This window comes from Diaphorina citri, unplaced genomic scaffold (assembly GCF_000475195.1).
Source record: "Diaphorina citri unplaced genomic scaffold, Diaci psyllid genome assembly version 1.1 scaffold98, whole genome shotgun sequence".
In the NCBI taxonomy this organism is placed as follows: domain Eukaryota; kingdom Metazoa; phylum Arthropoda; class Insecta; order Hemiptera; family Psyllidae; genus Diaphorina; species Diaphorina citri.
The window spans coordinates 118,904-190,061 of NW_007377535.1; the positions used below are offsets into that span (position 1 = coordinate 118,904).

The window sequence follows — 71,158 nt, forward strand, 5'->3', positions numbered from 1 at the left end:
AAAGAGGACATGTTATTGAAAATTACGAGAAAAATATCCCAAATTATGAAATGATCAGTTTGACAACTCATCCAAATGACGGTTATTCTCAGGAAAGAAAAGTAAAGGGTAAAAATAGGAAAGCTTATGTGCGAGCCTATTTCCCGAGTGACAAAGAGAATAATATAAAACAAAGTTTACATGAAAAGAGTCTTTATAAAAAAAGAAAACATAAAAGAAGTGAAAACCGCATTAAGAACAACGATTTGACTTACAAAGTAAATGATTTAGAAAAACTTTCAATTTTAAATTATATGAAAAAAGGGCAACTTGAAGTAGGAAACTTGATAAATAAGGATACACCTAATTTAGCAGAACAAAAAGACAACTTTGAACCGAATCCAAGGTATAGTTTAAATATGAAAAATTATGAACATACAAAGAACATTTTGGATGAATTGAATACAGACAATGAGCACCAGAAGGTGAGTGCCGATTATACAACTACAATGCTACCAGATGAGACCATAAACCAATATAATATTTTGAACAAGGGTCAAAATGACATTACAGAACATTCAGATCAGATTATGTTCAATGAAAAGGCAAAACATGAAAACACAAATTTTGATGATAATTTAAATATTGTAACAAATAAAAACAAAAAACACACACGTAGAGTGTTTGATATTCTCAAGACTAGGTATAAAGAAAGCGAGCGCAATAAGGATAATGCTAATGAAATTCTAGGAGAAAAAATTACTACACGTTCTCCAAGTGATCATCATATTATTGTCACTTAAAGTTCAAGAATCGAATTGGACTTCCATTACCCAATACACACAACCGACTGAAGCAGGGTTACCGTCAACAAAGGAAAATAATACTCTTCATGGCAATGTTGAAGCCATACCAGAGAACTATACATCAACTAAAGAAATCAATTTAGGTGACAACAAAACGACATCAACCATACAAGAAAATTACATCAGGTTCAAGCGCACTATTGGAAAAGCTCGAAGAAAACGTTATTATACTGATTACAAACAAACGAGGAATGGTCTCCTCAGGAATCAGAACGTGTGTCGCGGGAAAAGGCTTGAGATCTAGGTCTGTCAGACGGTCTGAGAGACCTGTGTTTCAAGCTTTTTTTGCCACACACGCTCAGGACGGTCTGATTGTGAGTGACTGGGCTTAGTTAAGTTACCCCTGAATTGTGCTATGAAAGATAAGGTCACCAGAAGCTTGTCAAAGACTTTCTGGCAACCCTAAGTAAAGTGGGTGGTGAACCAAAGTATAGACAGGGGGCCGCTAAACGCCTGGGTAGGCGTCGCGTAGGCTCTGGGAGTAGGACATCAGTGCTCACAAGCCTGAGTAGGTTCAAATCCTCGGGATTCAGCCCTGAAGCCAGCCCGGGTAGGCGTAGGTTCGGTTTCTCAAGAACGGTTCGATTCCTATTACTCTATGAGGTGATTAACTCCGATAATGTTTCGAGCGCAACCTGCTAAGTACGAGAAACAAGCAGAGAACTTTAGAAGCACAAAAGAAAAACATGACCAAATATGTAAAACCCTTCAGCAGGGATGAGAATACATTCAAACAAGAATATTCTAGAGTTGATATTCACGACAAGGATGTTAAGAAACCTGCTAAGTACGAGAAACAAGCAGAGAACTTTAGAAGCACAAAAGAAAAACAAGACCAAATATGTAAAACCCTTCAGCAGGGATGAGAATACATTCAAACAAGAATATTCTAGAGTTGATATTCACGACAAGGATGTTAAGATTGAACCCAATGTGACACATAAACTCATAGATCTAACAGATCTCGAATATGGGCCTTTGAAGAGTGATATTTTCACAAACAACAAAACTTCTATGAAAACTATTGACAAAAGACGAACACAAGCGATACCTCAATACCGTAAAAGAGTTACCACAGAAACGAAATCAGCACCAAGGAATATCAAACAAAAAACGACGAACTTCAATTTATGGAAGGCTTCACCAAATGCAGTTCGACATATGACTGCGAAAAATTTGAAACCAAAAGAAGAAAACAAAGGAAGCAGTACAGATCAAGGAACACATTCTAAACTGAACTATGTTGTTACAAAAGATTCTGAAGAAATATTAGATAGGAAAAGCGAAGGTAGTAATGGCGTAGAAAACGAACTGGACTACAACGAAAAGAACAATTTGCATGAAACAAACATTTCAGAAATAACAAAAGATTTCAACAATAGCAAACCGAAAGTAGAAATAGAACACAACAAAGACTTCCTAACTGATAACAAAATCAAAAAGTTCAACTTCAACAATCAAACACCAAAACCCAAATGCATAAAGTGTGCTCAAAAACGTGCTAGCAGGACCTACATAAAAGCCAAACCACCTACATTGTATCCAGACATGTATATAGATGAGATACCTCGGAATGGAGAGATGAATACTAGATATGATACTAAAAAGTTCAACTTCAACAATCAAACACCAAAACCCAAATGCATAGAGTGTGCTCAAAAACGTGCTAGCAGGACCAACATAAAAGCCAAACCACCTACATTGTATCCAGACATGTATATAGATGAGATACCTCGGAATGGAGAGATGAATACTAGATATGATACAGACATGATCAGAGACCCATATGATCAAGTGATGGAATCTGCAAAACATTCTATTGATCAAATAATAGAATCTGCGATATATCCCAGTGACCAAATAGAAGAAAATACAAGCTACGCCAGTAATCATGTAATAGAAACAGCAAGACTTTCTGATGACCAAATAGAAAGTACGGTAAGAAATGCCAGACAAGATGATAAAAAAGACAAGAAACCAATGAGATATTTAGATGACATTGGCACTGTGTACAACTAACCAGATGAAAATTTTCAAGATGATAAAGACATTTCAAGTCGTTAAAATATTCATTAGAGGATCTGTGAATCTCGATGCAGGACTGCTTTAGCGCCAACCAACTACCTACCTACTTTTTTCTCTTTCAAAACAACGTAACACTTGCGAGGTATACATAGCTTAAAATTTAAAAATACAAAACGAAGAAAAACAAAACAAGGTTCGTACATATAAGTGTATAAAATGTAATAAATTAACATGAGAAAAAAAGGGTCAAATTTGCTTTTTTTGTTTCGTTTCCAAATGGGTATAAAATAATTTAAAAATAAACAAGATTATTGATTTTGTTTAAATATCTAAAAAATATAAAATGATGAAGTGAAGTATAAAATTATAGCCATGATGATACAATGAAGAATTCGATCATGTTTCAATATTTTGTACTCGGGGGCATGGGCTGGGGAAACATTAGGACTGGGGCTAGTATTATTGAACATCCTATCAGGTTAAGGGATTCATTGAGGGCTAGTATTTCCTTATGTATGGAAGCTTATGTAAGCATAAAAATTTAGCCAAGTCAAGACCACCCCCTCAAGGGATGTTCAACAATACTAGTCTAATGACCAGGAACACAATCTTGAGTTTAAAAATCAGTTTGAACTTTTTAACTCAGAGTTTAAACTTATTGGACTATTAATAATGTTGTTGTTAATGTAGCGGCTTTAGCTAAAGCCAAAAGGTGATGACAAAATAGAGAAAATATCTCTTTTATCAGCCATACACCAGGGTGATGGTCTCTGGCCATGTTTAATTGGCTCGTCCTGTGTCTTCTTCTCGTGCTTATTCATGCTGCTTGCATAGGACTGAAAAGTCCTTTTACTCCAGCAGAAGGCTACTACTATTATTGTGGTCAATTTCTCAAATTATATTGAGGATAAAATTCCATACCTCGACTGGTATTGAACCCACGCCCTCCTGTTTACTAGGCGGGTGTCGTCACTACACCACCGAGGCAGGATTAAACTTCAGCCAATCAGAAATCAGTTTAAATTAACCATGTTTAAACTCAGACTTAAACATATTTAACTTAGACTTAAACATGTTTACCTTGGACTTAAACATGTTTAACCTAGACTTAAACATGTTTAACTTAGACTTAAACATGTTTAACTTACTCAAACATGTTTAACTTAGACTTAAACATGTTTAACTTAGACTTAAACATGTTTAACTTAGACCTAAACTTGTTCAACTTAGACTTAAACATGTTTAACTTACTCAAACATGTTTAATTTAGACTTAAACATGTTAAACTTACGTCAGATTTAAACATGTTTAACCTCAGATTGGTCCGGGCCATAAGAGAGAGAAAGGAAAGGGAAGAGAAGGGAAGGGAGAGGGAGAGAGGGAGGAACACTTACACAGAATAGGAAGAAGTGAAAATTTTAAACAACCTAAAAATAAACGAATAAGCTCTTGTACTAACTGGTTCTTCTGTACTTCTAATTAACTTCAGCCAATCAGAAATCAGTTTAAATTAACCATGTTTAAACTCAGACTTAAACATATTTAACTTAGACTTAAACATGTTTAACTTAGACTTAAACATGTTTAACTTAGACTTAAACATGTTTAACTTAGACTTAAACATGTTTAACTTGGACTTAAACATGTTTAACTTAGACTTAAACATGTTTAACTTAGACTTAAACATGTTTAACTTACTTAAACATGTTTAACTTAGACTTGAACATGTTTAACTTACTTAAACATGTTTAACGTCAGAGTTAAACATGTTTAACCTCAGATTGCGACCCTGGGCCATAAGAGACAGAGAAAGGGAAGGGAAGGGAGAGGAAGAGAGGGAGGAACACTTAGACAGAATAGGAAGAAGTGAAAATTTTAAACAACCTAAAAATAAACGAATAAGCTCTTGTACTAACTGGTTCTTCTGTACTTCTAATTACCCATACTTTGGATAGAATCGAACCCACAACCTCCTGATTACCAGGCGGGGACCTTGACCACTACGCCACCTAAGATAAGGTAAAAAGGACAAACTTCTATTTCTCGACTGGGAGTGAACCAGCGTCCTCTTGATTACCAGGCGGGCACCTTGGCCATACTTTGGATAGAATCGAACCCACAACCTCCTGATTACCGGGCGGGGACCTTGACCACTACGTCACCTAAGATAAGGTAAAAAGGACAAACTTCTATTTCTCGACTGGGAGTGAACCAGCGTCCTCTTGATTACCAGGCGGGCACCTTGGCCACTACACACCTAAGGTACGTGAGTAGACAAAATTTAATACCTCGGCTGGCATTGAACCCAAGGACTCCTGATTACCTTACATACCTGGGAGCCTTAACCACCACACTACCGAGGTAGGTAAAGGGATAAAATTTCATACTTCGGCTGGGATTGAACCAGCGTCCCCTGGATTACCAAGCAGATACCTTGACCACTACTCTACCAAAGTAGATCAGTGAACGAAATTCTATTCCTAGGCTGGGATTGAACCCACGGACTTCCAATCATTTGAACACACCTAAGCACTTTGACCACTAAGCCACCTAAGACAAGGTCAAATGGAAAAAATTAGGTGTATTTTTCTTTCGGGAAACTGACCACTGGAAATTGATTACCGCTCCATTCAGTTCGAAGCAGTAGTCAAATTTTCCAGTGGTCGGTGATCAATTTTCCAATGGTCAGTGGTCAATTGTTCAGTTATTGGATTATTAATAATGTTGTTGTTAATGTAGCGGGTTTAGCTAAAGCCGAAAGGTGATGACAAAATAGAGAAAATATCTCTTCTATCAGCCATACACCAGGGTGATGGTCTCTGGTCATGTTTAATTGGCTCGTCCTGTGTCTTCTTCTCGTGCTTATTTTTTATGCTGCTTGTATAGGACTGAAAAGTCCTTTTACTCTAGCAGAAGGCTACTACTATTATTGTGGTCAAATTCTCAAATTATATTGAGGATAAAATTCCAGGACATTATGAAACTCATGGACTGCAACTCATACAGTCAACTCAACAGATCAGCTATGGACAGATCAGATTGGCTACAACGACAAGGCAGTTCTTTTAGTACATGACATATTTCTCTTTTATATATATATAGATGATGACTTAGTCTTCAGAAACTTTCATATGTTCAAATAAATAGCATCAGAAAGAAAGTTAAATCCAGGTTCTACCATCGGGGGAGTTTACATGGCTGTATGTAAATTCCCCCGATTTTTTTAAGGGTCCTCATTTCCGGATGTAAATTCCCCCGAAAATGAAATCGACTACCTGAGTCTCAAATGGTAAACTCCCCCGAAATGTGTACTATATAAATTTCCCCGATACTTGAAGATAGAAAGGGGAAAATGTGTGATAAACAATGATTTGGACATTTCATGTTTAATTACCTATTAGTTTGGTTTTGGACATCATTATGTCAACTATTAAATTTCTGACAAGTGAGCGTGGTAAAAATCTGAAATTATAAGTCATTTCATTCACATCTCTCTAAATATTTTAATTCTTCGCATCCAAATCTTCATGTTTTTACGGATGCAATACTTAGTCTTCTGCTGTAAGGGACATCTGCTGAGGCATAATGATTTCATCACTAACATACTGGAAGGGAAAGTAGAAGGAAGAAGACCGAGAGGAAGATCCAGGAAGTCCTACTTTGAAGACATCATGGTCAGCAACCTATTCTTCGTTTTGACATCAATTTTAACAAACTTTTTGTGTCTTCCCCTTCCTCTTCCAGTACCCTATTCCTTGTGTTGACATCAATTTTAACAAACTTTGTGTTTCTTCCTCTTCTTCTTACAGTTGTACGAGCTAAGTGACGAGCCCAAACGGAAAGAGTTCCTCGATGACCTGTTCTCCTTCAATCAAAAGAAAGGTAAGTCCCTCCACCAACCTCTACTTTCGTCATAACATCAATAGGCAGTGGTTGGATTGAAAATGAAAGCTAAATGCAAATGCCTGACTAGTTGGTTTGGAAAATAAAGCACTAGGTCGCGAGTTTGATTTCCATCCGAGGCGAAATTTAACAGTCGGAAGGAACTGACGTTCTTGGAACGAATTGACTCTCTGAGAGTCCGGTCTAATTTTGAAAAGCTCTCTGGCTCCAGGAGATTTTAGTACATGACATATTTCTCTTTTATATATATAGATGATGACTTAGTCTTCAGAAACTTTCATATGCTCAAATAAATAGCATCAGAAAGAAAGTTAAATCCAGGTTCTACCATCGGGGGAGTTTACAAATACCTTTTTTTTTTTCGTAATCGGGGGAATTTACATATGACCCTACAGGAAGTAATTTTGAAATCGGGGGAATTTACATGAAATCGGGGGAATTTACATTCGCCCGAAAAAATAAGTAGTGGTGGGCAAACATAGCTAAGGAAACAAAGTGAAAAGTTTGTTTGTTTGTTTTGTTTTTTTGTTTTTTTTTTTTTTTTGTGAAAATGATAAGTTCATCTCATGTTTTTTCTCACACCCATAGATTTTGATGAAATTTGGTAAGGAAAGGTAATATATTCAACCCATATTGGACTTTCTAAAGCCTCATATGGATTCATTCTTTGAGTAAGAAGAATATGAGAAACCTCTGAGGAGTGAAGAATGTACAGATATGAGAGCCCAAAACTCACCTATGACGGAAAAACTTGTCCACCTTTTCTTCATCACTAATACTGTCATATTTGAGTCTGCAACCTCCATCAAAAGTCTGTGAAAATAAATGTGTGGAAAATTAGTTTGTTTGTTTTTTTTTTGAGTGGATGCCCTTCACATTCAGCATTAGCTATTTCTTTGGCAAGGAAATTTCAGGCTGGTATTCTCCCTGTTTGAAGTGCCCTAGCCAGACTAAGCTGGTCTACTCCCTGTTTAAAGCCCCCAGTGAAACCAGTGGTCCAACAACAGCAGAAGAAAGTCTGGTCCCATACATACCCTGAGCACCGGACCAAGAGGTAAATAAACAATAAAATTGCTGGTTTTAGGTATGAATGGTTATAGGTATAAAAAGGTTCGTGTGTCACTGAATACATAAATCTAATCAGACATTAGTCCATGCTTCACCATAAATTAAGGTAGGGGGAATGAAAGATCATATACCTGAGTGGACTTATCAATACACAAGGTTGTGTAACAATTTCCATAGACATAATGGTTGGTCTGATTCAATGATGGCTGCAAGTATATTGTATCAAATGATGCTGTTCTTTTCAGAGCCAGGGTATCACCGTATGATAACTTTGAATTTCCTGTCGAAATGAAAAGGTCAAAACAATAATCATGAATAGGTACCTAAGTATTATGTTCAAAGCCATTTGATTTATTACAGTTACTTGACTACTTGTCAGCCAAGGTTAAAATACAATGTATGTACTACCTACCAGTTGCAATACAATCATATAGCTGGTCCTATAAGTTTTTAACCGCCACACTACCGAGGTAGGTAAAGGGATAAAATTTCATACTTCGACTGGGATTGAACCAGCGTCCCCTTGATTACCAAGCAGATACCTTGACCACTACCCTATCGAAGTAGATTAGTGAACGAAATTCTATTCCTAGGCTGGGATTGAACCCACGGACTTCCAATCATTTGAACACACCTAAGCACTTTGACCACTAAGCCAACTAAGACAAGGTCAAATGGACAAAATTAGGTGTATTTTTCTTTCGGGAAACTGACCACTGGAAAATTAATTACCGCTCCATTCAGTTCGAAGCAGTAGTCAAATTTTCCAGTGGTCGGTGATCAATTTTCCAATGGTCAGTGGTCAATTGTTCAGTGGACAGTTTCCCGAAAAGAAAACACACCTATTCCATTCCTCAGCTGGGATGGAACCCATGTTCTCCTGATTGCCAGGCGAGCGTCCTAACCACTACACCACCAAGGAAAAACAGAGGGGGAAGAAGGGAAGCGCGTTTATTTTTGTACTTTGGTGCCCGACCCCGATGCCTCGTCAGTTCCAGTTTCCGCCACCAGGCTGGTTCTCGGCGCTAGTGTTGCATCTAGATCGCTATTGGTGGATATTGAATAGAAGGCGGAGCCGGTGCTGGGTCGTAGCGTGAACGTCAAGCTCGGTTTGAGTGGCGGATAGTCCTCAAATATGTGTAGGAAACGGAATATCTGGACAGACCTAGAGAGGTGCTTGAACCCGGAACCCTGGGTTGCAAGACGGGTTACTAACAACCACGTAGTAATTACACTCGTAAAGTCATGAGAAAACAAGTCGCTCAGAAGGAAGCGTGGTAAGCATGCCTTGAGAAATGAGAAACAGAAAAAAAAGATAACACATCTCAAGTTTAAAAATATACTTTTTATATCATACCAGTAAGTACATTTTTCTTATTCTTTCTTCTTCAGAAGTTTTGATAGAGAGAACTGTAAAGTTGTGTCCAAACATAGTCGATAGACGAGGTGAATCTATGTTGTCAAGGCAGTGTGGACGGTTCAGTCGACATCGGTCGACAGCCGGTGGACCATGTGTGGACACACCTTAACAACGAAGGTCTTATCGTCCCGAAATCGAGGAAAGAAGGAGTACCTTATCTGTTTAGGGTAAAGTTTGAACCGGACGGAAATTGAACTCGCGACCTAGCGCTTACAAGGCAGGCGTGCAAGCTTCCAAGCTAACTAAGCTACGTGAGGCGTGAGGTCCATCTTGCCTTTAGAGGGAAATTTGGTCTCGTCTTTCTGAGAAAAAATGGTCTAACTCCAAGCAAAGGCTCTGAGAATTAAGAAAAGGTCCCAAATTTAAGAATTGGTTGACCAAAGGACGGTGGTGGACTATAGGACAACTTATATCATAGTATGTATCTAGTTTGCTAGTTGCTACAGTAACATAAGTCTACTCGTGATGGTTCCAAAGATTGGCTTAACTTATTTATTTATACTGTCAGCTAGAACTCGATAGGCTTATTGCAACTAGGACTAGGCAGTCCATGATAATGATTGCTTGGAATTGACTTAGCACGGTTTAAACCGAACCAAGGCCAAATCCTGAGGAATGAGGCCTAGCGATGTTAATCCTATGAACCAAATGAATAGAATGGCGCCTACTTGGTTACTTACCTACTAGAAACAGACCAGCAGACTAAAATAGACCGTCCTAAAGGACATCACTTTGTAACTGCTTGCTTTAACTTCACTTTGTAACTGCTTGCTTTAACTTCACTTTCAACACCCTAATATAGGTACTTATCATACCTTGCCCATCTGACAGACACAGAAAGTAAGTACTCTAAGGTGCCACAACACCCCCATTTGGCAACCACTGGTCTACGAGGTAATTAATATACCCAGGTATCTACCTACTCTCAAATAAATGAGTAGGTACCTCTCATATTACGTGACAACATTCACTTCAGAACTTCACTTTATAACTGCTTGCTTTAACTTCACTTTATAACTGCTTGCTTTAACTTCACTTTAAGAACTGGTAAAGTTTTTAGTGACGGGGTTTTTACCTTACATTCCCAAACAAGCTAAACGCCTCCTCGCATTAATCTCACTTCAAGAGAACCCTGCCACTTAAAAAGAAGAGAGAAAACCCCAGCAAGTTCCTAGGCTAGGTAGATAAGTAGGTACCAAGTAAAACTTATGTAACTTTGGATTTCCCCTGGCTTGTTATATTGACGTTCTACTGTAATACATACTACGAACATGTCCGAAATTTGCTCTTCACAAATGAGACCTCTGGAAGTCAACGGGCTCAAGCGAACGGCCCGTTTGGCATACGTGCTGTATAAAGAAGAGTGCATTGCTATAACGGGCTCAAGCGAACGGCCCGTTTGGCATACGTGCTGTATAAAGAAGAGTACATTGCTAGGAAATAATTATAGTGGTGGGAACTCAGAGACTACATTACGAAACATAAGCCCTGTATTCAACGTACTTACAATGTGCATCACAACATTCACAACTGCACAGAATTGCACATGTTTTAAGTAGTGGTTCTCAATCCTTTTGTGTCTTACCCCTGCCCCACCCTTTCCTTTTCCATGCCCTACTCAGGAAAAAAGGCAACCCTTTTTCAGCGACAAACTTTTTGGTGGCGCCCTGGCAAGGTATAGAGTTCCAAGACCAAGTGACAAGTTATATCTTGAGAGAATATACATTACGAAACATAAGCCCTGCATTCAACGTACTTACAATGTGCATCACAACATTCACAACTACACAGAATTGCACATGTTTTAAGTAGGGGTTCTCAATCCTTTTGTGTCTTACCCCTGCCCCACCTTTTCCTTACCCCTGCCCCACCCTTTCCTTTTCCATGCCCTACTCAGGGAAAAAGGCAACCCTTTTTCAGCGACAAACTTTTTGGTGGCGCCCTGGCAAGGTATAGAGTTCCAAGACCAAGTGACAAGTTATATCTTTAGTGTTCCAGGAACTCATTTGTGGTCTATTTCCCCCCTAATAAGTCTTGCATATTCTCTTGGTAGTCTAGGGTCTCAAGTCTAGAGGACATAGGTGGAGTCCAGATATTGTTTCTGGGCGTCCAAGGGTTTGAATTTTAAACCCTTGGGTTTAACCCGCTTTTCCCACTCCCGTATTCCCCCCTAATAAGTCTTGCATAATCTCTTGGTAGTCTAGGGTCTGAAGTCTAGACTAGTCTAGAGAACATGAGTGGAGTCCAGATACACCCAAGTCCAAGGGTTTGAATTTTAAACCCTTGGGTTTAACCCGCTTTTCTCACTCCCGTATCCCACTATTCCAACACCATAATATAGGTACTTATCATACCTTGCCCATCTGACAGACACAGAAATTAAGTACTCTAAGGTGCCACAACACCCTCATTTGGCAACCACTGGCCTACGAGGTAATTAATATACCTAGGTATCTAAGTATCTACCATTCTACCTACTCTCAAATAAATGAGTAGGTACCTCTCATATTACGTGACAACATTCACTTCAGTAAACAATAGCTTGTGTGGACAGAGAAGAGGAGAGGGAAAGAACTGACCAGCAAAACAAAGCAAGACGATTTTGACTTGAGATATAGCAGAAATAGAATAAGTAGGTACATACAATGGTACATACATACTGTAAGTAGGTAGACTTGAGATATATAATTCAACTTAGAAGAAGAATATAGCAGAAAATAGAATACTAAAGTAGAATTGAAATACCTAGGTATTTAACCTTTTTATGAATAAAATAAATGATGAAAAAAATATTCTAATAACTCTGTGGCTGAGTGGTTAAGAGCTATGACTCCCAACCAGAAGATACTGAGTTTGAACTCTTGCTGGGACAGAAGTTATGGAGGTACCTAATCAAATTGAAGAAAAAAAAACTTGGACTTTGCTAGGAATTGAACCTTGGATCTTCAGTGTTCAAGTACCTCTAGTGTGAGCTACAGAACTCTGTCATTGTCCAAATAGGTTTTGGACAATGACACTCATATTCTGCAATTAAGCATTTACTTGGGTGTGCGAACAGGGTTGTTCACAGGGGGGTTGAAGGGGGGGGGGGCATTTACTAAGAAAAAGAAGATACTGAGTTTGAACTCTTGCTGGGACAGAGGGGGGGGGGGTTCATTTACTAAGAACAAGCAGAGCTAAACATCCCTGTACACCAAGATCCTCAAAGAAACAGTAATTTTTGTCCCATAAAGGAAAATGATATGCATGTACATAGTTGGAAATACCTAGTATTGAAATATACAATAAAAAAAATAGCTCATTACCAAAGGGGATTTAGCTAACAAGTGATGAGGGGCCAATTTAATCAAGTTAACCACATGGTCTGGTAGCTACATAGACTGTGAATGGCCTTTAGTGCAAACCAATAACTTATCAAAATATTGGTTGGTGGCATGTCTGCCTTGTAAGTGCTAGGCCGCGGGTTCGATTCCCGCCCGGGGCAGATTTTATCCTGATGGGATGTTTGTTCTTGGAATGGCTGGCTTTCCTCCTATCTTGTCTTCCTTCTCTCTTTGATTTTGGGATGATAAGACCCTAGCAGTTACCAGTTACAGTTCCCTCTGTCAAACCTCTTAAAAAAAAAAAGTTGGCACCTACATGGGTAGATTAGGAAGTAGTGTGCCAAGCCATGGATCCCTTCTCTCAGGCAACAATAGATGATTAATCTTATATTATAAAAATTAAATCATAAAACTGGACCAATAATAAAGTAGGTACACAAGTACTTAACTCAATTCAAGAGTTCAGTAACAGCTCTTGATTAGATAAGTCTTCACATTCACTTTTTTTCCAAATTAGGTAGTATTGTGAGCTAATTTTACCCGAATTTGGCAAATATCTTCAACACAGAGGGAATTATCTGAATAGATTTTGGGCCTGATAGTACCAACAGTAGGGACCCCATAGTGGACCTTTTCTAAATGAGTTCTCCAGTTCACAAAACCACTGACTACTTAGATAAGTGAGTATATAGTCAAATGTAGCAGGTATTCAAATAAATACTCAGATATTAATGACAAATACCAAGCAAGTGAGAACAAAGCTTTATAACTGAAAATAGAGTAGGTACTGAAAAGTTCAACTTACCAACAATGAATAGAACCAGTCAAGCCAAACACTTTAAGATGAACTTTGAAATGTCAGTTTGATCTGCAATCTTTGGTCTGGATCCAAAGGTCACTTTATTAATAATAGTTACGGGATAAATTGAACAGAAGATGAGGTTATGAAATTGGGAAATCCTGCCTCAGTTTCAGCAAACACTTCACTGGTTTTCTTTTTGAACTTTGACAAAAACAACTTTCAAAATCCTGTTTTCTTCTTTTCAAAGGGTACAAATACTGGAAGAGATACCATAAAAGACTCACAACGGATATTTATTTCAACTACTTAGATTTACCTACGAGTACTCTGATATTTTATTATTTTTTATCCTCTCAAGATAACACTTCAACTTCAAAAGTTCAGGTTCTTCGAAAGTTCAATTTACAATCAGACCCACAGCCTAGCACAGCAGCACACTGCACAGCGCACAGCTGTAAATTCACGACTGATTTAAAAAAAAAAAAAAATAAAAAAAATCGATAGGTAAAAAACAAAAACAACAAACACGTTTGAGGGGAAATTTTCCCCTACATTAGGAGATAAAAGAAGGGATAACAGTGTTGCCATGTTCAAAATTACTGCTAAATTTTTCCGGCTATTGAGTGAACGAAGCGAGTTGGAAGTTATTGAGTTTTCGACGATTCTGCATTTTGATTCTGACGATGATTCTGCATCCTATAGGATAAGGAAAGTAATGTAATTGGGTCAATTTTTTGATGGTCACTTTTTAGTGCCAAAACACGTTTTGAGGTCCCTAGAGCCTAAATCCAAAGTTTCAGCCATTGGTCCGTGTGTCGTGCATAGGATAAGGAAAGTAATGTAATCGGGTCAAATTTTTGATGGTCAGATTTTAGTGCAAAAACACGTTTTGAGGTCCCTAGAACCTAAATTTAAAGTTTCAGCGATTGGTCCGTGTGTGTGTCTGTCTGCTGTCTGTAAACAAGATAATTAATTATAGCTCGAGAACGGTAAGAGCTAGAGACTTGAAATTTGGTATGTACCTATGTAGTTGTCCAATGTGACAAGGATGCGATACGAAACTTTTGGTTAAGACCGGTGCAACGCTTGGTGGCCTTGGTGGCATTTTGGCAGTTTTCGTTGTAATTTTACAATATCTTGGGAACGGTATGAGCTAATATACCTAATCTTGAAATTTGGTATGTAGTTCACAAATGTGACAAAGATGCAACATAAAACGATTGATCGAGGCAGGTGCTGCGGGTGGCGGTATTTTGACCGCTTTTTGGCGGGTTTCGACCGTTTTTTGGCGGTTTTCAGCTATTATCGACTTAACGGTTAGAGATGTTGTAAAAGTTAGGGTAGAAGAACACCCTAATAATCATCATTCAACAGGATAAGGAAAGTCCTGTGATGTTCACACCAGATTTTTGTTTATTCACTTTATTCGTCCGTCCACTGTCTATTAATTTCGCGATTACTTTTGAACTGTTTTGATAGAGGGAACTGTAACTGCTAAGGTCTTATCGTCCCGAAATCAAAGAAGACAGGAGAGGAGATAGCCAGACTTTCCGAGAATAAACATCATCCGTTCAGCATAAAATACGCCTCGGGCGAGAATCGAACCTGAGACCTAGCACTTACAACTTACAAAGGCAAACGCGCTACCAACCAAGCTTATTGCTAGGCTGCCAAATATCAAAATCAGATAGGTAAACCTTTTGAAAGTCAGGTAGGTAACTACGTATAGCTTTTGCAAAGTCTAAAATGTAAATATCAGCCCTGGCCCTAAATGCAGTGCTTGGCGTGGTGGATAGGCCGGGAAGGGGTTTTGACCGTAAGCAGTGATAAGAACTCCATCTGGCAACCTGGTAGTCAGCTGATAAAAAGTTTGTTTACAATTTTTTCCGCTGTTGGAGCGCTCACATCCCAAGGTCCTCAAGTATGTGAAGTATGCAACTATGCATTTTGAATGCAATTTCTCAATGCAATAAATTGCATCTCATTAGCATTTTTAAGCTGACATAACATAACAGATTACTGATACAGAACTACAGATTAGTGTTTGTCTAATTTTTTCCAGTGTATTTTTTTCCCTTGAAAATGTAACATACCTTCAGCCTTTTCGTTTATTTGTGCCTCTCATAAATTTAGTGATTGTCACTATGGCTCAAACCAGCTCACCAGTTTCCAAAAGTTCACCGAGGCCTCAACCACTGAAAGCTGTGTTGCCCATCACCAGTGTCACCAAACTATTTGTGCCTCTCATAAATTTAGTGATTGTCATTATGGCTCAAACCAGCTCACCAGTTTCCAAAAGTTCACCGAGGCCTCAACCACTGAAAGCTGTGTTGCCCATCACCAGTGTCACCAAAGATGCCTCGGGTGTGAATTGGAAGAGTGAAAACAGTAGTCCATGTTTACTGTCTCCGACCATCAGTTGGAAAAATCGAGCTTATCTAGAGTCTGGGTTGCGGAGTCCTGGAGCCCTGAACAGAGGTAGGTTACCGATATTTGCTGTTTCATTAAGATTTGTATAGCTGGATCTACAATCTGACATTGAGATCCTTGTCAACTTTTCTGGGTGTGTTTCTAGACCATTTGTGTTTAATCTCTGAGTGTTCTAGAGGTTGACAAACATATTTAGCTGGATATACAATCTGACATTGAGGTCCTTGTCAACTTTTCTGGGTGTGATTCTAGACCATTTGTGTTTAATCTCTGAGTGTTCTAGAGGTTGACAAACATATTAATGAGATTGTAGACCTGGCTGTTTGTCTTACAACATCATGTGACATTTCTATGCTTGTGATAAATTGTACAAATATTTGTAATGAATTACCCTCATCTATAGAGACTTCAAAGTCCTCTAAGGACTGACCCTTTGTTTCTCATGCTGTCTTGAATACCCATATCGCTCTGTAAATGTGTTTAGACTATATACCTACTGCTGAGGTAGGTAGGTGCTGTATTTAAACTGTTGTGGTAGGACAGTTAATCCCCACTATTTAATAGTACCTATGTTACTTACCATTACATTAATAATAGCATTTTGTTATCAATAACTAGCTAATGTTCTCATGCCATGCCTAGAAGCTTTTCATTCAAAACACTGCTTTGTCATTTTAACTTGATCCTAAGTGATAAATGCTTGACCTTGTGGCTGGCTTTGCAAACTTATAGGACCAGCTATATGATTGTATTGCAACTGGTAGGTAGTACATACATTGTATTTTAACCTTGGCTGACAAGTAGACAAGTAACGGTCTGAATGTTGGGCAGTCTCAGGTTGTTGTAGATGACGGTGCAAGCTGATTTCAGAGTCTGATTCTTGGTGATGGTTTTGAGTTCAAGTTTGTCTTGAATATGATTGCTGCATTGTACGAATAATGATAACAAAGTTATGAACCGTTCTGGGAAGGTATAATACTTGGTAACGCTTATTTTTCAAAGTAATTATTTTGTTAAGTAGATATATCTACAATACATGTTCGTATGAACGAGCACTTGGAGTTTTTTGTTTGACGATCCCATTCCTATGAATCAAACTCAAAATCATAGGCTCTTTTTTGCTTCTTGCACAGCATATTTCAAAATAATTCAAATGATGATCTTGAAATTTTTAGACAAATTAGGACGTTTCAGTCCTATCCATAGTAGAGTGGGACTAGGAAAAAACAAAGCTATACGAGTACACACTGCAAAACCACATCAAAATCTTGCATCCTAAAAATCGATCTAGTGGTCAAACAGTCCAATAAAACTACAAAACCCCTTTCTTCCTTGAGACGTAGGAACCGAGTGAATGGCATAACCAGTAGTACAATAACACTATCGATACTATTCACTACTGACTACCACTACCATTGACAATGACTGTCTCCTAACAAGCGGCACTAGAATTTTATTTATCTACTAATAAAAGTCGTATAATCCGAGATCACACACAAGTCGCAAGCGTTGGAAATTGTGCCACACAGCCTGGTGCACGCTTTGCTCTGCAGGGAGTCTGTGTAGCCCTGTGCAAACTGTGCAAGCTTTATGACATCCAAGCTCGCGGGTAATTGCCCAGGGTGTGTACGGTGTCAACGAGTATTTCCTTTTCTTCTGTGTTTACTGTAAAGTTTCCATTGTTTTTGAGTGAAACTTTCAGTCTTCAGGGGGGTTGAGGGGAAAGCCAGCCTTTGTTTGAATCGCCCACTGGGGGTGGATGGAGGAACTAGGTACTCTAAACTACTCTAAAGGAAGTGAAAAAGTGTCCAACCCACATTAGGATCCAAGTATTTTCTAAAATGATGTCTTTAGGATTACTTCAAGAACTCTAGTGTTCAAAAGCTGGATAGCCAGCCTAGTTAGCGCACGCCCTCCTATTTGCCAGGCGAGCGCCGTGACCACTACACCACCGAGGTAGGTACATTAATTTTAAATCAAATTCAAGTAGAGTGTTGAATATCACTTCTTGTTACCCGAGCGCCTTGACCACTACACCACCGAGGTAGGTACATTAATTTTAAATCAAATTTAAGTAGAGTGTTGAATATCACTTCTTGTTACCCTCTTCTTCCCTGCCTTGTTAACAGATGAAGTATTTCCAATTCGACTTCACCTGTAGGACGAACACCAAGACACTAAATAGCCTCATGATATGTGGCGATATTCAGAGCAGCAACACAAAATAACCCAATAACAATAAACACTTGGTGTAATTAACACTCTGTCTTCCCTGCCTTGTTAACAGATGAAGTATTTCCAATTCGACTTCACCTGTAGGACGAACACCAAGACACTAAATAGCCTCATGATATTGCTGCATTGTACGAATAATGACAACAAAGTTATGAACCGTTCTGGGAAGGTATAAGATACTTGGTAACGATTGTTTTTCAAAGTAATTATTTTGTTAAGTAGATATCTACAATACATGTTCGTATGAACGAGCACTTGGAGTTTTGTTTGATGATCCCATTCCTATGAATCAAACTCAAAATCATAGCCTATATGATTGCTGCATTGTACGAATAATGATAACAAAGTTATGAACCGTTCTGGGAAGGTATAATACTTGGTAACGATTGTTTTTCAAAGTAATTATTTTGTTAAGTAGATATATCTACAATACATGTTCGTATGAACGAGCACTTGGAGTTTTGTTTGATGATCCCATTCCTATGAATCAAACTCAAAATCATAGCCTCTTTTTTGCTTCTTGCACAGCATATTTCAAAATAATTCAAATGATCTTGAAATTTTAGACAAATAGGACGTTTCAGTCCTATCCATAGTAGAGTGGGACTAGGAAAAAACAAAGCTATACGAGTACAAACTGCAAGACCACATCAAAATCCTAAAAATCGATCTAGTAGTCAAACAATCCAATAAAACTACAAAACCCCTTTCTTCCTTGAAACGTAGGAACCGAGTCTACGAGTACAAACTGCAAGACATCAAAATCCTAAAAATCGATCTAGTAGTCAAACAATCCAATAAAACTACAAAACCCCTTTCTTCCTTGAAACGTAGGAACCGAGTGAATGGCATTACCAGTAGTACAATAACACTATTGATACTATTCACTACTACCACTACCATTCACAATGACTGTCTCCTAACAAGCGGCACTAGAATTTTATTTATCTACTAATAAAAGTCTTATAATCCGAGATCACACACAAGTCGCAAGCGTTGGAAATCGTGCCACACAGCCTGGCTCATGTTAATTTATTACATTTTATACACTTATATGTACGAACCTTGTTTTGTTTTTCTTCGTTTTGTATTTTTAAATTTTGAATAAGTAGGTACATACTGTAAGTAGGTAGACTTGAGATATATAATTCAACTTAGAAGAAGAATAGAAGAATATAGCAGAAAATAGAATACTAAAGTAGAATTGAAATACCTAGGTATAACCTTTTTATGAATAAAATAAATGATGCAAAAAATATTCTAATAACTCTGTGGCTGAGTGGTTAAGAGCTATGACTCCCAACCAGAAGATACTGAGTTTGAACTCTTGCTGGGACAGAGGTTCATTTACTAAGCACAAGCAGAGCTAAACATCCCTATACCCCAAGATCCTCAAAGAAACTGTAATTTTTGTCCCATAAAGCAAAATGATATGCATGTACATACCTAGTTGGAAATACCTAGTATTGAAAAGTACAATGAAAAAATAGCTCATTCCTAAAGGGGATTTAGCTAACAAGTGATGAGGGGCCAATTTAATCAAGTTACCCACATGGTCTGGTAGCTACTTGAACTGTGAATGGCCCTTAGTGCAAACCAATAACTTTTCAAAATAAACACTTCAAACACTGGGGGTAAAGTTGGCACCTACATGGGTAGATTAGGAAGCAGTGTGCCAAGCCATGGATCCCTTCTCTCAGGCAACAATAAATGATTAATTAAATCATAAAACTGGACCAATAATAAAGTAGGTACCTACACAAGTACCTACTTAATTCAATTCAAGAGTTCAGTTAACAGCTCTTGATTAGATAAGTCTTCACATTCACTTTCTTTCCGAATTAGTATTGTGAGCTAATTTTACCCTCATTTGGCAAATATCTTCAACACAGAGGGAATTATCTGAATAGATTTTGGGCCTGATAGTACCAACAGTAGGGACCCCATAGTGGACCTTTTCTAAATGAGTTCTCCAGTTCACAAAACCACTGACTACTTAGACAAGTGAGTATGTAGTCAAATGTAGTAGGTATTCAAATAAGGGTACTTATGCAGAAGTCACATCCGTGGAATATTGCTACCAAAGGAACTGGCACTAACAAGCAGTGACCAGTGTTATTATAGGGTTAGGTTAAATACAAAAAGGAGCTTTTCTTTTCCACGGACGTGACTTATGCATAATTACCTGATCAAATGTAGTAGATATTCAAATAAGTACTCAGATATTACTGACAAATACAAAGCAAGTGAGAACAAAGCTTTATAACTGAAAATAGAGTAGGTACTGAAAAGTTCAACTTACCAACAATGAATAGAACCAATCAAGCCAAACACTTTATGATGAACTTTGAAATGTCAGTTTGTTCTGCAATCTTTGGTCTGGATCCAAAGGTCACTTTATTAATAATAGTTACGGAATAAATTGAACAGAAGATGAGGTTATGAAATTGGGAAATCCTGCCTCGGATTCAGCAAAAACTTCACTGGTTTTCTTTTTGAACTTTGACAAAAACAACTTTCAAAATCCTGTTTTCTTCTTTTCAAAGGGTACAAATACTGGAAGAGATACCATAAAAGACTCACAACGGATATTTATTTCAACTACTTAGATTTACCTACGAGTACTCTGATATTTTATTATTTTTTATCCTCTCAAGATAACACTTCAACTTCAAAAGTTCAGGTTCTTCGAAAGTTCAATTTACAATCAGACCCACAGCCTAGCACAGCAGCACACTGCACAGCGCACAGCTGTAAATTCACGACTGATTTAAAAAAAAAAAAAAATAAAAAAAATCGATAGGTAAAAAACAAAAACAACAAACACGTTTGAGGGGTGGATATCAGTGTGTTAACCACTCGGCCACGGAGGTTCTAATTCTAATACACGTTTTATGTAAGAACAATTACTGCAATGAAATTTGACGGTATTTCCATTGCTGTTCAGTGCGGAAGTGCCGTATATCCACTGAACCCTATCCGTCAAGCAATATTTTAAATGAGTTATTTCATCTGCGGCAATAAATTTATTTAAAGTACCTACTATCTACTAAGTATACCAAAGAAATTGTTCACAGCATCAACTCCAAGTTACATGACCAAGAAAAACAAACAACTTAGCCTTACTTAAGTAGATTATAAAACAAAACCAAATAGGTACCCAAGAAAGATTAAACAAAGCCGGTAATACAAAAACACCCCGCCAAATTCTGGTATACAAAAAAAGTTCTAGATTGAAATATGGTAGGAAACGTATAGAATAAGGAAAGTAATGTAATTGGGTCAATTTTTTGATGGTCAGTTTTTAGTGCCAAAACACGTTTTGAGGTCCCTAATAGAGCCTAAATCCAAAGTTTCAGCCATTGGTCCGTGTGTGTGTGTCTGTCTGTAAACAAGATATATCTCGAGAACGGTAAGAGCTAGAGACTTGAAATTTGGTATGTAGCTGTCCAATGTGACAAGGATGCGATACGAAACTTTTGGTTAAGACCGGTGCAACGCTTGGTGGCCTTGGTGGCATTTTGGCAGTTTTCGCTGTCTGTAAACAAGATATATCTCGAGAACGGTAAGAGCTAGAGACTTGAAATTTGGTATGTAACTGTCCAATGTGACAAGGATGCGACACGAAACTTTTGGTTAAGACCGGTGCAACGCTTGGTGGCCTTGGTGCTTGGTGGCATTTTGGCAGTTTTCGTTGTAATTTCACAATATCTCGGGAACGGTATGAGCTATAATCTTGAAATTTGGTATGTAGTTCACAAATGTGACAAAGATGCAACATAAAACGATTTATCGAGGCAGGTGCTGCGGTTGGCAGTATTTTGACCGCTTTTTGGCGGTTTTCAGCTATATCGACTTAACGATTAGAGATACCTATTGTAAAAGTTAGGGTAGAACACCCTAATAAGCATCATTCAATAGGATAAGGCGATAAGGAAAGTCGTGTGATGTTCACACCAGATTTTTGTTTATTCGTCCGTCCCTGTCTATTAGTTTAGCGATTACTTTTGAACTGTTTTGATAGAGGGAACTGTAACTGCTAAGGTCTTATCGTCCCGAAATCAAAGAAGACAGGAGAGGAGATAGCCAGACTTCCCGAGAGTAAGTACCTAAACATCATCCGTTCAGAATAAAATACGCCTCGGGCGAGAATCGAACCTGAGACCTAGCACTTACAACTTACAAGGCAAACGCGCTACCAACCAAGCTTATTGCTAGGCTGCCAAATATCAAAATCAGATAGGTAAACCTTTTGAAAGTCAGGTAGGTAATTACGTATAGCTTTTGCAAAGTCTAAAATGTAAATATCAGCCCTGGCCCTAAATGCAGTGCTTGGCGTGGTGGATAGGCGGGGAAGGGGTTTTGACCGTAAGCAGTGATAAGAACTCCATCTGGCAACCTGGTAGTCAGCTGATAAAAAGTTTGTTTACAATTTTTTCCGCTGTTGGAGCGCTCACATCCCAAGGTCCTCAAGTATGCAACTATGCATTTTGAATGCAATTTCTCAATGCAATAAATTGCATCTCATTAGCATTTTTAAGCTGACATAACAGATTACTGATACAGAACTACAGATTAGTGTTTGTCTAATTTTTTCCAGTGTATTTTTTTCCCTTGAAAATGTAACATACCTTCAGCCTTTTCGTTTATTTGTGCCTCTCATAAATTTAGTGATTGTCACATCAACCAAATGAATAGAATGGCGCCTGCTTAGTTACTTACCTACTACTAGAAACAGACCAACAGACTAAAATAGACCGTCCTAAAGGACATCACTTTGTAACTGCTTGCTTTAACTTCACTTTGTAACTGCTTGCTTTAACTTTTAAGAACTGGTAAAATTTTTAGTGACGGGGTTTTTACCTTACATTCCTGAACAAGCTAAACGCCTCCTCGCATTAATCTCACTTTAAGAGAACCCTGCCACTTAAAAAGAAGAGAGAAAACCCTAGCAAGTACCTAGGTAGGTACATAAGTAAAACTTACACAAGTACCAAAGTTAACTTTGGATTTCCCCTGGCTTGTTATATTGACGTTCTACTATTCTACTGTAATACATACTACGAACATGTCCGAAATTCTTCACAAATGAGACCTCTGGAAGTCAACGGGCTCAAGCGAACGGCCCGTTTGGCATACGTGCTGTATAAAGAAGAGTGCATTGCTAGGAAATAATTCTAGTGGTGGGAACTGAGAGACTACATTACGAAACATAAGCCCTGCATTCAACGTACTTACAATGTGCATCACAACATTCACAACTGCACAGAATTGCACATGTTTTAAGTCTCGACTCCATCGATCGATATCGACTGACACGTCCCCACTGCCTCGACAGCATAGATTCACCTCGTCGATCGACGGCCGGTCGACTATGATGTGTGTACACACATTAAGGTTTTCTTTCCAGGCCATCATTTTATGTCTTTCTGTATTGACTAAGGACTTATTGAAAGTCATAATTATGACTACAGATGATATACCTAGTTTACTCAAGCACACGTTAGAGTGGTATTTCGAGTGTTTGTTATGTAAATCCATCTCTAAACCTGACGTACTATTTCTTTTTCTCTTGAGTTATTTCAAGTGGTCTCTAAGAGAAGGTTACGACATTGTTTCAATACACTATAGTTTCATTAGCGCGCCTGCCTTGTAAACACTAGGTCGCGGGACCAATTTCAGCCCGGGGCGGGCTTTAACAGATAAGGTTCGTTTTCGCTCTATGAACGGCTGGCTTTCTCCTATCCTGTCCTTCTCTCTTCGATTTCGGGACGATAAGATCTTGGTTGTTACAGGTCCCTCTATCAGGTACTTAGGGTATGTTGAATGCGAGAAGTAGGTACTTCTTAGGGTATGTTAAATGGGAAGATAATAGAGGTCCTAAAAAGAGTGTAAATAGAGAGGTGTAGATGTAGATCGAAAAGAGAGGCAACTTATCTATAGTGTCACCAAACCTACCCAGTGTCTTTCTACAAGATCTAAGGTTATGAAATCAAATCATTAATTATTTGTGGTTAAATAGAGCTTTTTCACAACATTTTTTGTGGATATCAGTGTGTTGACCACTCGGCCACGGATGTTCTAATACACGTTTAATGTAAGAACAATTACTGCAATGAAATTTGACGGTATTTCCATTGCTGTTCAGTGTTCAGTGCGGAAGTGCCGTATCCACTGAACCCTTTTGTGGATATCAGTGTGTTAACCACTCGGCCACGGAGGTTCTAATTCTAATACACGTTTTATGTAAGAACAATTACTGCAATGAAATTTGACGGTATTTCCATTGCTGTTCAGTGTTCAGTGCGGAAGTGCCGTATCCACTGAACCCTATCCGTCAAGCAATATTTTAAATGAGTAAGTATTAGTGTAAGTGGAGAAATGAAACACAATAACCCTAAAAACGTCAGCAGCAATTACAACGGCAGCAGCAGTGGCTTCTACATAATATTTTAAATGAGTTATTTCATCTGCGGCAATAAATTTATTCAAAGTACCTACTATCTACTAAGGATACAAAGAAATTGTTCACAGCATCAACTCCAAGTTACATGACCAAGAAAAACAAACAACTTAGCCTTAAGTAGATTATAAAACAAAACCAAATAGGTATCCAAGAGAGATTAAACAAAGCCGGTAATACGAAAACACCCCGCCAAATTCTGGTATACAAAAAAAGTTCTAGATTGAAATATGTGTAGGAAACGGAATATCTGGACAGACCTAGAGAGGTGCTTGAACCCGGAACCCTGGGTTGCAAGACGGGTTACTAACAACCACGTAGTAATTACACTCGTAAAGTCATGAGAAAACAAGTCGCTCAGAAGGAAGCGTGGTAAGCATGCCTTGAGAAATGAGAAACAGAAAAAAAAATACAAAAAAGTTCTAGATTGAAATATGTGTAGGAAACGGAATATCTGGACAGACCTAGAGAGGTGCTTGAACCCGGAATCCTGGGTTGCAAGACGGGTTACTTACAACCACGTAGTAATTACACTCGTAAAGTCATGAGAAAACAAGTCGCTCAGAAGGAAGCGTGGTGAGCATGCCTTGAGAAATGAGAAACAGAAAAAAGATAACACATCGCAAGTTTAAAAATACACTTTTTATATCATACCAGTAAGTACATTTTTCTTATTCTTTCTTCTTCAGAAGTTTTGATAGAGAGAACTGTAGATAACACATCTCAAGTTTAAAAATACACTTTTTATATCATACCAGTAAGTACATTTTTCTTATTCTTTCTTCTTCAGAAGTTTTGATAGAGAGAACTCTAAGTTGTGTCCAATCATAGTCGATAGACGAGGTAAATCAATATATGTTGTCAAGGCAGTGGGCAGTGTGGACGGTTCAGTCGACATACAGCCGGTGGACCATGTGTGAACACACCTTCACAACGAAGGTCTTATCGTCCCAAAATCGAGGAAAGAAGGAGTACCTTATCTGTTTAGGGTAAAGTTTGAACCGGACGGAAATTGAACTTTCAGTCGACAGCCGGTGGACCATGTGTGGACACACCTTAACAACGAAGGTCTTATCGTCCCAAAATCGAGGAAAGAAGGAGTACCTTATCTGTTTAGGGTAAAGTTTGAACCGGACGGAAATTGAACTCGCGACCTAGCGCTTACAAGGCAGACGTGCAAGCTTCCAAGCTAACTAAGCTACGTGAGGCGTGAGGTCCATCTTGCCTTTAGAGGGAAATTTGGTCTTGTCTTTCTGAGAAAAAATGGTCTAACTCCAAGCAAAGGCTCTAAGAATTAAGAAAAGGTCCCAAATTTAAGAATTGGTAGACCAAAGGACGGTGGTGGACTATAGGACAACTTATATCATAGTATGTAAATATCTCTAGTAGCGCGGTCAAACTTTCTTGACTTGGCGGGGCGGAGCGCTACCGCGCTCCTTAATCTAGTTTGCTAGTTGCTACAGTAACATAAATCTACTCGTGATGGTTCCAAAGATTGGCTTAACTTATTTATTTATACTGTCAGCTAGATTACTGATACAGAACTACAGATTAGTGTTTGTCTAATTTTTTCCAGTGTATTTTTTTCCCTTGAAAATGTAACATACCACGCGACCTAGCGCTTACAAGGCAGGCGTGCAAGCTTCCAAGCTAACTGAGCTACGTGAGGCGTGAGGTCCATCTTGCCTTTAGAGGGAAATTTGGTCTCGTCTTTCTGAGAAAAATGGTCTAACTCCAAGCAAAGGCTCTGAGAATTAAGAAAAGGTCCCAAATTTAAGAATTGGTTGACCAAAGGACGGTGGTGGACTATAGGACAACTTATATCATAATAGTATGTATCTAGTTTGCTAGTTGCTACAGTAACATAAATCTACTCGTGATGGTTCCAAAGATTGGCTTAACTTATTTATTTATACTGTCAGCTAGAACTCGATAGGCTTATTGCAACTAGGACTAGGTAGTCCATGATAATGATTGCTTCGAATTGACTTAGCACGGTTTAAACCGAACCAAGGCCAAATCCTGAGGAATGAGGCCTAGCGATGTTAATCCTATGAACCAAATGTTCATCTATAGAGTCCTCTAAGGACTGACCCTTTGGTTCTCATGCTGTCTTGAATACTCATATCGCTCTGTAAATGTGTTTAGACTATAGACTGTTGAGGTAGGTAGGTGCTGTATTTAAACTATTGTGGTAGGACTAGGACAGTTAATAGTATGTTACTATTTAATATTTAATATTTAATAGTATTTAATAGTATGTTACTTACCATTACGTTAATAATAGCATTTTGTTATCAATGACTAGCTAATGTTCTCATGCCATGCCTAGAAGCTTTTCATTCAAAACACTCCTTTGTCATTTTAACTTGATCCAATGTGATAAATTCTTGACCTTGTGGCTGGCTTTGTAAACTTATAGGACCAGCTATATGATTGTATTGCAACTGGTAGGTAGTACATACATTGTACATATTTTAACCTTGGCTGACAAGTAGTCAAGTAACTGTAATAAATCAAATGGCTTTGAACATAATACTTAGGTACCTATTCATGATTATACAAGTAACTGTAATAAATCAAATGGCTTTGAACATAATACTTAGGTACCTATTCATGTATATTGTTTTGACCTTTTCATTTCGACAGGAAATTCAAAGTTATCTTATGGTGATACCCTGGCTCTGAAAAGAACAGCATCATTTGATACAATATACTTGCAGCCTTCATTGAATCAGACCAACCATTATGTCTATGGAAATTGTTACACAACCTTGTGTATTGATAAGTCCACTCAGGTATATGATCTTTTATTCCCCCTACCTTAATTTATGGTGAAGCATGGACTAATGTCTGATTAGATTTATGTATTCAGTGACACATGAACCTTTTTATACCTATAACCATTCATACCTAAAACCAGCAATTCTATTGTTTATTTACCTCTTGGTCCGGTGCTCAGGGTATGTGTGGGACTGGACTTTTTTCTGCTGTTGTTGGACCACTGGTTTCACTGGGGGGCTTTAAACAGGGAGTAGACCAGCTTAGTCTGGTTAGGGGACTTCAAACAGGGAGGATACCAGCCTGAAATTTCCTTGCCAAAGAAATAGCTAATGCTGAATGTGAAGGGCATCCACTCAAAAAAAAAAAAAAAAAAAAAAAAAAAAAAAAAAAAAACAGTCCATGATAATGATTGCTTGGAATTGACTTAGCACGGTTTAAACCGAACCAAGGCCAAATCCTGAGGAATGGGGCCTAGCGATGTTAATCCTATGAACCAAATGAGTAGAATGGCGCCTACTTGGTTACTAAAACCTACTAGAAACAGACCAGACCAACAGACTAAAATAGACCGTCCTAAAGGACATCACTTTGTAACTGCTTGCTTTAACTTCACTTTATAACTGCTTGCTTTAACTTCACTTTGTAACTGCTTGCTTTAACTTCCCTTTAAGAACTGGTAAAGTGGCTGGATCTACAATCTGACATCGAGGTCCTTGTCAACTTTTCTGGGTGTGTTTCTAGACCATTTGTGTTTAATCTCTGAGTGTTCTAGAGGTTGACAAACATATTCATGAGATTGTAGACCTGGCTGTTTGTCTTACATCATGTGACATTTCTATGCTTGTGATAAATTGTACAAATATTTGTAATTAATTACCCTCATCTATAGTCCTCTAAGGACTGCCCTTTGTTTCTCATGCTGTCTTGAATACCCATATCACTCTGTAAATGTGTTTAGACTATAGACTGCTGAGGTAGGTAGGTGCTGTATTTAAACTGTTGTGGTAGGACAGTTAATCCCCACTATTTAATAGTATGTTACATACCATTACATTAATAATAGCATTTTGTTATCAATAATTAACTAGCTAATGTTCTCATGCCATGCCTAGAAGCTTTTCATTCAAAACACTCCTTTGTCATTTTAACTTGATCCTAAGTGATAAATGCTTGACCTTGTGGCTGGCTTTGTAAACTTATAGGACCAGCTATATGATTGTATTGCAACTGGTAGGTAGTACATACATTGTATTTTAACCAATCCCAGCCGAAGTATGAAATTTTATCGCTTTACCTACCTCGGTAGTGTGGTGGTTAAGGCTCCCAGGTGTGTACAGGTAATCAGGAGTCCTTGGGTTCAATGCCAGCCGAGGTATTAAATTTTGTCTACTCACGTACCTTAGGTGTGTAGTGGCCAAGGTGCCGGCCTGGTAATCAAGAGGACGCTGGTTCACTCCCAGTCGAGAAATAGAAATTTGTCCTTTTTACCTTATCTTAGGTGGCGTAGTGATCAAGGTACCCGCCTGTTAATCAGGAGGTTGTGGGTTCGATTCTATCCAAAGTATGGGTAGTTAGAAGTACAGAAGAACCAGTTAGTACAAGAGCTTATTCGTTTATTTTTAGGTTGTTTAAAATGTTCACTTCTTCCTATTCTGTGTAAGTTTTCCTCCCTCTCTCCCTCTCCCTTCCCTTTCCTTTCTCTGTCTCTTATGGCCCAGGGTCGCAATCTGAGGTTAAACATGTTTAAGTCTAAGTTAAACATGTTTGAGTCCAAGTTAAACATGTTTAAGTCCATGTTAAACATGTTTAAGTCCAAGTTAAACATGTTTAAGTCTAAGTTAAACATGTTTAAGTTTGTGTTAAATATGTTTAAGTCTGAGTTTAAACATGGTTAATTTAAACTGAATTCTGATTGGCTGAAGGTTAATCCTGCCTCGGTGGTGTAGTGACGACACCCGCCTAGTAAACAGGAGGGCGTGGGTTCAATACCAGTCGAGGTATGGAATTTTATCCTCAATATAATTTGAGAATTTGACCACAATAATAGTAGTAGCCTTCTGCTAGAGTAAAAGGACTTTTCAGTCCTATGCAAGCAGCATAAATAAGCACGAGAAGAAGACACAGGACGAGCCAATTAAACATGGCGAGAGACCATCACCCTGGTGTATGGCTGATAGAACAGATATTTTCTCTAATTTTTCATCACCTTTCGGCTTTAGCTAAACCTGCTACATTAACAACAACATTATTAATAATCCAATGAGTTTAAACTCTGAGTTAAAAAGTTCAAACTGATTTTTAATTTTAAACTCAAGATTGTGTTCCTGGTCATTAGACTAGTATTGCTGAACATCCCTTGAGGGGGTGGTCTTGACTTGAAGGCTAATTTTTTATTCTTACATAAGCTTCCATACATAAGGAAATACTAGCCCTCAATGAATCCCTTAACCTGATAGGATGTTCAATAATACTAGCCCCAGTCCTAATGTTTCCCCAGCCCATGCCCCCGAGTACAAAATATTGAAACATGATCGAATTCTTCATTGTATCATCATGGCTATAATTTTATACTTCACTTCATCATTTTATATTTTTTAGATATTTAAACAAAATCAATAATCTTGTTTATTTTTAATTGAACATCCCTTGAGGGGGTGGTCTTGACTTGAAGGCTAATTTTTTATGCTTACATAAGCTTCCATACATAAGGAAATACTAGCCCTCAATGAATCTCTTAACCTGATAGGATGTTCAATAATACTGGCCCCAGCCCATGCTCCCGAGTACAAAATATTGAAACATGATCGAATTCTTCATTGTATCATCATCATGGCTATAATTTTATACTTCACTTCATCATTTTATATTTTTTAGATATTTAAACAAAATCAATAATCTTGTTTATTTTTAAATTATTTTATACCCATTTGGAAACGAAACAAAAAAAGCAAATTTGACCCTTTTTTTTCTCATGTTAATTTATTACATTTTATACACTTATATGTACGAACCTTGTTTTGTTTTTCTTCGTTTTGTATTTTTAAATTTTAAGCTATGTATACCTCGCAAGTGTTACGTTGTTTTGAAAGAGAAAAAAGTAGGTAGGTAGTTGGTTGGCGCTAAAGCAGTCCTGCATCGAGATTCACAGATCCTCTAATGAATATTTTAACGACTTGAAATGTCTTTATCATCTTGAAAATTTTCATCTGGTTAGTTGTACACAGTGCCAATGTCATCTAAATATCTCATTGGTTTCTTGTCTTTTTTATCATCTTGTCTGGCATTTCTTACCGTACTTTCTATTTGATCATCAGAAAGTCTTGCTGTTTCTATTACATGATTACTGGCGTAGCTTGTATTTTCTTCTATTTGGTCACTGGAATATATCGCAGATTCTATTATTTGATCAATAGAATGTTTTGCAGATTCCATCACTTGATCATATCACTTTCTATTTGATCATCAGAAAGTCTTGCTGGTTCTATTACATGATTACTGGCGTAGCTTGCATTTTCTTCTATTTGGTCACTGGAATATATCGCAGATTCTATTATTTGATCAATAGAATGTTTTGCAGATTCCATCACTTGATCATATGGGTCTCTGATCATGTCTGTATCATATCTAGTATTCATCTCTCCATTCCGAGGTATCTCATCTATATACATGTCTGGATACAATGTAGGTGGTTTGGCTTTTATGTTGGTCCTGCTAGCACGTTTTTGAGCACACTCTATGCATTTGGGTTTTGGTGTTTGATTGTTGAAGTTGAACTTTTTAATTTTGTTATCAGTTAGGAAGTCTTTGTTGTGTTCTATTTCTACTTTCGGTTTGCTATTGTTGAAATCTTTTGTTATTTCTGAAATGTTTGTTTCATGCAAATTGTTCTTTTCGTTGTAGTCCAGTTTGTTTTCTACGCCATTACTACCTTCGCTTTTCCTATCTAATACTTCTTCAGAATCTTTTGTAACAACATAGTTTAGTTTAGAATGTGTTCCTTGATCTGTACTGCTTCCTTTGTTTTCTTCTATTGGTTTCTTTTCCTCCTTTCTCCAACAATTAATTTTCTTTGGTACCCAGGTTCCAAAGGAAAGACTCGTCCAACTCAAGCTCAATATCGGGTTCCACTCCAACCGAACATATCACCACCCAGACCAACCCGCTAGGCTCTATACCTGACACACCAGTACATCGGGGCACTATACGCAACTCAGTTGAGGGGCTCAATCAGGAAATAGAGAGGCTGGTTCTGAGAAATACATCCCTAATCAATGTGGAACGAGAGGAAGACAGGGTGAGAATTGGCACTGACTTTGTCAAAAATGAGTAAGGTGTTCTGAATTCTAAAAGCTAGGCTCTATACCTGACACACCAGTACATCGGGGGACTATACGCAACTCAGTCGAGGGGCTCAATCAGGAAATAGAGAGGCTGGTTCTGAGAAATACGTCCCTAATCAATGTGGAACGAGAGGAAGACAGGGTGAGAATTGGCACTGACTTTGTCAAAAATGAGTAAGGTGTTCTGAATTCTAAAATTGCCAGCCTAATTAGATGTGAAGGTACTTGTAACTTGAAAGCGCTTACGTCACAGGTTTCTTTCACTTTTTTTCCAAACAAATAAGGTTCATTCTTGACTGACTAGTTGTCATGGAAGGTAGGGCAGATTCAATTCCTGCCCGGGGCGAACTTTTCCAAACACATAGGGTTCACTGCTGTCTCTCTTCAATTTAGGCAGCACAAGAGCTCTTTTGTTACAGTATCCTGTAGGTACTTATCTGAAAATAAGGACAAGAGAAAAATAAAAATATGTGGATGTGTATGTTACAGGACATTTCAGAAGGACACAGAGCACCTCTGGCTGAGATTCTTGGACTCACCAGATCTGTCAACACTCAGACACCTGGTGATCGAAGGTACTTGTAACTTGAAAGTGCTTAGGTCACAGGTTTCTTTCACTTTTTTTCCAAACAAATAAGGTTCATTCTTGACTGACTAGTTGTCATGGAAGGTAGGGCGGATTCTATTCCTGCCCGGGGCGAACTTTTCCAAACACATAGGGTTCACTGCTGTCTCTCTTCAATTTAGGCACCACAAGAGCTCTTTTGTTACAGTATCCTGAGGGTCTTATCTGAAAAATAAGGACAAGAGAAAAATAAAAATATGTGGATGTGTGTGTTACAGGACATTTCAGAAGGACACAGAGCACCTCTGGCTGAGATTCTTGGACTCACCAGATCTGTCAACACTCAGACACCTGGTGAAAACTTTACTCCTAGCTCCTTGTCTTCAGGTAACTATACTAGGGGCTATTGGTTCAGTGAACTGTAGAACTGAAGAAAAAAAAAAACTCCAGAGGGCCTCCTAAAGGCCTCAAAAAACTCCAGAGCTCAGAGGGACACTACATTGTACAGCACTTAGAAGAAACAAAAGGTACCTCTCGAACACCACCCAGCTGGGCCCAAGGTTCAATGTTTTTTTTTTTGCAGTCATAATAATGTTGACAATTTGCATAATTTGTCTTCAGGTAACTATACTAGGGGCTATTGGTTCAGTGAACTGTAGAACTGAAGAAAAAAAACTCCAGAGGGCCCCCTAAAGGCCTCAAAAAACTCCAGAGAACAGAGGGACACTGCATTGTATTTTTCTCACCTACATTTCTCACCAAACATTTTGTATTTTTTTTTTTTTTTTTTTTAATTTAAAGCAAGGTTATGTTGACAATTTGCATAAAAATCGGACGATCCGTTCGAAAGTTATAGTGAAACAAACTTGTTGCAAAATGAAATACCTAACTAATTCTCTTCACTTTTTTTGTAGACATTTGTTTGCAGACTTTTATTTGCAGTCTGCAAATAAAAAACCCTACCAACCCAAGTGAAGAGTATTAGTTATTTTATTTCACAATTCATATTGAACTTCACAAAGTTCCATCAAGATGAAAACAAACTTAGCTACAGACAAACTAAGTGAATTTTTTTCCCTTAAGGGTGTGTTTATGAACAGGGCTGAGATGAGCTCGGACGACGTGAGATAGCTGTCCCGGCGGCAATTTTTAAAATTCATTTTATATTTATTTTTGTTTGCTTTGTAATTTGCTTGTTTTTAATAGCTAATATAAATGAAAAGTATAATATAAACGTGCAAACTAAAGATAAAAAGTAAAAAATGAATTCAGATTGTACAAGTTGCGGAAAAAAAATCAAAAATTCGAATTTCCCGCCAACTTTACACGCAAAAAGGCCGACGATGGCCTACGATGGCCCTGTTCATGACCACGGCCTAAAACTTAAATCTCACTTCGTTTGTTTAATTTCCAGGGCCGCCTAGCAGAGGGGAGGCTGAGTCTCCATTAGGCCCCCGGCCCCTGGCATTCTCCCGGCCTGCCAGTGAAGATTCATCACCAGGGGCGGCAGGTGATGGGGAGCCTGGGTCTAAATCGGGGGCCTCACCAAAGATCAACAAATTCCTAGCGCGCGAGCCGCCTGATGGATGTGAGAAAGTGAACCTCAAGTTTATTGAGGATTCGAGGTTCGTGGTTTTAGGTTTAAGATTAATATACCTGAGTACCATATTTATACTGGGCGACGTTAAACAGGGAGTAGACCAGCTTAGTCTGGCTGGGGGACGGAGTATACCAGCCTGAATTTCCCTTGCTAAAGAAATGACAAAGGTTGAGTGCGAAGGGCAAAGTACCATATTTATACTGGGCGACGTTAAACAGGGAGTAGACCAGCTTAGTCTGGCTGGGGGACTTTAAACAGGAATTTCCCTTGCTTAAGAAATGACAAAGGTTGAGTGCGAAGGGCATCCACTCATAAAATTTGTAGCCAAAACCAAATGGCAGCCCAAAGCAATCATCCTAGTTAGGGCTGATTGAGAGGCTGACGAAAAACGCCGCCCCCGTCTGTACACAGAAAAAGAAGAATAACTAAGCAAGATCCATCCACACACTGATCGCTCCATCTCCAGAAACCCAACACCTAGAAAGCTGCACTTTGGTTGGAATAATCCTAAAATGTTCTAGATATCTAAATGTAAATAAGACAGGATTTTGCCGAAATCTAAACTAAACATATCTCGAGTTTATTTTCCGTGGTGAAGTACAGGCAAACTGCTAGTATTTTACATATTTTATCTCTCTTCCCACACATGACCCTGTTGCTTAGAGTGTAAATAAAAAATAATATCATTCTCCCTCTCCCCCAGAAAACCAATGTGTGACCTGAGTCTGCTCGAGGACTATCCGCCACTCAAACCGAGCTTGACGTTCACGCTACGACCCAGCACCGGCTCCGCCTTCTATTCAATATCCACCAATAGCGCACGGGTAAACTGCTAGTATTTTACATATTTTATCTCTCCTCCCACACATGACCCTGTTGCTTAGAGTGTAAATAAAAAAATAATATCATTCTCCCTCTCCCCCAGAAAACCAATGTGTGACCTGAGTCTGCTTGAGGACTATCCGCCACTCAAACCGAGCTTGACGTTCACGCTACGACCCAGCACCGGCTCCGCCTTCTATTCAATATCCACCAATAGCGATCTAGATGCAACACTAGCGCCGAGAACCAGCCTGGTGGCGGAAACTGGAACTGACGAGGCATCGGGGTCGGGCACCAAAGTACAAAAATAAACGCGCTTCCCTTCTTCCTAATATACCTGAGTACCATATTTATACTGGGCGACGTTAAACAGGGAATAGACCAGCTTAGTCTGGCTGGGGGACGGAGTATACCAGCCTGAATTTCCCTTGCTAAAGAAATGACAAAGGTTGAGTGCGAAGGGCATCCACTCGTAATATTTGTAGCCAAAACCAAATGTCAGCACAAAGCAATCATCCTAGTTAGGGCTGATTGAGAGGCTGACGAAAAACGCCGGCCTCGTCTGTACACAGAAAAAGAAGAATAACTAAGCAAGATCCATCCACACACTGATCGCTCTATCTCCAGAAACCCAACACCTAGAAAGCTGTACTTTGGTTGGAATAATCCTAAAATGTTCTAGATATCTAAATGTAAATAAGACAGGATTTTGCCGAAATCTAAACTAAACATATCTCGAGTTTATTTTCCGTGGTGAAGCAGGGGCAAAAGTATTGGGATCACTCAGGATAAGGCTGAGATAGCCATGGAGTGGCAGGGTGCTTATCTTGGACTGTTTAGTAGGGGATAGGACGGTCTGAATGTTGGGCAGTCTAAGGTTGTTGTAGATGACGGTGCAAGCTGATTTCAGAGTCTGATTCTTGGTGATGGTTTTGAGTTGCAGAACCAAACCTCTCAGAAATTCGTAGATTCCTGGAAACAATACATGATGGATAATGTAAGATTGAGTTGTCTTGATTCTTTAGCTTCTCCTTATTTTTATCTGAAAATATTAGAATAAAATTTGTATCCTCTTATAGTTACTGTCATAATGAAATGAGACTACAAAGTCCTTTTAGCTTTTACCTCACACAGTTTGTTTTATTGAAGGCCCTTTGTTAGCAAATATTGAGAATACTTTTCTTTGGACTGACATTTCCCAGAAGCCAGAGAGCTAGCTGCTCCTCAATATAAAATATCGTCACAATTTGCTCATGTCAACTTGTACGTTTCCGAGCTCAAGACAGTACCTACAGTTCTATATACCTTGTTGATTTTTTGATCTCACCTCGACTTATAATTTTACCATCTATCTGAATCTCTTCCCTCGTGATAGTTTCTAGAGCAAGTCTCATGTCTCTGTTCTTGACGGACACCTGGTTGCTGATGAAATCCAAACTCTCCTCATATTGAGGATTTGATAATAGAACTGGGAGATGATGAAGCAGATTGAAAACCCAGAGTGGTTCATCTTGTATGGAAATCAAGTGCTGATTAATGCAGCCAGAAATCATAATCAGTTGATCACCTGAAGATAAATCAAAAGAAAAAGTTTCACCTCATATACTTGTGTAGGTTGGAGGGTTGGAGCCCTAAAGTACTCTTTTTTCGTACAATTTATGTACTTGTGTTTTTCGCAACAATTGCTCATCTGATATCTTCTGGCACACTTTTCGTCAAGGGAGAAAATTTCTTGTACTTAGAAGGAATTTGTCTATCCTAGTTTCATGACCTATCTAAATGACTTACCCAATAATCTTTTGTGTTCAATAGTGTCCACAGCTTTTCTATAGCAATCCACGCTGTGTCCACACATTGTCGACGGCGGGTCGATAGACGAGGTGAATCTCTGTTTGTCGAGGCAGTGTGGACGGTTTAGTCGACATCGATCGACGGCCGTCGACTATAGTGTGTATACAGCTTACCAGCTTTCGAGAGTGTAGTGTATACTATCGAAACAAGACTATCCTAAAGCTGTGTCCACACAAAGTTGACCCCGTCGATTGACAAGGTGAAGAAGTGAATCTATGTTGTCGTGTACAACTTACCAGCTTTCGAGAGTGTAGTGTACTATCGAAACAAGACTATCCTAAAGCTGTGTCCACACAAAGTTGACCCCGTCGATTGACAAGGTGAAGAAGTGAATCTATGTTGTCGAGGCAGTGTGGACGGTTTAGTCGACATCGATCGACGGCCGCCGACTATGTGTGTATACAGCTTATCAGCTTTCGACAGTGTAGTGTACTATCGAAACAAGACTATCCTAAAGCTGTGTCCACACAAAGTTGACCCCGTCGATTGACAAGGTGAAGAAGTGAACCTATGTTGTCGAGGCAGTGTACGGTTTCAGTCGACGTCGATCGACGGGGTCGACTATCAGACCTAGATCTCAAGCCTTTTCCCGGCACACACGTTCCGACGGCGTGTGAGTGGCGGACATAAGGACCGAAGGACATACTTACATACGAAACGTAGAACAGGGCACACGACACTAGAATGAAAATGGCTAACTTGACGTACGTATGAAATAGGTGAGAACGAACAACGTACATGATTCCATGGCTAACTTAATCGAGCTAAGAAAATCTTTCTTTAGTTGATGTATAGTTCTGTGGTATGGCTCCAACATTGCCATGAAGAGTATTATTTTCCTTTGTTGACGGTAACCCTGCTTCAGTCGGTTGTGTGTCAACATTGCCATGAAGAGTATTATTTTCCTTTGTTGACGGTAACCCTGCTTCAGTCGGGTGTGTGTATTGGGTAATGGAAGTCCAATTCGATTCTTGAACTTCACTAGACACGTTTCCTGTACACGGTAGAGTGTCAATTGTGTTTAATCCGCTTGTTGACAAATAGTTTTCTTTGGTTGTTGAGAGCAAATTGTTGAACAAACGGAGACGGGCTCTGCCTTTTATACGCGAATTATTTTGTGATGTTTTGACAAACTTTTTTGTTGTTTCCCTGTGATTAAATATCTGGATTGGTTTCTTTGTGGTGACGTACATTGGTGTCATAGATATTTTCGTGTGAATCTCAACTAATGCTGTCGTTGTAGTTGTTTTCATAGAACTCAATGAAAGTGTTATCTGCGAATTATTTTGTGATGTTTTGACAAACTTTGTTGTAGTTTCCCTGTGATTAAATATCTGGATTGGTTTCTTTGTGGCGATGTACATTGGTGTCATAGATATTTTCGTGTGAATCTCAACTAATGCTGTCGTTGTAGTTGTTTTCATAGAACTCAATGAAAGTGTTATCTTCTGTAGTGAGTTGGAATTGTGTTTGATGAATCCATGTAGGTGAGAGTTTACAGTAGCAGTACTAGAAGACAATGGTTGATTGATTAGCTCAGAATTTTTTGCTACTGCATTAATTTTGTTATTTATGGGGCGTAGTGTGAATTTTGGTGGTTCCATTTTAATGGTATAATTTTTGTCCGTCTGAACTTTGTCTAAATCATTAATTCGTGCTTTTGCGGGCAGTTGGGAAGGTTTGAATTGATAGAAAACCAAACTAGGTGTGTAGGTTGATACAGTTGGTTTATTTTCAGGCGTGATTTTGTTTATTCCATTTTTTGGAGGATAATTTTGATTTGATTGTTGTGTTTCAGTTCCTGTTAGTTTCATAAGTGTAGTTGGAGTCATCATGTCCAATGGAAGATTTGTAACAGGCTTTTCGATGATAATATTCTTTGTACTTGTTTTTGTTACAGATTTTTCTTTTTCCTTTGGTTGTTGAATAACTTCATATGGTTGGTCAAGCATAAAATAGCTCTTCTTTTGACCAAAGAAACGAGGGTAGTAAATTGGTTGCTCTTTAGCTATCTCTACAGTAGGTTTGATGGTTGTTCTGATGTTTGATTTTACACTGTGATTTATTTCGTTTGGAATTCTGTCTTTTCCGTTATTAAGGTTCATTGTGTTGTCTATGTCAGATTGTTGTTCATTTTTGTAATTTTGTTTTCTAAGTGGAGGAGTATAAACAGGTATGAATGTATCGTCGATTCTTGCTTTGGTAGTCATTGTGAAATTTGATTCTATCTTCGTGTTCGGTTCGGGTTTTGTTTTATTTGGATATTGATATCTGTCTTTGGTATTTTTAAACATGAAAGAGTTGTATGGATTGTATGTATCATTGTAACCATTACCAGGTTTCATTTCATGTCTATTTTTTACATCGAAGATGTTTTGATCCAATGTTTTCAATCTTTCTCCAATGTCCGTATCTGAATTGATGTTTGCATAGGCAGGAGTCTTGCTGATATTGTTACTTTCTTCTTCATATAGCTTCAAGAACTTTTCTTCGTTATCCAAATATTTTATAAGATCTTCCATGAACTCATTTTTGCTTTCATCCAATTCATTGTTTGTCTGATCATTGGATTGAGTGATATTACTGTTGTTTTCGTTGCGTGTCTTGTTGAAATTGTTGTCTTGGTTTAAAACATTCAGTGAAGAGAAATTAAGTAGTTTTCCTAATGTTCTATCGAAGTTCCGAATACCTACCAAATGTTTATAGATGTCATTATTTTTAGGCTTGTTTACATTGTTATTTATCAGTAGGTCCGTAGTCAAATCATTATACCAACTACATTTATCATTATCTTCACTTGGGAAATTGGAAAAAATACTATCTTGTTTTCCTTGATTTACTAGTTCAAGATTGTTGTCATTTTTCAACAAATCATCGATCACTCCTCTTTTATTTTTATCTTCTTTTTCCTCGATGCTCAATATCTTCTCGATGTAATATTGCATTTTATTTTGTCGACTTTTTATTCTTTCTGGAGAGACGTGTTTAAAGTCAGTGCCTAGTATCTCATAAGGTTGATAATATCGTGTTATTTTTGGCGCTTTGTTGTTTGTATTTCTTGTTTGAACTCTTCCACCACTCGCTTCTTCCATTGGGTGATCCACAGTTTTTGCTATTTCATCAAAAATGTCCATTTCCTGTATTTGCTTTGAACGGTCTTGTTTCTCATTGCGATTATAACCAGAACTTTTTATTGAAGTGACAATAATATGATGATCACTTGGAGAACGTGTAGTAATTTTTTCTCCTAGAATTTCATTAGCATTATCCTTATTGCGCTCGCTATCTTTATACTGCGGGGTGTGCATGAGGTCGCGCTTCGCGCTCCCGGGGCTTCGCCCCTGAGATCTTATTTCGTTCCTGAGTTTTGTCTCGAAGAAATGAAAACTGAAACTAAAAGCGAGAGAAAATATTAAATGTAGGAAAAGTTTCTCTGGCCTCAAACTGTGTTCCCTGTGTATTTCTTATGGGGAACTAAAAAACGTCAATATTCTCTATGTCTTGTCTTTTTTAAATGGAAAGTGATTTTAGGGTTTTCCTTTTGATTTGAAGTTTCAGGTTGAATCTCAATGCAAATTCAAATGTTCATAAATGAAATTAGAGATTACGAATAAAATTAGACTCGGTGGATCCTTTCAAGGAGAAGTCGAATTCACACGCAAGCTTCTTCTCTTCACAAATAAAATCAGAGGACCTGAAAATGAGTCATATAAAGTTATAAACCTCTTTTTAAAGGGTTGTGAAAATGGGAACCTTATACTTTTTTTGAAGCACCGTTTCTTTTCACGTTCATTTTCGTTTTTCCTTTTTTCTGTTCTGGGAACGTTAAATTTAATGGCTCCACATTTGCGGTTTGTTTATGTGTAAAAGGGGGCGAACCAAACGTTCATTTCATTCCTTTTTCATAAGCAAGCACTTCAGGAAAGTAAGGATTTCTCCTGTAATAATTTTCTTAAAAAGTGGGATTAGGGAATCGCGATTTTCTCTCAAATTTTCGGGCAGGAATCTTTTTCGGGAGTGTTTCCAAGGTTTGTATGAATATTTACGGTTTTTATCGTTATTTTTATATTGTATCGGCATGCTAATTTCGACTGGAGAATTCAGAGTTTTTCTCTTAGAATACATTAAATAGATTTTTTTCCGTTCGTATACTTATGTATGCGTGATTTTTCATACGTTTTTTGTTGTTGTTTCAGGGATACAGCTTTATCTTGCTTTCTTTCCATTTCTATTACCCCTACCCTTTCTCTTCAGATAGTTATTAATGGGGAACTAAAAAACGTCAATATTCTCGATGTCTTGTCTTTTTTAAATGGAAAATGATTTTAGGGTTTTCCTTTTGATTTGAAGTTTCAGGTTGAATCTCAATGCAAATTCAAATGTTCATAAATAAAATTAGAGATTACGAATAAAATTAGACTCGGTGGATCTTTTCAAGGAGAAGTTGAATTCACATGCAAGCTTCTCTTCACAAATAAAATCAGGGGACCTGAAAATGAGTCATATAAAGTTATAAACCTCTTTTTAAAGGGTTGTGAAAATGGGAACCTTATACTTTTTTTGAAGCACCGTTTTCAGGAACACCCTATTGTGAACTACAGGCATAGTACACGCATGTTGTAAGTGCTTTGAAGAAAAGTTTTTACTATTAATGGAGGGTCGTAAACCATTACATTATTCGTCATCAGGGGATAATTTTTCCCTCCTTGTAAGTTCCCCTTTTGAACCTTCTTTCCCTTTTCCCTCTCCTTTGGTCCCTTTCCCCTGTTTCGGCTTCCCTTAGTTTTCTATTTTCATGTCCTTTGCAGACTGGATCCCCTCCCTTACCGTCTTGAACGCACTGCTTTTGAATTTCCCCATTTCTCTTACCCTACTTTCCTACTCTTTGAAAACTTTATTGAATATTTTTGGTTAGGGAGAGAAGAAGACAGGGCTCCAGAATAGTATGGTCTGACCTCTTTTCTCCTTAATTTCCTCTTCTCTCTCTCCTTCTCTTTCTCTCTCTTACACCCTCTCTATATTTCTCTCTTTTTCTTTCTCTTTCTACCTCCCTCTTTTTCTCTCTATTTCTTGCTTTGTCTTTCTCTCACTTTTTACATGGATCTTCGATTGTTTGGACATTTTTAAAATCATAATTCACTATACGGAAGCTGCACATAAATATAATTCGTACCCATCAATATGTTAAATTTCTGCTGACATACTCCAATGCCTACTTACTACCGAAATAGTGCGCTTTATCTTTCATTCTTGCATGACCCCCAGCTTGGCATGACTTCATTAGTATTTGGAAGAAAAAAATCAAGCATCAGAGCGAAAATGTACAATAGCAATCCTAATGAAGGCAAGAAGTCACGAAATTAAGAGATCTTTGCACCAAGCAGGGCCGGATGTGAAATCTAAAAAGGTGTATAAAGACTGAGTTATAAAAAAATAACTACTCTTTTCAGTGGAATACTGAGTCAATGAGTCAGGTCCTCTAAAATGTAACTCACTGTTCAACTCCCTATAGGTCCTTAACTCCCCTCCCTAACGTTACCCTGTATGAATGTATATTTAATGTAATATCCTCCTGTAATTAGGATTCAGCTATAATTCAATTGTTATCGAGAGGAGTTACAATTTTGTACAATTTCATTACAATTTAGTACAATTTTATTACAATTTGTACAATTGTAACTCCTGCCAGAAGACAAATACAAATTAGGGAGCATCAATATTCCATATTGTTCTCAAGATGTCTTTCCGTTTTTATTTCATTGGATTTTTTGTTAGTGATTTTTTTCCTTCCGTTTTTTGTGTCACACAATGCCATTTTGTGTCCCATTGTTCTAATTTGGTATTGTAAATTTCTCTGATTTCAGGTACGTATCAAGAATTGATGGACTGAGATTTACTTGTTTAATAAAACTTCTTTTCAAATTTAAACTGAAGAAATAGGTGGTGGTAAGTACTGTCATCCTCTTATCGTGTTACATTTTCAAGTTGTTTCGAAGACCGCTGCAGTAAGCAGACTTTCTAGCTCAGTCTAATAATTCTATTTGCACTAGAAACACGATTCTATTCTGTTTCAAAAATCCTGTAGTAGGTGGTGGTAAGTACTGTCATCCTCTTATCGTGTTACATTTTCAAGTTGTTTCGAAGACCCACAGTTGAAACCGCTGCAGTAAGCAGACTTTCTAGCTCAGTCTAATAATTCTATTTGCACTAGAAACACGATTCTATTCTGTTTCAAAAATCCTGTATATTATGTAGATCAAAAATATCCTTAGGCCCTGTTTCTAGAAGGTAACGTTCGGCCGTTATTCCAAACCAAATTCCCTAACTATACGGGGAAAAAGCTCAAAAGGAACTAGCGCTTCTCACGACTTTACCTTTAGCCACAGGTCGCTAAACTTTTGCAGACAGCTTCCATAATTAATGATGATCAATGGTGTCCGCGGGCCGGATCTCGAGAAATGTACACTTCGGTCGTTATTTAACGCCAAATCTTTGAAAAGGCTCAAAAAGAGTTCGCAATGCTCAGGTCTTTAGATTTCAGCTGGTACGGTTCGGCCGTTATTCCGGATAACGTATTAGGTGCAGCGCAGTTGTTTGAAAGGAAAGCCGTGATTCCCTAGCTTTTATGGAGCACACACCACTAGTTCTCGTTCTCGTACATATTTAGTAAGAATACACGCTGTATTTCACACAGGTAGACACTGTTCACACTGTAGGATTAGTACCTATACTTTAGGATGGCTAGGTACTCTCTAGCATGTAGTAATATGTAGTATTGTAGAATCTACTTACTACGTACTCAAGTACACATACGTAACTTACGTTGTAACATCTAATCATCTAATATACTCATCGGTGTGAATGTCCCATAAAATGTGAATAAATGGAGAAAAATGGAAAGTTGAAATTTACTATTTCTTGCATCCATATTTCACTCTCAACTTTTTTGGCGAAAGGAGTAAAGACTAGAAAAATAATGGAAAGTGAAAAACATCATTTATCAGAATAGTTTGTTCTAATGTTTGTTCAGAAAGTTTAGAATACGTCTTATTGCTGGGACAACGATCGTTTGAACTCGTTGATTTCCCTCTCTAATCCTCTACCAGATTGCAGTATACCTGACCGTCAAATTGTTTTGACATGGCGGGGCGGAGCGCTACAGGGCTCCTTAATATTACTGATCATTAGTTTGTTCAATCCGGATTTTCCGCTGTGTACAAAGTTGTGTGACGATATAATGGTCGGATCAATCCGGGAGTTAAACTTACATAGTCTAAACTGACACTGTAGAACCGGTCATAAGCCGTCTAAGTTACGTTAGCCTCCTATTTCTTGATGAATCAGTCGTTTTTCCACAAAACTCGCACTTTGCATTTGCCCGAATCTGAAAAAAGAGAGAGAAAAAGCTCCAGAGTACCTAATTAAATTAGTGACGGGGAAAAATTAAGGCAAACATGGTCGGCCCCCTTGAATTTTAAACTTATGTAATTTGTTTATCAACCGTATGTAAGAGATTACGGTGGTCCTATTTATGGTTTATCTTCAAAATAAAGTAAACCTAATCTGGATTGGTTTCGTATTACTTTAAGGGGTTTAAGATACAACATATTGCATCCGTGCCCATCTGGAAATGCTTTTTTCCTTCAGAATTGTGAAATTTTCCGCAATTTTGGGATTTGTTTGGAGAAAATCCTTCATAACTACGCGTCCATCACAGAGGCTATATACCAGCAGAACAGATTTAATTTTTCCTCGTTGGATCTGTAAAATATTTAAATAGGTTTTCTTGTTTACCTTAGAATGTCCTAGAATTCTATTTTAGGTCTTTTCTCTATCATTATATCACTTGCAGCAACAACACCACTCTTATTGCCTGTACAGGAGTGTATCCTAGGAAGTTTAGCCCAGCGTACAGAGGACAGAGAAATTGAGTTACTGATACCGTCGCTTGGTCATAACGGCGCGGCGTCGCGTCGTGTGATTGACGATAAATCTGACGCTCCTTTGCCTAAAAAAGAGAAAATTGTAAGGAAAGAGCTTTTGAACGTAGAATCAATTCGAAGTAAAAGCTGGCAGAATTAATTTCTCATTATTGTGTTCGTTTCAGAATTCAGATTGATTGAAGGCGCGATTAGTTATACAATTGATTGAAGGGCACACTTATAAGTTAAGTTTGGTCGAAAAAAAGCTTTCGTTAATGGATTATTTTTCCTACCATTAGTTTATGTTGAGATTTAGCATTAAGCGACATTTAACTAATGGACATCCTCATTAATATTGTACTGCCATTAATCAAGGCGGGCAGAAAAAGTGGGTTAATTTTATGCGAAGATCGATTGATATGTATCTTTTCCAGGGGGGAAACCCGCTATGATGATGATAGTATCTCTCCAGCTAAACTAGGTATTATATTTCTATTTGTCGTCATATTTTCCATTCTCAAAAACATACAAAAACTCCAATACTCACAGAATCACACATCATGTATGTAGTACTGTACCTCGGCCGTGGTTATGAACAGGGCCATCGTAGGACATCGTCGGACTTTTTGCGTGTAAAGTTGGCGGGAAATTCGAGGTGACAAAATCATAATGAATGTTCAATGTTCTCGTGTCAGATAATAAATTCCAATCACGTAGCCGTTACATTTTCACTAAGGCTCTCCACACTCGGGGCGTAATCGTCAAGTGAAATTGTAATAATAGAAAACTATCCATGGTTCGATTTGTCAGTCTTTGGAAATCTTAATAATAGAAAACTTACCCATGATTCGATTAATAAGTATTACCTGCCTACATACTGACCATAAAAGCTCAAAACTCCATTTCGTGTTAATATAGGTCAGGCGTAGCGTCGCGTCGCTTTGTACTCTTGATTGTTCGCGATCCTCCAGTGCTTGATTATTATCTTCAATTCTTAGAGTGTGTCCACACACAGTCAACCGGCCGTCAATCGATGTCGACTGAACTCCCCACACTGTCTCGATAACATATGTAGATTCACCTCGTCGTTTGTTGTCTTTCGACAGCCGGTCGACTATGTGTGGACTCAGCTTTATATCGTCCAAGTTATTTATTTTCATCAAAATTAGGGCAGCTGCATGACACACGTTTTTCGCCGACCTTTTTATTTGATCCTAAAATAGCAGCAGCTTAATGCTTATTAAAAGTCGGGAAACTGATAAAGCTCTGATGCAACATCAGCACAAACTTGAAACATGTCATTTTTTAAAATCCAAATACATGAGTCGCTTGACTTTGAAAACAGAGTTGCCATTGATGCAAGCAATCACACTGACAAAAGCGACCATCGTGAAGCTAAAAATAGAAAAACATTTAATGAGCTATACATAAATAACTGTACATATACTTACAGTAAAAAAAAGCTCGAAAATTTTTGGTCCTAAGAAATGGAGCTATATACTTTATCGTTATAAATAATATTGATAAAAGCGACTGTAATAGTATGTATGTTTGTAGTACTTACATTGTATATGTATGTATATGGACGGATTCCCATTTTTGCCATTCTAATTCTAGTTAGTAATATATGTACATATGTATTCCGTGATGTACATTATACGAGTGTGTATTGTATTATAATTAAATTTTGTTTTTTTGTTTGATTGTAATAGTACGAAGTAATTTGAAGTGTAATGTTTTGGTGTCGAGAGATAATTACAAAGTGCTGACGATCTGACAGAATGAAAAATGTGCCTTCTGCTTCCTATGTGTTTCTGCTAGTGTTTTGCTGGCATGTGTGTCATCGAGATTTTCGCTCGGTGACAAAATCATAATGAATGTTCAATGTTCTCGTGTCAGATAATAAATTCCAATCACGTAGCCGTTACATTTTCACTAAGGCTCTCCACACTCGGGGCGTAATCGTCAAGTGAAATTGTAATAATAGAAAACTATCCATGGTTCGATTTGTCAGTCTTTGGAAATCTTAAAAATAGAAAACTTGCCCATGATTCGATCAGTATTACCTGCCTACATACTGACCATAAAAGCTCAAAACTCCATTTCGTGTTAATATAGGTCAGGCGTAGCGTCGCGTCGCTTTGTATACTCTTGATTGTTCGCGATCCTCCAGTGCTTGATTATTCTCTTCAATTCTTAGAGTGTGTCCACACACAGTCAACCGGCCGTCAATCGATGTCGACTGAACTGCCCACACTGTCTCGATAACATATGTAGATTCACCTCGTCGTTTGTTGTCTTTCGACAGCCGGTCGACTATGTGTGGACTCAGCTTTATCGTACTAGCCAGTAGTAATGGTAAGTAAAAGAAGAGGCTACCCAATGTGGGTAGATAGATACTGAAAACAATGTACCAAAGGATACAAGATTCATCGTACTTTCCCACCGTTGTTATTGTGGGATTTATTAAACCCTGTACTCTCATCACGTAGGTGTAATTCCAGCTTTACTTCAGGGGGTACTTCTCATAGCATTAATGTAATTGCGTTTCCCTCCAGATACCCAAGTTTTAGCCCCAATACGGGTGTGGAGGCGAAATAAAAGCTATCTTGAGATTCATGTGAGAAGTGTAATAAAATTAAACATAACTGAAAGCCAAAATAACCTTGAGGGAGGGGAGTTGGAGGGCAATAAAAGAAAATCAAAATTTAGATTACAGAAAATCGTGGTAGGTTTTTTTTTTTTTTTTTTTTTTTTGGTTTTTAAGTTAGAGGGCAGCTGTATGAGTCAACACGTTTTTCGCCGACCTTATTATTTGATCCTGAAATAGCAGCAGCTTAATGCTTATTAAAAGTCGGGAAACTGATAAAGCTCTGATGCAACGTCAGCACAAACATGAAACATGTCATTTTTCAAAATCCAAATACATGAGTCGCTTAACTTTGAAAACAGAGTTGCCATTGATGCAAGCAAACACACTGACAAAAGCGACCATCGTGAAGCTAAAAATAGAAAAAACATTTAATGAGCTATACATAAATAACTGTACATATATTTACAGTAAAAAAAAGCTCGAAAATTTTTGGTCCTAAGAAATGGAGCTATATACTTTATCGTTATAAATAATATTGATAAAAGCGACTATAGGGAGTGGGCTGGACAGTGTAAAAATAGAACCAACGAGGGCGAAAAATGTCAAAAAATGTTGCCATTCGAGATTGTGCCCGATTTTTACTACCATAAATCAGTGTAAAATAAAAGTTATATACGACTATTATTCTGGGCCATTGTCACAAAGCAGGATTTCCCAGCAAAAAAGCACTCTTTTGCTATATAGCTTGCGTGACTAACCTGCTCTTTTGACCCATATAACCTACTCTCCATCTGACCTAACCTTCTTCCATTAATTCTCTCCCCTTGCCTATCCCAGCAGTGGCGTAGCGTCCATATAAGGCGTGTATGGCGGCCATACACTCGAAATTTCAGTCAAATACCCTTAAATATTGACTTTAAATAATTAATGTATTTTTATTAGATGAATAAAAATTATTATCACTTAAAATTGTTAAAAATCCCTTAAAATCCCTAAATTCATTTTTATCCCAGTCAGACCTGAAAAATCCCCTAATTCTCTGGAAAACTCACGGAAATTTTCTGGAAAAGTCATGGAATTTCATTCCGGGAAAAGCGTATAAACCCTGGTTTCCAACTTCCAACATCAGTTACTGAAATAACTTGTTTCAGTAAATTACCTAAGTACAAATATACCTACTGTTCCCGAAATTTAGGGGGAGTAACCACTGTTCATACCTACGTATATGGATAAAGAACTCTCAAGATTTTCAGCACTTTCTCCAACAGATTATATTGCCACTTATAAAAATTTGTATTATGATGGCATTATTTTAATTCATGATAGCATTACTTGGAGGGTTCCATAAATTCCATTTCGCTTCCCATTTTCATTTGCGCGGTATATCAGTGAATATCAGTATTCAGTATAATATTCATGGAAATTACCATTTTAATATTTATGTGAATTGGCAATGTGCCCGTCAGCATTAGCTCCAAAATGTTCAAAATTTCAAATTCTCTTCGAGTACCTCTACCCTCATTCTCCATGATAAAATTAAGGAGCGCGGTAGCGCTCCGCCCCGCCAAGTCAAGAAAGTTTGACCGCGCTACTAGAGATATTATACGCGACAGGGAAACCTCCATGATAAAATAATAATTATTAGAAACTTGGAATATTTTTCTTCTCAATTTCAAGATGTTGATCATGGGAGAGAATTTTAAATTCAGAAATATAAAACGTTATGTACTTATTTAAGAAGTGTGAAACAAATTTACGATTTGTCAATAAAAATGAATGGTATAGTGTATAGTACATATTTAGATAATGACGCTTTTTACTTTCCTTATCCTATAGGAAGGAAAGTAATGTAATCGGGTCAAATTTTCGGTGGTCTGTTTTTAGTGCCAAAACACGTTTTGAGGTCCCTAGAGCCTAAATACAAAGTTTCAGCCATTGGTCCGTGTGTGTGTCTGTCTGTCTGTGTTTTACTGTGCAACTAATCACTTACCTAGATATGTTTTACTAGTGTAGGGTGTTGGTTTAGATGTAAGGTTAGTAAGGGCTTCTTGTATTTAAACCTGGGTATTTCCATTTTTTATTCAACCCACTTATTGAACATCAGTAGGTTAAATCAAAAGGTTGGATGTCAAATGAGGTAAATGTCTGTTATTGAGTTGAAAGTATGTACCTAGCAATAAATATGTGGGTACATACTGACGGCTGAAAGCTAATACAAAATACAATGATGTAATCCATCAAACGAGATTACAAAATGTTTCAATAGAGGCAGACTGGAGTTCGAACGTCATATAAACACCTTTTATAACCTATAAATAATATGTACCTAAGCATTCATTTCATTATGTGTCTCAAAGTCGATATTTTTCTCTACTTTTATTTATGGAGTTTTTCTTTTGCTTGTTTTTCCAGGTAAGAAGATGATGCTCGAAAAATGTATGGATGTGATGCGGTTAAATGGTAAAAAAGAGAATATTTTAGAATTTAGATCAAAGAGTAATCAAAACGGTCAAACTCTCTTGACTTGGCGGAGCGCTGCCGCGCTCCTTAATCAAGTCAAAATGAGGTTCGAAATCCCAGGGCGTAGACCAAACCCTAAAAGAAAGGGCAAAATTTTATCGACTCTATCAGAATCAAACTCGACCCCCTGGGCCAGCCTAGTTAGCTTAGTTGCGTTTGCCTTGTAAGTGTAGGCCGCGGGTTCGATTCCCGCCCAGGGCGGATTTTATCCTGATGGTATAATGTTCGTTCTCGGAACGGCTGGCTTTCTCCTATCCTGTCTTCCTTCTCTCTTCGGTTTGGGGACGATAGGACCATAGCAGTCACAGTTCCGTCTGTCAAACCTCTTGAAAAAAAAAAAAAAAAAAAAAAAAAACCCCCCCCCCCCCCCCAAAAAAAAAAAAACAAAAACAAAAAAAAAAAGAATCAAAGAAAGAGATCAAACTCATCCTTTCTCTTTCACAATTTCTACTCGATCTTCCCTACCTCTCTTCCTCCATTAATGTGAACCTTGCTATCCCTCCCCTCTCATCTATCTCTAGATATTCTTTATTTCCCCTGTCTTCCTTTCCTTTCTCTCCCTTCCTGTCTTCCCCTTAGTCTTTGTTTCTTCCTAACTCTGCACTCTCTGCCTTCCTCTCCCTAATTCCTTACTCTGTCTGCTAGTATTTCTCTCTTCCTACCCTCTTTCCTCCATATATTCCCTTATCTTCTTCTCTTCTCTATCTAACCGATTTTCGTCTCGCCCCCCAGAGCCTTTACCTTGTTGTATTAATTGATAGCCAATGCCGTAGTATCGTGTCGCCTCTGCTCTATTGTTTGATAATTTACTCTGGGGACACTAGCACTCACTGGCTGCTCTTCATTTTCCAATAATTAGACTCTCCACTCCACTCTATAATACTCTGGAGATAATTACTTAGTATTAGCTCAACATTATGCTTTGTGCTTTCCTAATACACTGATCCTATGTGATACGGTATTGTGCGTATGGAATAGTGTCAATAGGGGATATTGTGGCTTTAAGTCTATAGAAACGAAGCTTGTATCAGTAAAGGTAATGGGGTATCGAGGATTCGAGTTTAGGGAAAGGTAAAGGATTTGAGCCTTTTGAAGCAGAAGTAGAAGTGATAGTTCAAAAGGCTAAAGAGAACATTATTTTAGCATTTGTGAGAGTTTTTAGACCCAAGAAAAATCATTTTTACCTAGAAGTGGTAAAAATGACCTTAAATCTGAAGTCATATTATTGTTTTCGCGATTGGATGAGGTCTGCCTGATGAGGATGAGACTGGGTCACTCCAAGATAACCCACTCTCACCTCTTCAGAAGAGAAGAGCGTCCTATGTGTAGCCAGTGCCAAGAACCCACGACAATCGAGCACATTCTGATCTCTTGTGGAAATATGCGTTTCAGACCCCCCAGCTTCTCTGCAGCCAGCATCTCAGACATTCTGAAAGACGACGAAGGAACCCTAAAAGAAGTCCTCCAGTTTCTTAAGAGAAACCATTTCCTGAAAAACTTGTAATAGTTTTTTTCCCCACACATGACCTTGCTCCTTAGCGTGTAAATAAATAAAATAAATATTATTGTTTACGAAAAATTTGAACTGATGTCTCCACTTAGGTACATCATATTTAATAGTATTGCATACAAAATTCCAGATATCCAGAGACCAATTGAAAAAAAAAAGTTCCAAGGAAATCTTCCATACTTTATTCTTTGTTCCGAGCAGTGCTGCTCTCTAGTGACACTCGCAAGGAACTAGCTTGAAACATCGCTACTTTGTAGAGAACAAAATAAGAGAAAGTGTGACGGGAGTTGTTTGATGGCTACTTTTTGAAGTAATGGATATTGTGCGATACTGAATTCCAAATCTCCCCAGTTGTAACTTTTGGTTTCTCGTAAGTATACGAGTACTTTCAGGACCTTCTGTGGTTTTCTCTTTACAATTTGTAACCCACATTTGTGGGGGTTGGATCTAGTTTTTGCATTAGTGTAAGTTCCAATATGTAGTACTTCTAAAACTGCTTTGTCAGCTCTACATTACTACCATCCCACCCCAAAAAAGATTAGAAATCAATTTTGTACCCCGCCTTTTATTCACTTCATAATTTGTGTCCTCCTACGAGAGAAAAAATCAAACTTGAATTTTAAATTGATTTTCCACTATGGATGATTGTAGTCCCTCATTAAACATGCAGTCCATCAACCAATTCTGATGCAAATGAGCATTTACGGCTATACGGTACATAATCCTCATTATACCCATTTGTTTGATGGCTACTTTTTTGAAGTAATGGATATTGTGCGATACTGAATTCCAAATCTCCCCAGTTGTAACTTTTGGTTTCTCGTAAGTATACGAGTACTTTCAGGACCTTCTGTGGTTTTCTCTTTACAATTTGTAACCCACATTTGTGGGGGTTGGATCTAGTTTTTGCATTAGTTTAATCCTCATTATACCTATTTGTTTGATGGCTACTTTTTGAAGTAATGGATATTGTGCGATACTGAATTCCAAATCTCCCCAGTTGTAACTTTTGGTTTCTCGTAAGTACGAGTACTTTCAGGACCTTCTGTGGTTTTCTCTTTACAATTTGTAACCCACATTTGTGGGGGTTGGATCTAGTTTTTGCATTAGTTTAAGTTCCAATATGTAGTACTTCTAAAACTGCTTTGTCAGCTCTACATTACTATGCGTTTTATTCGTTCCACATTCCCCATTTCTTTGAGTAGGCGTCGAATTAAATGAAGTTTATCGTAACAACAGATCATTTGTATAATATAGCAGCTATATTGTAGTCAGTGGTACAGAGTATTTGAGATGCTAGAAAAACTTTCATCGAAGCCTAAATTCCAGGCCCAAGGTGCAAATAGTTTAGTCAACTTCATTACACCGGGAAAGTTTTGACTTCATTACACCGGAATTCCTTTTCAAACCAGATGTCGAAAACTTTTGTCTCAATTTTGAAAATTTCACGGCAAAACTTGCTGGCGCTTCTCGCTTACCTCGGCTTCTGCAAAATCTTGAAGGAAATTTAAAGCATTTCGTCCGGTTTTCCAGATAAACCCAGCTTGAAAACGACGCCTTAATATTTCCATTCTTTGGCTTTGTTTTTACTCACAATCGTATGTTTTTTAACAGACCAAGCGCATGGTTTTGCTCTCAAAATTCTCAAATTGATGATGATTGACGCGGCTCAGGAATTTTCCTGACATCCTGTTCTATGACCCCATCCAATCAGACGTGGTGGACACGGAACTTGGTTCACATCCTATGATCATAATATACGTCGGTCATCGCTCTCCTATCCTGCTCGAGAGATTTCACAGGATGTCAATCATTTGATACATAAATATGATACTATATATGATATGGGATCACTCATAACAGGGAAGAGTCGAGAGCTTTGTAAAGACCTTGCTCATTAATGACATAATGAGATGCGATTTGTGCCCATAGATGAAGTATGAATACGAGTATGTGACCTATTTTGTGGTGAATAGAATGTGGATGCACTGAACTAGCTTTTCATCCTGTTATGTATTTGTAATATGTATCATATCGATGTTGATCGACTTCGGTCAAGTAGTGTAGACGCACCTTTATGAATGTTATCACTAGATGAAGTATGAATACGAGTATGTGACCTATTTTGTGGTGAATAGAATGTGGATGCACTGAACTTAGCTTTTTATCCTGTTATGTATTTGTAATGTGTATCAAATCGATGTTGATCGACTTCGGTCAAGTAGTGTAGACGCACCTTTATGAATGTTATCACCGTGATCTTTAATTTAAATTTACCTATAATAATGTGACTAGGATCCACCCCTACTCTGGCCGATAACACAATCTAATGATGTTGATCGATTTCGGTCAAGTAGTGTAGACGCACCTTTATGAATGTTATCACGGTGATCTCTAATTTAAATTTACCTATAATAATGTGACTAGGATGCTAGGATCCACCCCTACTCTGGCCGATAACAGAAGGTGTAGAAGTATGTATCATCTATCAGTGCATTCGTCTCCAACAAAACGGTCCCCAAATACCTGTAACCCGTAACTACACATGATATTCTAGAGAGTTCATTGCACACAGCTTTCTGGGCTTTCAACACAGCAACGAGTGTCCATGATACAGTAAGTCTAATTAACATAATATTCTAAATATCACACGATGAAGAGCTACATATGTCAAGAATGCATAACATACGAGTAGAGTAGGCACTTGTACCACTATTACATTGTGTACTTGAAGAAATGTTGAACAATTATCTCTGAGCACTCATATCTTAACTAGTTGAGGTCTATTGATTGCGTCCCCGTGTTTACTTTTCAGGTGAACCAGTACTATTACAAGCCGTGATCTCTAATTTAAATTTACCTATAATAATGTGACTAGGATCCACCCCTACTCTGGCCGATAACACAATCTATCAGTGCATTCGTCTCCAACAAAATGGTCCCCAAATACCTATAACCCGTAACTACACATAATAGTCTAGAGAGTTCATTGCACACAGCTTTCTGGGCTTTCAACACAGCAACGAGTGTCCATGATGAGGTAAGTCTAATTAACATAATATTCTAAATATCACACGATGAAGAGCTACATATGTCAAGAATGCATAACATACGAGTAGAGTAGGCACTTGTACCACTATTACATTGTGTACTTGAAGAAATGTTAAACAATTATGTATCTCTGAGCACTCATATCTTAACTAGTTGAGGTCTATTGATTGCGTCCCCGTGTTTACTTTTCAGGTGAACCAGTACTATTACAAGTTTCCTAATATGTACGTGTGTAATGTGTGTGTTTTACTGTGCAACTAATCACTTACCTAGATATGTTTTACTAGTGTCGGGTGTTGGTTTAGATGTAAGGTTAGTAAGGGCTTCTTGTATTTAAACCTGGGTATTTCCAATTTTTATTCAACCCACTTATTAAACATCAATAGGTTAAATCAAAAGGTTGGATGTCAACTGTTATTGAGTTGAAAGTATGTACCTGGCAATAAATATGTGGGTACATACTGACGGCTGGAAGCTAATACAAAATACAATGATGTAATCCATCAAACGATATTACAAAATGTTTCAATAGAGGCAGACTGGAGTTCGAACGTCATATACCAGATAGGAAGTAGGGCTTTGGACGCCAAAACGTGTGAAGGGAGGGGGTTGAAACTTTTGAACTCTGACCTCTGGCTCGTTCGTTTTACTTTGAAACTTTGGCGAGGAATCATTAATATCTTTTGCAACCCTTGTGTCTTCAGACCTTTCAAATCCAATTTCAGTTCTCCTTTAATTCCTCGTTCCATTCAATTCTACCTTCCATCTTTCATTGGTTCTTCTACTTTTCTCGCTTGTCTTTTCTTTTTGCCTTCTTCTCTCGTTTCCTTTGAGGGAGAAATGTCTGCAATTTCAGATCTCTTTGTACGTCTGGAAAATCCTTCTTTCATGTGAGAGCTGAGAGAGGATCCTTTGTTTTTCATCTTACATCATGTTGCGTTTCTCCCAGTTGTTGAAAATTTGCGCTGCTTTGTCAGATATGTAGGTTGTAGCTATTGAAGCATTATTATATCGTTGTGGCATGTTGGTGAGCACATTTACAAAGAAGTTGAAAAATATTAATAAAGATGAGTACCTACCTACTTTAGCATTAGATAATTCTATTTCATCGATTTTTATCTTACATCATGTTGCGTTTCTCCCAGTTGTTGAAAATTTGCGCTGCTTTGTCAGGTAGGTTGTAGTTATTGAAGCATTATTATATCGTTGTGGCATGTTGATGAGCACATTTACAAAGAAGTTGAAAAATATTAATAAAGATGAGTACCTACCTACTTTAGCATTGGATAATTCTATTTCATCGATTTTTGGAATAACTCCCTACAGCCTTTACGGGTATAATATAGTGACTCTCACAAATTTTGCTACAGTGAAAAAAGTTAGTTTTACTTGGACCTTTTCTATTGCTTCAGTGCTACATAATGAGCTTGGTGATTTAAAATACACGGGTAACACTGGACACGGGTAGGTGCTAGGTGTACGTATATAAAGCTTATAACGATAAACATGACAAGGTAAACATAAATTACTGGATTTCGCAATCGAGTAACACACTCTGAAATAGGTGTACGTATATAAAGCTTATAACGATAAACATGACAAGGTAAACATAAATTACTGGATTTCGCAATCGAGTAACACACTCTGAACCTGTAGCAGAGGAGTGCTAATTCAGACTGTGGGCGCAGGACATAAACCAAGTCCTATCATAGTAAATTAAAATGGAAAAGCAAATCTCTCTCATTATGAAATGAAAAACAGGAACTTGATGGCATTCGAGGCGGAGGAAATGACAAGGGAGGTAGTAGATAGGATAGCAAAAGCTATATTGATTACCTCCCGCACCTTCTAGCTCTTATTTTCTCACACCTATAGAGATGATGATGATAAACCCGTGCTGCTGCTTTCCATTCAAATTAAAACTCCAAACTGCCGGGGGATCTTTTTCCCGAAGTTGAATTTTCCACAGAAAGCCCGCCACACACCAGCTACAACTATTGACAGTGTATAGTAACCCAGATTGTTATTACTGTTATTAGGTATATCATTTTCCAAACTGATAAACCTTTTGGGTGGCAAACTGGCAAATGTCAAAATTTCATTAATTTTCAACTGAGAGAAAGGTTGTTTTTCCCTTTCTATAAGTCCGCCGCGCCGGTCTTGGTCCTATGACATTTTAAATAGCACTTTTCTTGAAACAGGAATGCAATCAATTGAGCTAAGGTGAACTGTGTAATTATTATTTGTTCAATCTCATTATTTGGAGCTGGAGCAATGGATGGCTTTCTCCAGGACAAGTTGAATTTTCCACAGAAAGCCCGCCACACACCAGCTACAACTATTGACAGTGTATAGTAACCCAGATTGTTATTACTGTTATTAGGTATATCATTTTCCAAACTGATAAACCTCTTGGGTGGCAAATGTCAAAATTTCATTAATTTTCAACTGAGAGAAAGGTTGTTTTTCCTTTTCTAAAAGTTCGCCGCGCCGGTCTTGGTCCTATGACATTTTAAATAGCACTTTTCTTGAAACAGGAATACAATCAATTGAGCTAAGGTGAACTGTGTAATTATTATTTGTTCAATCTCATTATTTGGAGCTGGAGCAATGGATGGCTTTCTCCAGGATAAGTCCGCCGCACCGGTCTTGATCCTATGACATTTTAAATAGCATTTTTCTTGAAACAGGAATGCAATCAATTGAGCTAAGGTGAACTGTGTAGTTATTATTTGTTCAATCTCATTATTTGGAGCTGGAGCAATGGATGGCTTTCTCCAGGAAAGAAGACTGCGAGTGTATGGGGCTCTCTGCACGATTGCACGTTCTTGTGAATCCCGTATTAGAACAGCATTTCTCCAATTAATTATTGTTATTTTCATTTTTATTACAACTTTACAACAATATAGCCAGAGAGATGCTATCTCTTCAGATAACAGAAAGTTTCGTTTACAAAAGTTCGACTCCAGAGGCTTATTATTATTTTATTGGATTTTATTCTATGGCGCTTTTATAGCACTTCGAGATGCATATCATGGAGGTAAAAAAAAAAGAACAAAGTCAAGTGGAATTTTTATGAAACTCGATTTTTCAACACCTGTAGGTATAAAAGTTTATCAAAGCGTTTCAACGAATGGCCACAGAGTACCTATTACATTCTATTTTCATCTTACTTTCCCTATTTTCATGTACATTGAGAGTTCTGATGCTTGTTTCCCAAGGCACCTTAATTTTTGAGCAGCCTAGGACCTGGGTAATTTTACTTGATAAGTAACTATAAAAATTCGAGGCGTGAAATTGTTTCAAATTTTGATCTCGTTGATAATGGTTTTGGTTACATGAAATTGAATTTCAATAACCGAAAATGAAGTTTTTTTTATATATTTTTTAAAAAGCTATAGAAGAGCTGTTTTAGTCGAAAAAGTGCTTTGCGACTAGAGCGTATAAGCTTTACTGACAAACTCCCCCGCACTGTAGACTCTGTAGAGCTTTTAATTTTATAGGCCTTCGTAAACTTTTCCAAACATTAATGACAGTCTGATAAAACTTTTTACTCTAATAAAATAGGAACATTTTTTGTTTATACTGGTGATAGTTCTCTTTAAAAAAATGTAGGCCATGTTAGTATTTTGTAATTTTAAAACCGTTTTTTTATTTGTCAGTAAAACGAGAAAAGTAAAGTGTATGAATAGGGTACGCAATAATGAAAGCAATTGTGAGAAAAAATGCTCAGGTCTATTGAACGAACATATTCGTGTCTTTGCATTGATCTATCCTCCCAAATTTCTGTTTGAAAGATGAGTGAATAGGGTACGCAATAATGAAAGCAGTTGTGAGAAAAAATGCTCAGGTCTATTGAACGAACATATTCGTGTCTTTGCATTGATCTATCCTCCCAAATTTCTGTTTGAAAGATGATGGAGGATTTGATTTCTCGATTTAAAAACAAATTTGATTTGCATGAAACCCTATCTGGTAAATGTAATAATCCCGATGATGTGTACGGAATTCCGGATGAACGAAAACTGTTTACCAAATCTTGGGTCACAAAACATTTGGAATTATTTCGAACAATAGTGGACAATGAGTTGATAGCCGAAGCTCAACGTACAGAGACCAAAGAAAGATCTTTAGATAAGTTGATGTTTCGTTTGAAAGGCGTTCCAAGTATGAACGAAAATCCAGATAGATTAAAAGCTATCATATCCACTAGACCTGGAAATAGTAACCATAGGAATAAGATACTTGGTCAAGACAAAAGTTGCAGCAAGGAGAAACTAAAACCCAAGATTAGATTAGGAGAAACAGACAGCGGCCTACCTGGCACTACAGTGCTAACCAACACATCCATGAAGAAGTGTCTTGAGGGTCCTGCGGCGAAAATCCAGATAGATTAAAAGCTATCATATCCACTAGACCTGGAAATAGTAATCATAGGAATAAAATACTTGGTCAAGGCAAGAGTTGCAGCAAGGAGAAACTAAAACCCAAGATTAGAATAGGAGAAACAGACAGCGGCCTACCTGGCACTACAGTGCTAACCAACACATCCATGAAGAAGTGTCTTGAGGGTCCTGCGTGCGATTCCTGTCAGAGTTTACTGAAAAGTCTCTGCAGAGGTTGTCATTATAAAATACAAACTCAAGATCAGTGCTATTTCTTTTCTGCCTTTAAGAAGAATAAATCGAAGAAGCTGCAAAATAAACCGCCTCCGGTTGAGCAGTTATGTAGCAAGAGGTCCTGCGTGCGATTCCTGTCAGAGTTTACTGAAAAGTCTCTGCAGAGGTTGTCATTATAAAATACAAACTCAAGGTCAGTGCTATTTCTTTTCTGCCTTTAAGAAGAATAAATCGAAGAAGCTGCAAAATAAACAGCCTCCGGTTGAGCAGTTATGTAGCAAGTGTAAAGTTATCGTGCAAGAGGAACATGAACCAAACATTTGCAAAGCCCTACAATCAAACCATGATCTTCCCAAGTGGTCCAGACAAAGAAAATACATCCTATACAATCGGAAGAAAAGCCTCTGCAGAAAACCTGAGAGGAAAATACTTGATAAGCCTTCCAAACTGGATCGCGCTAAGGATAACAAGGAACAAAGTAAAAGGAGGAAGACCCGCAACCGTTATACGTCATGCTTTTACAGATCAAACCAAGGTGACAAACATCTTGGAGAAACTTTGTTGCATTGTCAACCCAGTATCCTTAGTAAGCTGAAAAGTGAGAATTGGAAAATTAAATCCAAGAGTATCAAATCCTGTGTGAAGACATTTAATGCAAGTACTCAATCTCGTGCTGCAGATGTAACTGGTAATAGGAAGAAAACAAAACACTGTAGTAGGAGAAGCTCTTTTGTAAATAACGAAATCTCTCCATCTCCTCAAGTAACTCGAGAAACATGTCCTTCGAAGAGGCGACCGAAAGTCTCTGCTAAAACAACTGATGGACGCTTGAGTTGCCTAAGAAAAATTTGCCCTTGTGATGCAGCATGTGGATTTTGTGAGGATTTTAGATTCAACTGGCGTTTCCTAACAACTTTACCCAAAAACTGGGGGAAACTTGTTCAAGAGAAATGTGAAAATGAAGGTGCATGTCCAGATTAGTATTTATTAACTTGAGTGATGGTGCAGAATTTCAGAATCCAATATTGCGGAGATGTCCGTAGCTTTCTTACTCCTTTTGTTGTAAGGGAGTCACGAAAACTATGTACAAGTATAAATAAACCCTTTGACTTTAAATAGTTTTTTTTTCGTCAGGGACCTACATAATGTACAAAGATCCTTTCCAAAAGTGGCAATGTATAATGAAAATTTCGTGCTGTCCTATAAAATGAAAACTATGTACAAGTATAAATAAACCCTTTGACTTTAAATAGTTTTTTTTCGTCAGGGACCTACATAATGTACAAAGATCCTTTCCAAAAGTGGCAATGTATAATGAAAATTTCGTGCTGTCCTATAAAATATCCCTTTGACCTCGCACTGAAGTTTTCGTCAAAGAAAACTGTACTCAATGGAGCAGTTGCAAATGGGTAAAAATTATAAATAAATGGTCGATTCCTATGTAAAAAGTTGGGAAAAATCCAAATCTGAGGTCAAAACTCCGAAAATATAACCGTAAAAGGTCGAAAAATTTTTTTATTATTATTTTCGGTTCTAATGAAAGAGTTCAAATATGTGTGACGTCAGACTTTACGCAGTTGTTTTTTCCGTCGGTTAGGTAGCGCCACTATGCAAGCGCGCTAGCGGAGGAGCAGAAAGAACTGCGCAGAAACGTATGCGCACAAACACATTAATGCTTTTTTAATTATTATTTTCGGTTCTAATGAAAGAGTTCAAATATGTGTGACGTCAGACTTTACGCAGTTGTTTTTTCGTCGGTTAGGTAGCGCGCTAGCGGAGGAGCAGAAAGAACTGCGCAGAAACGTATGCGCACAAACACATTAATGCATTGCCTGCGAGGGAGCTCTGCTCGGGACATTTGATGTGACGTCATCGCCTACGGGAGCGTATGCCGTGACGTCAAAGTTCACGATTTACCGGAATTAAATGGATTTATCTCGGGATCTAGAAGTCGTAGAAGAAAAAGAAAAATTCCGTTGGTCCTCATTTTTCCTGCTTATGATAATCGATTTATCTCGGGATCTAGAAGTCGTAGAAGAAAAAGAAAAATTCGGTTGGTCCTCATTTTTCCTGCTCTATGACTTTGAAACATCACCCAAGTAAGCGCAACTGATCTCTCCCTTTCCCACAAGATCCTCGATGAACGTCATACCATACCACATTTCCCGGATATTTAGCGTTGAGGTTAAACTGAGCCATAATGCCGAGAGGAGTTAAGTAGGGAAGGGCAAAATTTGTTCAGCGGTAAAGGACATTTTAGAGGTGAAGGAAAGGTTTTTGAAGGAGCAGTAGGGAAAGGAGGAAGAGGTCGTTGAAAAATGGTGAGAAAGAAGGAGAAATGTTTCCGACCTTCCTCTCTTCTTCTATCATTGTGTGAAGTTGCAAGTTTTATGTTTAGAGGACGAAATAAAGAGCTTTCCATATCACGATGGTTTACAGCCTGTTCCAGAAGTATGTTGGTCACTTTGACACAATACCGTAAGCCCCGTAAGGTCACAGAAACAATAATCTAGCTTTTCATTCTCACTTTGGTGCACAATTGAAATGCCAGTGTTGGTTTGATGGTTTTGAAGAATTTTACTGTCCCTTTCGGAGATGGCAAAAACCTGCGCTTTGTAAATTTCATCAAATTATCATTTAATTTCCTCTTCTTGTATGTATACCTTCTGATGCTGAAGTTCTAGTTTCCTCCAGACTTTCCCACTTCCATGTACCTTCTCATGATGAAGTCCAATGAAGTATGCTCCTTATTCTGTCTCTTCTCGCCCATCTGATGATCCCGGATATTTAGCGTTGAGGTTAAACTGAGCCATAATGCCGAGAGGAGTTAAGTAGGGAAGGGCAAAATTTGTTCAGCGGTAAAGGACATTTTAGAGGTGAAGGAAAGGTTTTTGAAGGAGCAGTAGGGAAAGGAGGAAGAGGTCGTTGAAAAATGGCGAGAAAGAAGGAGAAATGTTTCCGACCTTCCTCTCTTCTTCTATCATTGTGTGAAGTTGCAAGTTTTATGTTTAGAGGACGAAATAAAGAGCTTTCCATATCACGATGGTTTACAGCCTGTTCCAGAAGTATGTTGGTCACTTTGACACAATACCGTAAGCCCCGTAAGGTCACAGAAACAATAATCTGCTTTTCATTCACTTTGGTACACAATTGAAATGCCAGTGTTGGTTTGATGGTTTTGAAGAATTTTACTGTCCCTTTCGGAGGTGGTAAAAACCTGCTCTTTGTAAATTTCATCAAATCATCATTTAATTTCCTCCTCTTGTATGTATACCTTCTGATGCGGAAGTCCTAGTTTCTTCCAGACTTTCCCACTTCCATGTACCTTCTCATGATGAAGTCCAATGAAGTATGCTCCTTATTCTGTCTCTTCTCGCCCATCTGATGAGAGGCAGACTACGGGATGCTCCATTGCTCAACAGATTCAACTCTCGCATCCTTCTAAACACAATCATCTATTGTGGTTTCTACCCAAAGATTTCTCAGACAACCTGTACAGTAGATTGCATGAAGAGTTCTTCATCTCTCTCGCCCTGCCCTCTACCTATCCTTCTAAACACAATCATCCATTGTGGTTTCTACCCAAAGATTTCTCAGACAACCTGTACAGTAGATTGCATGAAGAGTTCTTCATCTCTCTCGCCCTGCCCTCTACCCTTTCCTTCTGTCTTCGTCACTCTCTTTCTCTTCTAACTTTCCCATCTCTTTCTCTCTCTCGTCCTAACCTCTTCCCTTGTTCCTTCTCAATGTCTTCCTTTTCTCTTTCCTGTTGAACAGCTTTTAATTAACATGATGACTTCATCTATTGTGGTTTCTACCCAAAGATTTCTCAGACAACCTGTACAGTAGATCGCATGAAGAGTTCTTCATCTCTCTCGCCCTGCCTTCTACCCTTTCCTTTTGTCTTCGTCACTCTCTTTCTCTTCTAACTTTCCCATCTCTTTCTCTCTCGTCATCTTCCCTTGTTCCTTCTCAATGTCTTCCTTTTCTCTTTCCTGTTGAACAGCTTTTAATTAACATGATGACTTAACGTCCTCCTCTTTCCCTTCCTTGTTCTCTCGCACTCCTCTTCATTTCTATCTCTCCATCTTTCTCCTCATATCCTTGTGTTTTCTCTCTTCTGATTTCATTTACACCTTAGATCGATGGAAAGATAATGAGAATACTTGCCATTTTGGGAGCTGAGCACCAGGCCACAAATTTGATTATTCGGTGGCCATCTTGGATTTGTCCTAACCTCTTCCCTTGTTCCTTCTCAATGTCTTCCTTTTCTCTTTCCTGTTGAACAGCTTTTAATTAACATGATGACTTAACGTCCTCCTCTTTCCCTTCCTTGTTCTCTCGCACTCCTCTTCATTTCTATCTCTCCATCTTTCTCCTCATATTCTTGTGTTTTCTCTCTTCTGATTTCATTTTCACCTTAGATCGATGGAAAGATAATGAGAATACTTGCCATTTTGGGAGCTGAGCGCCAGGCCACAAATTTGATTATTCGGTGGCCATCTTGGATTTTTGGCCTCTCCATACTGGGTGTAAAATTGGACAGTTCTTTTCTTTTACAATCTTTACATGAATTCATTTAGCTTATAGTAAGGTAGTTTGTTTGCGTCAAATCTTGTAACCAATTTTTGAGCGATTTTGTTCGCGAGCGTGAGCGAAACAGCGATTGAGGGATTTTTATCTAACTGATTGACTTGAAACTGTGTACCTGTACACCTATGTTCGTACGTATGTCTTTAATGGCAAAAGGACCGATCTACAAAAGAATTTACTAAAAAGAAAGAAGGTAAAAAGAGAAATGGTTACTGTGGATTATTATGGATTTTTGGCCTCTCCATACTGGGTGTAAAATTGGACAGTTCTTTTCTTTTACAATCTTTACATGAATTCATTTAGCTTATAAATAGTAAGGTAGTTTGTTTGCGTCAAATCTTGTAACTAATTTTTGAGCGATTTTGTTCGCGAGCGTGAGCGAAACAGCGATTGAGCGATTTTTATCGGACCGATTGATTTGAAACTGTGTACCTGTACACCTATGTCCGTAAAAAGACCGATCTACAGAAGAATTTACTAAAAAGAAAGAAGGTAAAAAGAGAAATAGTTACTGTGGATTATTATGGGTATGTAACATAGGGTACTAATATTATTTATCCCTATAATATAGGTGGCACCCCCCCCCACTCTCACTTCTAAATAAAATGCTCAACTGGGTTATCTGTCCCATTTATCTACTTTATTGCATTGCTGTTGGTATTTAACTTTTTTTTTTTTTTTCAATGTTTGTTTTTGAAGAGGAAATCTCATCCCCTTTTTTCTCACTAACAAGTGGTCGTAAAGGTTTTGTACAGTATTAAGTTAGTGTCAATTGTTAAAAAATAACACTTTTTTTTCGTCTTTTTCTGTAATTCAACCCTTTCAACTTTTAAGATCATATCACATACCACGGGCCTTGTCATCTCACACTCACCTTTTTCTCTGGCATTCAAAATTTGAAATGAGCTTCTAGTTTCTGATGTGTAAATAACTACACTAGCTCACAATGTTACCAGAAAACATGCTCTACATGCTCATTGCCTTTGAGCTAAGGGCTTGTTCAATGATAAGATCCTAAAGGCTTGTTCACCGACCCTAATGATCGTGTAACATGGAATAACTTATTCGAAATGTTTTATGAGCGAAACTCACATAAAATTAAAGTTCATATTACCTAACGAGGGTGAAGGGCTGAGGAAAAAACAATAAGGAAAGTCGGGAAAAAGCCTTTCGACTTTTCTTATCTGGAAAAACTACGAGTCAGAAATCCTAATATCCTAATAAATTGTCATGAAATGAGTTTGCAGCAGGAAATGGGGGCAGTTGCGTTTGTGTAGATGTGTATGCAGGAGTGTTATAGCTCTAGTGATAATCTTACCTGCTTATAAGTGCACAGGATATTGTCCCTACAGGGTTTTATGAATAGGCGACTTTTTTTTGTAGGTCCTAGTTAGGAATATTGTTATACAGTCGAACCTGGATAAACGAGAACCCAAGGGACTAGGTCATTTTTCTCGTTTAAAGAGGTTTCTCGTTTAAGGAGTTTCTCATGAGTTTGCAGCAGGAAATGAGGGCAGTTGCGTTTGTGTAGATGTGTATGCAGGAGTGTTATAGCTCTAGTGATAATCTTACCTACTTATAAGTGCACAGGATATTGTCCCTACAGGGTTTTATGAATAGGCGACTTTTTTGTAGGTCCTAGTTAGGAATATTGTTATAATTGGTGGTACAGGGTCAAGCTCGTTTATTGATGCAAATAAATAAGTAAAAGCAACAATTTTGTTAAAAAAGAATCAGACGTTCTCTTTATTTTCAGTACAACGTAATCTTACGTGAACTCAAAATTCAATTTCTCGTGAGCCATTCTTTCACATGGAATTTTCAGTCCCAGCCTCACAATTTCAATAGCAAATTCCTCTTTTTTTTTGCCATGGGGGAAACAGGCTTAGCCTTAGCAATTTACATCAGAAACCGCCAAAATCTGCAGGAGATAATGTCAGCTCTTGTTTGGAGACAGAGTCTTGAGCATGGAAACCACAAAGCTGATGCATAAAGCTTATGCATATTTGTGCGTGACAAAAACCTTGTTGAATTTATCAAAATAGCGAGTATGTGATGAAAGATTTACGAACATTATGAAACTCCAATCCCACGGTGAGAAATTAAGAAACGTTGATGGAACTGTCATTGTTACACGGAACATCACCGAGATAATTATTACACGGATTAAAAAAAGTTGAACGCAAAATATACAAAAATGTAGGGAAAGGAGAGCTTTTCACATTTTCCCGCCATGGGGGAAACAGGTTTAGCCTTAGCAATTTACATCAGAAACCGCCAAAATCTGCAGGAGATAATCTCAGCTCTTGTTTGGAGACAGAGTCTTGAGCATGGAAACCACAAAGCTGATGCATAAAGCTTATGCATATTTGTGCGTGACGAAAACCTTGTTGAATTTATCAAAACAGCGAGTATGTGATGAAAGATTACGAACATTATGAAACTCCAATCCCACGGTGAGAAATTAAGAAACGTTGATGGAACTGTCATTGTTATAGCTATCTTCACCGAGATAATTATTACACGGATTAAAAAAAGTTGAACGCAAAATATACAAAAATGTAGGGAAAGGAGAGCTTTTCACATTTTCCCTCGGTTCTCTCGGGAGTGATAAAACAATGAAGACATAAATAAAAGTTTTCTAAAAGAGGAAAACGTATAGGAGAAATGGAGAATATAAGTCAGGAGGGAAACGAGAAACGTAACGAAGAGGGGAGAGGAGAAAAATTGAGGAAAGGAAAAGTGGAGAATGAAAAGAAATATGGGAGAAGTGATGAGATTGAGAAGTAGAAATAGAAGGGAGAAGAAGGAAGAGAGGGGAGACAAAGCTCAATGTGATACGTGTAATTAAAAATACATTAACATAGAATGTATTGTGGTTGTATTCAAGGATACATTAGTCTGTTAAATTGAGGAAAGGAAAAGTGGAGAATGAAAAGAAATATGGGAGAAGTGATGAGATTGAGAAGTAGAAATAGAAGAGAAGGGAGACAAAGCTCAATGTGATACGTGTAATTAAAAATACATTAACATAGAATGTATTGTGGTTGTATTCAAGGATACATTAGTCTGTGTACTTGTAGAAATAAAGGAAAAGATGGAGGGAGAGAAGCGAAGGGAAAAGAGATAGCTACAGATGAAGGTGTGTGAAAAGAGGGAGCAACGTACCTTTCACAGTGGCTGAAGAGGAGAAGTATAAATTCAGGCAAAAATGCAAAGAAAAGGGAGGTTTTTTTTAGGTTTGAGAAGTAGGAAAAAATTGGAAAAAAAGGTATACTAATAACACGGGAAAAACGTAGCAAATAAGGAAAGTGGGAGAATAAGGAATTATCTTTTTGTTTTTGTTTCAATATTCTTTAAGGTGGCGGAAAAAATGATTCCAGGAAAATATGCGACTCGATTTTGCAGTTTGGCACCCCGTGAAAGTTATCCAGAATTTTCCTGTTGGCAGTGGAAAAACTGGGGTTTATTTTTTACTTTCTATTATTTCAACTACTCTGCCTTCAATAGTCAAGTCTGTACAGTGTACACTTTTACAGAAAATCTCTATTATTTCAATTAGGTACTTTTCCTTCCTTAGTCATCTACGTACCTATTCTTTCACACATAATCAGCTCCAGTTTCCAAAATTTCCTGTCGAAATAGAAAATTATTTGACTGTAAATGTAAAGGATGTTACTCTTCTCGTGTCTTCTGTATTTTCCATACCTCCAAGGCACGTGATTATTATTGGAAATTTAAAACTTCTTCCCATTGTTCTCTGTACTTTTTACTTTCTATTACTACAGTATAGCGGAGCTATACTAGTAATGAAAGTATTGCAATCGGTCCAAATTTTCAAAATCGGGAATCTCTTCCATTAAAGTCTCGTGTCTTCTGTATTTTTCATACCTCCAAGGCACGTGATTATTATTGGAAATTTAAAACTTCTTCCTATTGTTCACCTCTCTGTACTTTTTTTTCTTCGATAATCTCGTGCTGCTTTCCTATATTTATTTGCTTGTGGAAGAAAAATGGTGCAGGTTTTTCCTGATGCGAGAAAAAGAACACAAATAAGCCGTTTTTATAACCCAAATCGCGGATCGAGGGGATTGGAATTATAAAAGAAGGCTTTATTCAAATATTTATTGCGATTATGAAGCTGAGCGCTCCCCGAATTCCCCAAAGAGCCGAAAGAACATCGACTCTGCCGGGCATTGTCTTCGATAATCTCGTGCTGCTTTCCTATTTATTTGCCTGTGGAAGAAAAATGGTGCAGGTTTTTCCTGATGCGAGAAAAAGAACACAAATAAGACAATTTTTATGACCCAAATCGCGGATCGAGGGGATTGGAATTATAAAAGAAGATTTTATTCAAATATTTATTGCGATTATGAAGCTGAGCGCTCCCCGAATTCCCCAAAGAGCCGAAAGAACATCGACTCTGCCGGGCATTGAAGCCGGGACTTCGCAGTGCACGCCTAGTGTGATACTCAAATCGGCTGAAGGGCCCTAGTTCGTATACTCCAAGGGAATAGGCTGAGCCTGCTAAGAGAGAATGAAAAGGGTGGGAGACATTTCAGGTACCTATGCATCCATCGGTTATGAAGGAGAGAAAGGCTGGCTGTAACCAGGGATGTGGAAAGTTTTTCTTTCGCTCCCATTCATCCATTCCTCCTTCTCCTCTTCCTCCTCCTTCTCCTCTTTCTTTTCCTATCGTTCCTTAACCTATGCCTCCCCGCGTCGTTTCCAAAGTATACATCAACTCCTTCTTTCAAGTCCGCACCATCTTCTTTCTTCCCTCTCTTCCACGAATTCTTCCTTCTTAGCTGACGGATGCCTTGATGGAATTTGTGTTCTGAGAAAGATGAGAAGGAGAAGCTGAACGGAAAATGTTACGTGGGAGAGACCAGTGACGTGGTGGGAGTCTTTTGAGAGGGTTTCGATTTTTATCGTATTCCGCGACTGTGAATGTGCAAAACTTGTTTTTTTTTTGTGCAAAACTGTGGGGAGCTCACGACCGATTGCTCTGAATCACTATTGCCTGTGCAACTCATACTAAAAATGCTAAAACGTGCAAAACTGTGGGGAGCTCACGACCGATTGCTCTGAATCACTATTGCCTGTGCAACTCATACTAAAAATGCTAAAACTTTTTTTTTTTTGGTGTGCAAAACTGTGGGGAGCTCACGACCGATTGCTCTGAATCACTATTGCCTGTGCAACTCATACTAAAAATGCTAAAACCTAAATGTAGTCAATAAAGTCAACAGAAAACGGTCGTTTTTATTGAAATATGTTCTTCACTGGAGACGGTTATCGAAGTTTCTCTTCACTGTAGGGAAAGAAAAATGATGAAAATCTCGCGTTGGAAATTCGAAAATCAATGACAAGAGATGAGAAAGAAATTCAGAGAGAAAAAAAGCAAAGAAATGAAAGATAAGAGTTTACAAAGTTTGAGGAAAAAATAACAACGAGGAGGAAAAAAGGTGAAAAGTTCGAGGGCGCACCAAAACGTACTTTCTGACTTTTTTTTATTCAATGAAAATTCTCATTAAACATGAAAATGGGATTGTGACGTCACCAAAGTAGATGGAATGAGATGGAATTTTCGTTATTAATATTGCATTAGAAGAAAGTTCTAATTATGCTCATTGCTAGCATCCCACACATCGCTTGTGTTTATTTTACAGCTTATTTACCGAGAACGAGAACTTTTTGTTTGTTTTCTTTAGAACTTTTGCTTTAAGGTCAAGGTAATTTCTACTTTGACCGTGACTTTTGTCAAAATAATAATGGAACCGTTAAGACATTTCTTCACCACACTCGATGAAACATTAGCAAACGTTTGATGATTCCAGAATAGATTTCGATAGATGGGTAAAGGTGATTAAAATAAAAGAAGAGCTACAGATCATTATCAGAAAATGATTATAAGATGAAAGTTTTGTTTAATAAATAAACTATACTCGTAGAGTGACAGACACTCTGATGATGACTCTTGCACTTTTAAAGATCACTGAACAGGACTGATTTTGCGCTGCTCAACTTCTCAAGGGAAATGATGATACTTTATCAGAAAATGATTATAAGATGAAAGTTTTGTACAATAAATAAACTATACTCCTAGAGTGACAGGCACTCTGATGATGACTCTTGCACTTTTAAAGATCACTGAACAGGACTGATTTTGCGCTGCTCAACTTCTCAAGGGAAATGATGATACTCGGTAAAACTACCAATATCCCCACGTGTATTCCCATGCAAGGTTTGTCACCTATGTACACCTATAGTATGTTGTGAAATATGTGTCGCTTCCTATATCATATTGAACAATGGTATTCCCCAGTGACACACTTTTTTACTTTCTATTACTACAGTATAGCGAGCTATACTAGTAATGAAAGTATTGCAATCGGTCCAAATTTTCAAAATCGGGAAATCAATCGGAAAGGTTGTTTTCCACTGTATTGTAGCATGTTGCATGGTACTATATTTAGCACGGTGGGAGTTTCAGGCACTGAGTGATTTCTCTGATGCTGTCTGTACTTTTAGATCTCTCCCCTCATGTAGTCGGCAGAACTCTTCCTCCCTCCCTTTCTTTTTCACTCTGGCTCATTCTTTTCCTCACTCTTATCGTGGTAGGTGTACCATACCAAAATTAGTGGAGATGTCACAATTCCAAAAAATACTTGTCACATAATATTAGAGGCTAATAGTTAATACGCATTTCACCTAATTTGTGGCATACTTAAATAGTGGAGATTCCAATTTCTCAAAATCTAGGAAATGCTTGGGGAATGGTGGAGATGCCAATTTCCCAAAATCTAGTAAATGCATAGGGAATGGTGGAGATGCTAAATTCTCAAACGTTGACCCAATTACCAGTTGAAAATAGTGGAGATGCCTGATTTCCAATATTAAGACCAGTTATACATCATAAGCCATTTCTTTTCCTCCTCTTTAAAGCTCGTAAAGTCAGGCCTCATAAGGTCCTATTTGACCCTGTAGCGTACATAATAAATGCCATATGGCGTCTCCTCTAATGTAATGATTTATGTTTACAAGTTCCAATACAAGGCTCTCCTGTAATACTATATCTATAGAGTAGGTGTGTGCTCTACCTATAACAGTACATTATCAAATTTCTATGAGAAATATGAATTTTCCCAGGTTGACATACTTTGGGAAGAAAATTGAGACCGCTGTACATATTGCTTTTCCTCTATTGCAGACCGGAGCTACCTTGTGTACTCACTACTTTAGCTAATTATCTGCAGTGCATCAGCTGTGCTAAACCTGCGTTGGAACTGTAAATGTGTCCCGGTATACCTAAAACTGGTGGTAGAACAGCCAGAGGAAGATCAAGATACACATGGGAAGACAATGGAAGCAGTGAGTGAGAAAGGGAGAGGAGCAACCGGGAGAAGTGTTTTGAGTTGTGTTGCTGACACCTAAATAGCAATCTCTCTGCCAACGCCAACCCCCAAACTCACGATAGATGGGGACGTATTAAGTATAACCTATTATAGTCCTAGGAAATGAAAGTGTTATCTAAAACGGAAGAACGTTGTTGTCAGTTGAAATTCCGTAGTTCCCTCCAAGGACTTCAACATTTTATACTATTTCCTACCTTCGAAAATACTTTACTCTGATTGGTTAAGAAAAAGTGTGGTACCTAGCGGTCTTTCTTTTAAGAACTGCTGCTCTAGCTCTATGATATGTACATGTATTTTGCTGATTTGTACATGTATCGCATCTGGTAGAACTTTCTATTTCTTTTCAAATAAATACGTATTCTGCAAATGTAATAGAAAGTCGTGTGATGTTCACACCAGATTTTTTTTTCTTCGATAATCTCGTGCTGCTTTCCTATTTATTTGCCTGTGGAAGAA

The 71,158-nt window shown here is 38.0% G+C and overlaps 6 protein-coding genes and 2 long non-coding RNA genes across 8 annotated transcripts; 4 read left to right on the top strand and 4 right to left on the bottom strand.

The window, feature by feature from the left end:
• The first annotated feature begins 1,562 nt into the window (after positions 1-1,562).
• LOC103524420 lies at positions 1,563-4,335 on the top strand. The gene is made up of 2 exons (XM_017449598.2): positions 1,563-2,281; positions 2,447-4,335. The coding sequence occupies exons 1-2, from the start codon at positions 1,563-1,565 to the stop codon at positions 2,862-2,864; spliced, it is 1,137 nt and encodes a 378-aa protein (XP_017305087.1). The 3' UTR covers positions 2,865-4,335.
• A 317-nt stretch (positions 4,336-4,652) lies between these two features.
• Positions 4,653-5,182, bottom strand: LOC113473973. Its single transcript, XR_003395727.1, has 2 exons — positions 5,112-5,182; positions 4,653-4,958 (listed from the first exon to the last, which is right to left on the bottom strand). It is a non-coding gene; the product is annotated as an uncharacterized LOC113473973 (long non-coding RNA).
• Positions 5,183-7,538: 2,356 nt separating this feature from the next.
• Positions 7,539-8,117, bottom strand: LOC113473974. Its single transcript, XR_003395728.1, has 2 exons — positions 7,973-8,117; positions 7,539-7,586 (listed from the first exon to the last, which is right to left on the bottom strand). It is a non-coding gene; the product is annotated as an uncharacterized LOC113473974 (long non-coding RNA).
• A 7,175-nt stretch (positions 8,118-15,292) lies between these two features.
• Positions 15,293-27,342, top strand: LOC113473966. Its single transcript, XM_026833519.1, has 3 exons — positions 15,293-15,613; positions 15,737-15,864; positions 27,164-27,342. Exons 1-3 carry the CDS (start codon positions 15,531-15,533, stop codon positions 27,340-27,342), a joined length of 390 nt encoding a protein of 129 aa, XP_026689320.1. The 5' UTR covers positions 15,293-15,530.
• Positions 27,343-30,964: 3,622 nt separating this feature from the next.
• LOC103524421 lies at positions 30,965-34,949 on the top strand. Its single transcript, XM_026833520.1, has 8 exons — positions 30,965-30,999; positions 31,379-31,592; positions 31,649-31,780; positions 32,128-32,213; positions 32,386-32,396; positions 32,441-32,590; positions 33,618-33,828; positions 34,729-34,949. Exons 1-8 carry the CDS (start codon positions 30,965-30,967, stop codon positions 34,934-34,936), a joined length of 1,047 nt encoding a protein of 348 aa, XP_026689321.1. The 3' UTR covers positions 34,937-34,949.
• A 400-nt stretch (positions 34,950-35,349) lies between these two features.
• LOC103524422 lies at positions 35,350-36,480 on the bottom strand. Its single transcript, XM_008489437.1, has 3 exons — positions 36,414-36,480; positions 35,953-36,192; positions 35,350-35,597 (listed from the first exon to the last, which is right to left on the bottom strand). Exons 1-3 carry the CDS (start codon positions 36,478-36,480, stop codon positions 35,350-35,352), a joined length of 555 nt encoding a protein of 184 aa, XP_008487659.1.
• Positions 36,481-37,240: 760 nt separating this feature from the next.
• LOC113473967 (homeobox protein 3-like) lies at positions 37,241-39,784 on the bottom strand. Its single transcript, XM_026833521.1, has 2 exons — positions 37,922-39,784; positions 37,241-37,750 (listed from the first exon to the last, which is right to left on the bottom strand). Exons 1-2 carry the CDS (start codon positions 39,782-39,784, stop codon positions 37,241-37,243), a joined length of 2,373 nt encoding a protein of 790 aa, XP_026689322.1.
• Positions 39,785-56,713: 16,929 nt separating this feature from the next.
• LOC103524406 lies at positions 56,714-59,844 on the top strand. Its single transcript, XM_008489419.2, has 3 exons — positions 56,714-57,869; positions 57,987-58,440; positions 58,810-59,844. The coding sequence occupies exons 2-3, from the start codon at positions 57,987-57,989 to the stop codon at positions 59,670-59,672; spliced, it is 1,317 nt and encodes a 438-aa protein (XP_008487641.1). The 5' UTR covers positions 56,714-57,869; the 3' UTR covers positions 59,673-59,844.
• The last annotated feature ends 11,314 nt before the right edge of the window (positions 59,845-71,158 follow it).

Coding starts and splice junctions, on each gene's coding strand:
- LOC103524421 (XM_026833520.1), top strand. CDS start 30,965: ATGTCTGGATACAATGTAGGTGGTTTGGCTTTTAT. Junction 31,593..31,648: donor TGGAACGAGAGGAAGACAGG/GTGAGAATTGGC, acceptor GAATTCTAAAAG/CTAGGCTCTATACCTGACAC. Junction 32,591..33,617: donor TCCTAGCTCCTTGTCTTCAG/GTAACTATACTA, acceptor TTTAATTTCCAG/GGCCGCCTAGCAGAGGGGAG.
- LOC113473966 (XM_026833519.1), top strand. CDS start 15,531: ATGGCTCAAACCAGCTCACCAGTTTCCAAAAGTTCACCGAGGCCTCAA. Junction 15,614..15,736: donor TTGCCCATCACCAGTGTCAC/CAAACTATTTGT, acceptor CACCAGTGTCAC/CAAAGATGCCTCGGGTGTGA. Junction 15,865..27,163: donor TCCTGGAGCCCTGAACAGAG/GTAGGTTACCGA, acceptor TCATTTCGACAG/GAAATTCAAAGTTATCTTAT.
- LOC103524406 (XM_008489419.2), top strand. CDS start 57,987: ATGATGGAGGATTTGATTTCTCGATTTAAAAACAAATTTGATTTGCAT. Junction 58,441..58,809: donor CATGAAGAAGTGTCTTGAGG/GTCCTGCGGCGA, acceptor ATGTAGCAAGAG/GTCCTGCGTGCGATTCCTGT.
- LOC113473967 (XM_026833521.1), bottom strand. CDS start 39,784: ATGCACACCCCGCAGTATAAAGATAGCGAGCGCAATAAGGATAATGCT. Junction 37,751..37,921: donor ATTCCAACTCACTACAGAAG/ATAACACTTTCA, acceptor AATAATTCGCAG/ATAACACTTTCATTGAGTTC.
- LOC103524420 (XM_017449598.2), top strand. CDS start 1,563: ATGAGAATACATTCAAACAAGAATATTCTAGAGTTGATATTCACGACA. Junction 2,282..2,446: donor TTCCTAACTGATAACAAAAT/CAAAAAGTTCAA, acceptor TAGATATGATAC/TAAAAAGTTCAACTTCAACA.
- LOC103524422 (XM_008489437.1), bottom strand. CDS start 36,480: ATGTGTGGACACAGCGTGGATTGCTATAGAAAAGCTGTGGACACTATT. Junction 36,193..36,413: donor TGAACACAAAAGATTATTGG/GTAAGTCATTTA, acceptor ATTTATCTTCAG/GTGATCAACTGATTATGATT. Junction 35,598..35,952: donor TGGTAAAATTATAAGTCGAG/GTGAGATCAAAA, acceptor TATTGTTTCCAG/GAATCTACGAATTTCTGAGA.